This window comes from Carcharodon carcharias, chromosome 6 (genome assembly GCF_017639515.1).
Source record: "Carcharodon carcharias isolate sCarCar2 chromosome 6, sCarCar2.pri, whole genome shotgun sequence".
NCBI lineage: Eukaryota > Metazoa > Chordata > Chondrichthyes > Lamniformes > Lamnidae > Carcharodon > Carcharodon carcharias.
In genome coordinates, this window is record NC_054472.1 from 34,931,428 (window position 1) to 35,003,516 (window position 72,089).

The following is a 72,089-nucleotide window of genomic DNA, read 5'->3' on the forward strand; positions in this document are numbered from 1 at the left end:
CAAACGTGAGGATGACGCGAGGCATCTTCCTGTAGAAGGCCGATGACTGTGGAATAAGTAGACTCGGGAACTTAAAGAGTGGTAGAATTATCAGAGCAGTCTAATGTGCAACCTAGTTTGCAGGGGAAATCACGACTCAAATGATTGACTGGGACGTCAACCCAAGGAGGAATCGATGGGATCCTTTTCTTCGCTTCAGGTCAAAGAGCACTTCTTCAGAAACTGGCAGTGAAAGCAGTTGTCCCAAGACCCCAATACGGAAATCGAATCCCTAGAGGGGATGACATCAGGAGCCTCAACAGGCCGAAGGGTAGAATAAGTCACTCCAGTATTGATAAGGAAATTCAAGAGTCGGCCATTAACAGACAAAGGGATAGTTGGTTTCTTAATGGTAATGAGAGGTAAAAGGGTGTGGCAACTCTATTGTGTCGTACCCCAAAATGGATTAGCTACCAAGTAGGGGATCGGCTGCGAGGCAGGGGCTGGTGCCTGCTGAGGTGCCGCTTGTGGCGGAGCTGCAGAGGGTGGAGGGCAGATTCAAGCCCAATGACCCTCCTGGCCACAGTTGAAACAATTTGAGTGGCTGCCCCCTTTTGGTCCCACCTGGCGGCCTCTTCCTCTCCCTCGCCATCGATTCCCCTGGGTGCCCTGTTGCCAATTAGGCTGCCACATATTCTGAGGCCACATAACAGATTGGGGCTGGCAATTGTAAAAGTTGGGCAACTGAGGGGCTAAATGAGGGGCAGCGTAAAAGAAACAGGTCGGTGCAAGTGCAGGTGCAGGCGGAAGCGTGATGTGTGGAGGGGTTGCTGCTGGTGCCGCTGGATCGTCTAACACCGGTCCCATTATTCCTTTCTTTGGGAGTTTCTGATATCGGATCAATTGGCTCTCACAATGTTGGAGGGTGCTAATGGTTGCTTGATGATTTTCCTTACCCTCCCACCCAATACAAGTAAGGGTAAAGATTAGGCTGTAAGACCATTAACAAGGGCCGGAACAGAATCCTGAGGATTAACACCAGAACGTTTTACAAAAACAGAACGCAATCGTTCAACGTAATCACAAACATCCTCATCAGGTTTTTGCACCGTACTGTGGATTTTGTGCCAATCAGCTCTGTCAGGGAAAGCCTTCCGCAAGGTCGCACAAATGCGCTGCCAGAGTTGTGTCTCCTGATCCGCAGTAAGAGGGCCGGGTGGTGGCAGTTTTCCCGAATTGGTCGCCAATGCTGGGTACCCAGACAAGTATCAAGAACCATATCTATATCATCACAATTGGGGTTATGACATTTGTGGAGAATTTCGAGTTTCTGCATAAACGTCTCAACTCCCTCTTTAGGGTCGGGAAAGTATTCAACAATCGCCTGTAATTCGGAAGGTGTCCATGGATGGTAGACTTGCATCTGACCACCTGTAGGATTAGGGTATGCTCTCATTGGCAGCTGCAACACGGCGCCGGGGGAACGAAGGGTTGGTTGGGAGGGCTGAATGTGAATTCCGTCTCCGTTGGGAGCGGGATCGGGTTTGGACACCTGTAGTACTATCAGGTTCTGACGCGCTCCCAGGAGGCGGCAGAGCCAGTGGGGAAGCCGCAGCCGGGGGCTGAACCTGTTCATGATCATCATAATGAGGAGGGGACCGTAGACCAGGCCAGTCCCGATCGCTGAGCTCATCATCGAATGACAGAGGCGCTGGGGGCTGCGTGGTTCGCTGCGTGACTAGGATACTGGACTCCCCTATATTATTGCTTTGCTTTCGATTTTTCTTACATTCTTGACTCCTTTTCATCGACTCATCTGCCCGCCTCTGTGTTTCATCCTTCCACTGGACATACGCAGGCCAACCAACCTTCTTCTTACCCGACTTCTCTACCTCCCTTAAAACGTATGCTAAGCACTCAATTCTATCCCGATTAAAAGTTCCATCTGTTGGGAAGATCTCTCCCTTACCTTGGGTCCACTTAACCCATACAGAAACACTTTCAGGTCCATAATGGACATATATATAAGCATTTGGGGTTCCCTTTGGAGGGGAAACCTAGGGTTTCTTTGATGCTATATTACCCATTCTCTATCGAATAACTAAGAAAGTCCTTGGCGGGTCCCCGACCCACAATGTACTTTCATCAATCAGCCCACTCACACGCTCAAGGGGTCCCGGACCCGAGCCGCAATTACGCACACAAACACTCAGTACCAACTCCAGGGGCTACCCACCCCGAATATATCTTAAACTCCAGAGGCTACCAACTCCGAGTATATCCTAAACTCCAGAGGCTACTGACCCCGAGGATATCCTAAACTCCAGAGGCTACCGACACCGAGGATATCCTAAACTCCAGAGGCTACCGACTCTGAGTATATCCTAAACTCCAGATGTTACCGACACCATGTATATCCTGGCCAGAGCGGTTTCAGACCGCAACATCTAATCTCCTAAATACTTAAATAGATGACTTATCCTAAGAGTCAGCAAAGGCAGGCGAAGACAGATCGCGGGTCAACAAACCCCAGAAGCCCAAATCGGGCTGCCGCAGACTGAGGAGTCCTTGAACAGCGAGGTCCTAATGCTGGTGCTTCGTGGCGCAACCCTAGGGGTTAGTCATCTCGGTGGGACCTCCAAGAAAATGTCAGAGATTAATCACACCGAGGCATCATCTCGTATGTAGAAACCCCATTTATTACTTGTGCACAAGGGAGACAGCACAATGAGAGCTACTGTACAGTCTCATAGCAGGATACATGCAGACTTGTTAAAAGTATTTTTACATCCAGTCAGTAAGTTTCATAACAAACCTATCCGCTTATTTGTATAAGTTAACTGACTGATCCATGTTCCGGTAAATTTCCATTTCCCTCACAACAGATGTTTGGTTATGCAGCTGCTTATCACAACACTGATTACATTCGGCCTGAGAAAGAACAAAATGGAATGTCCCAGGGCTCATCCTACAACTGTGGTCAGACAAGATTGTATTCGTCTCAAGGTTGTAGTATTTTCCTCTCAGACCTAGGCATACAATTCAATTTCTCATTAACCCTTCCAGCACCAAATGGGCTCCCTGCTGTTGCCTAGGCCACCACACTTTCACCAGTGCCATGTACATCTGAAGTATAAAGTCTCTACTTCTGCATTCAAGTCCCTTCACAATAAATAATAACATTCTATTAGCTTTCTAATTACTTGCTGCACCTGCATACCAGCCTTTTGCGATTGCTGCACTCGGACTCCTAGAGCCCTCTACATCTCAGAGCTCCGCAATCTCTCACCATTTAGATAATCAGCTAATTAGGAAGAATCTTTTCAGTAATTGAAGAATAAGGAGATAGAGATTAATTATTTGGAGTGACCTGAAGAAGTTAAGAGATCTGATGAATATATAATCAATATACCAAGAGCTGGATCTGGTACTTGAAAGCAAGCCAAAAATGGGGCAGCTGCAGTTCATTTATAATAATTACAGGATCTACAATGATAACCAGAATGGGACAACTTCAAACCACAAAAAGAATGAAATTCTTGATGGGAAGATTCAGCAATGGAATCTTGCTACCGGTTATACAAACTCAAACAGATTCAAGGACCCATGACTCAGTGTTACAGTGATGCATTACAAATCTTTATTGATACTTTGAATGTGCTTTGAAAATTTGGGCTGAATTACTGCCTTTTAGGCCCACTCAAAGCAGGGCGGGTTGTTGGAGTGGGTTGGGGGGGCGGGGGTGTGTGTGTGGTGGGTGGGTTGGTGCGTTGGGCAAGTGAGCAGCTGATTTTCTTTTCCGAGGAATGGGCTATGCCTTGGCTCTCTTTAGCTCAACCACAGCAGCAGCATTCCACTTTGGCGTTTCCCAACCACAGAGCTGGCGTGATGACGACTTGGGCCTGTCAATAGAAGGATTTCCACTTAAAGGAATCCTGGCAGGGATCCGAGTGGCTGAATTCAAATTATTTGTTGAAGTCTTAAGAATCACAGGAATGGAAAGTAACACGTGGGAAGACACCCCTTCTCTTCTCTAAAAGTCTTTCCTGGAGATCCTGCTGTGGGCTACAAGCATCTGCAGAGAAGCGCAGTTTCTGCATGGATGAGAGGAGGAGACCAGCCTTTCAAAGCAAGCAGGCGGGAATGGAAGTGAACAACAAGATTGTGGTCCCTCGTACCTGGGTACAATGCTGCAAGAGGTTCGGTTACCTCACTAAAGTTGGAACAGTGGGTGGCATCACACTTTGAGATGCCATTCTCACACTCTGACTTCCACAGCATACACCTGCACCACACTCCTCAGACTAACGCATCTTGCAGCTCCACTTATTGCCCTCTCTCCAAGCCTTTCCTCACATCCCAATGTGAACTCCCAACACTGACTCTCATGCTCATCTTATTGCCAACTCACAGCACCCTTCACAATCACCCTTCACAAATGTTGTCATTCCTTCCTCTCCACAAAATCCATTTCTAACACCCATAACGCTCTGCTTTCTCTCCTTGCAGGAGAGCAGAGAACTCCAGAGATCTAGGTGGGGGAGGGGTGGGCCTTCACTAAAAGCCACCCTGGCTGCAATGGAATAGGAGGACCATGGAGATTAGCAGGATGGCAGAGTACATGGCCATTGGTGGTGAGGTGATGGGTGTCCTGTGGATACCTGGTTGTTAGGGGGAAATAAAGGGGTACAGTAATTATTAGGGGGAATATAGGAGTAGAGTAAGAACTTATTGAAAGGGAATGAATTACATAAAATCTCCAATCACATTGGCAGTTAAAGGTTACCAGATGAACCTTGCACAGCCTTAAGGGCCTGCAAACAACAGGAAGGCCTTGGAGCCAGACTGTATTCAGAGGATGGCGGTAACAGCAAAGATTAAGTGTGCTCTTCAACAGATAGGGGAAGAACAGATGGTAAGGTCTCTGCATGGATGAAAACAAATAGGAATGTACTTGTTACCAGAGATGTCTTGTAATGTAAACATATATGTTGACGAGATTGGAATCTTAAAACTGTTCTTGTACGTGACCAATAATGTATAAATATGGTGAACACTTGTAGTTTAGCTAAGTACTGTCTCAAGCTGCATTGACATGGTGCCCTCCTTGCAATTGCTTGAATAAACGATCGAAACCTGTACCTGAGTCTCCTCAACACTGGTAATATAATTAGAAATCACACAGGCACATAACAATTACTAATGTCCCTTTGCTATCAACGCTATCTGAAATACCAACATCTGCACAATGGTGACTTTTTACCCTTTCCCTATGTCACTTCAAATTCGTATCCTTCATCTTCCACAGGTAAATCAAGTGTGACACATTAGCTGGAGCAGCAGGAGGACAAGGAGTCCACTGAAGAGGTCACACATCCTGATGATGCCTCAGAGTTCTCATGCCCAACCTCCACCACCTCAGAAACACACACTTCATTGGGGTGTGAGGGAGATAGAGGTTGTCACATATTGAGTTGCAATTCAAAGTGAGCAGGAGCAGGAGCAGATGCTGGAGGCAGGGACTGCAGAAGAGTCCCTGCCAGAGAGTGCAGAGCCCTCCAAAGTACTCATCTGAATGCAGATGCTGAGCTTCAGGAGTGGGGAGGCAGGTGCAGGTGTGCCTCCATAAAGTGGACTATTCTGGAACATCTGGGAGTGCCGTGGATCAGCAAGTTTGTGCGATAGGGCTTCAAACACCCTGACTGTTGACCTGCTATGTGTGGTGCAGCTGCCCCCATTGGACACAAAGGACTAAGTCCACTATAATGACAGACCCTGCCCTAAAGGCCGGAGCCTGGCTCCTTTCAGGCACCTCCTTTCCCCTGAGCCAAATGTGCCACTGCCTTGCTATACTGCTGTTCAAGGACATGAGCACAAGCCCCATCCTCCTGTCGGCCCAGCCACTGTGCCACTTGAGGACCCAAGCACCACTCTCCCCACCCCTGCCTGGTCCTTTTCCCTATCTACCCCCGGTAATATCCTCTGTGCTGCTTTTTAAAAAATTTATTCATGGGATGTGGGCTTTGCTGGCTGGGCCAGCATTTATTGCCTACCCCTAATTGCCCTTGAGAAGGTGGTGGTGAGCTGCCTTCTTGAACCGCTGCAGTCCATGTGGTGTAGGTACACACACAGTGCTGTTAGGAAGGGAGATCCAGGATTTTGACCCAGCAACAGTGAAGGAACAGCGATATATTTCCACATCAGGATGGAGTGACTTCAAGGGGAACTTCCATGATGGTGTTCCCATCTATCTGCTGCCCTTGGCCTTCTGGATGGTAGCGGTCGTGGGTTTGGAAGATGCTGTCTAAGGAGCCTTGGTGAATTCCTGCAGTGCATCTTGTAGATAGTACACACTGCTGCTACTGTGCGTCGGTGGTGGAGTAAGTGAATGTTTGTGGAAGGGGTGCCAATTAAGCAGGCTGCTCTATCCTGGATGTGTCAAGCTTCTTGAGTGTTGTTGGAGCTGCACTCATCCAGGCAAGTGGAGAGTATTTCATCACACTGATTTGTGCCTTGTGGACAGATTTTGGGGAGTCAGGAAATGAGTTACTCACCGCAGGATTCTTAGCTTTTTAGCTGCTCTTGTAACCATAGAATTTATATGGCTAGTTCAGTTCAGCTTCTGGTCAATGGTAACCCCCAGGATGTTGATAGTGAAGGATTCAGTGATGGTAATGCCATTGAATGTCAAGGGGTGATAATTGGATTTTCTTTTGTTAAAGATGGTCATTGCCTGACACTTGTGTGGCATAAATGTTACTTGCCACTTGTCAGTCCAAGCCTGGATATTGTCCAGGTCTTGCTGCAATTGGGCACGGACTGCTTCAGTATCTGAGGAGTCGTGACTGGTGCTGAACATAATGCAATCATCAGCGAACATCCCCACTTCTGACCTGATGATGGAAGGAAGGTCATTGATGAAGCAGCTGAAAATGGTTTGGCCTAGGACACTACCCTGAGGAACTCCTGCAGTAATGTCCTGGAACTGAGATGATTGACCTCCAGCAACCACAACCAACTTCCTTTGTGCCAGTGAAGAGTTTTTTGCCCTGATTCGCATTGGCTCCCATTTTGCTAAGGATCTTTGATGCCACACTCAAGTCAAATGTTGTCTTGATGTCAAGGGCAGTCACTCTCACCTTACCTCTGGTATTCAGCTATTTTGTCCATGTTTGTTACACTGGAACAGGAGGAGGCACATTCAGCCCCCTTCGAGCCTATTACACTATATAGGCTATAATGAGGTCAGAAGCTGAGTGACCCTGGCAGAACCGAAACTTAGCATCAGTGAGCAGGTTATTGCTAAGCAAGTGCTGCTTGATGGCACTGTTGATGACCCCTTCCATCACTTTACTGATGATGGAGAGTAGACTGATGGGGCAGTAATTGGCCAGGTTGAATTTGTCTTTTTTGTGTACAGGACATACCTGGACAATTTTCCACATTGCCAGGTAGATGTTAATGTTGTAGCTGGCTAGGAACAGCTTGGCTAGGGGTGCGGCAAGTTCTGGAGCACAAGTCTACAACACTATTGCCGGATTACTGTCATGGATCTTTGCAGTACCCAGTGCCGTTAGCTATTTTTGATATCACATGGAGTAAATTGAATTGGCTGAAGACTGGCAACTGTTATGCTGGGGACCTCCTGAAGAGGCTGAGATGGATCATCCAACCAGCACTTCTGGCTGTGAAGATCGTTGCAGATGCTTCAGCCTTAACTTTTGTACTGATGCGCTGGGCTCCCTCCATCATTGAGGATGGGGATATTTGTGGAACCTCCTCGTCCAGTGAGTTGTTTAATTGTCCACCACCATTCATGATGGGATATGTTAGGACTGTAGAGCTTAAATCTGATCCATTTGTTGAGGAATTGCTTCGCTCTGTCTATCACTTGCTGCATCTGTTGTTTAGCACAAGTAGTCCTGTGTTGTAGCTTCACTAGACTGACACTTCATTTTTAGGTATGCCTGGTGCTGCTCCTGGCATGCGCTCCTGCAATCTTCATTGAACCAGGGTTGATCCCCTAACTTGATGGCAATGGTAGAGTGGGGGATATGCCGGGCCATGAGGTTACAGATTGTGGTTGAGGACAATTCACCTGCTGCTGATGACCCACATGCTTCGTAGATGTCCAGTCTTGAGTTGCTAGATCTGTTCAAAATCTATCCATTTAGCACGGTGGTAGTGCCACACAACACGTTGAGACCCTGCACTGGCCAGATAAGGCAGGCACACTTGGGAGGCCCTCATAGCTGCTAGATTTGTGGAGGTTACGACGACATGGAGACACCATAGATCTTCACATTGCGAACATTTGGCTCCTGTCTGGCTGATGGCAGCGCACATACCCACTGTGATAAGGCTCCTGTCATGGAAATGCAGCAAATGCCCATAGTCCCTACATTCCAGGAGGATGATGATGACATGCAGTAGGGACACTCTATAGATCGCCACACAGCGTATGTGAATGCCTGACTCCTGTCTGGCAGATGGCACCTCACTTGTGCTCTGTGAACAGGGTCATATCATGGAAATGCAGTGGGGGAGCTTTAACATCTCCTCATTCTATGGTTTCCTTCATGAGCTGAACCCTTTAGGACTGTCGCTGGACACAGGTGCTGATGAAATGGCGGCGGGAGGGCAACCGCAACTCAAAGGTGCTGGGAGCACACAGGGAGAACGATGGAACTCTGTGCCGCCTGCCCAGCAATGGTAAGCCCCATCGAGGTACAGGCATGACTGATGTGTCCAGTGACAGTGAAGGCATGCCAGCAGTGTGCTGGGAAGATTGCACAAAGCACAGGGATGAGGCACTGGACTGAGGCACCTGCCTTCATCTTGTGCAGGGACCAAGGTTTCACATCTGAGTGACACGAGCACTGCTCATCAGAACAAGGAGCCATAGGCAGGGAGACGTTCTTGGGAGTTTATTAACAAAGTCACATTATGTGCAAGTGATTAATTCCCATGACCAGGCTGTGCAAATACACCTTCTTAGGACTTCCTGGAGAGGAAGCACACGGTGTCTGCCGGCACTTTCGAGGCCTTCCGTGCTCGGTGGCACTGCGGGGACTGGGGTGTTTTATTGACCCCCCTAATCACATTTTGGTTTAAAGTTTGTAAGTTTCCTTTAAACTTTGTCCTTAGCTTTGTAGCTGACCTGAATTAGGGGTTGTGCTTGATTTGTCCTTCATTTTGTTAATTTAGTTTAATTGTTTTAACTCCAAAAGAGTTACACCTTCTTAGGACTTCCTGGAGAGGGAGCACACGGTGTCTGCAGGCACTCTCGAGGCCTTCCATGCTTGGTGGGCACCGCGGGGACTGGGATGTTTTATTGACCCCCCCAATCACATTTTGGTTTAGTGTTTGTAAGTTTCCTTTAATCTTTGTCCTTAGTTTTACAAATGATCTGACTTAGGGGCTGTTCTTGATTTATCCCTTATTTTGCTAAATTAGTTTAATTGTTTAATTCGAAAAGAGTTACACCTTCTTAGGACTTTGTCGCAAAAATCCAGAAAATGCTACTCAACTTCTTCTGGGACAAAAGATGACACTGGTTCGCTGCGGAGATTCTGAGTCTCCCGCTTAGGGAGGGCGATCAGGCGCTAATGTGCCTACGCACACAGGTGGCGACTGTCCGCCTTCAGACCCTGCAGCGATACCTTTACGTTTAGCCTCCTCCGAGATGGTGTGCCCTGGCGACGTATTTCTTCCGCCAGGTGCACGGCCTGAATTATGACGTGCAGCTCCTGTTTATAGAGCAGAGGGGCCTCGGTGGCTCCTTGCAGGCGTTGCCCGTCTTTTACCAGCACCTGATCAAAGTCTGGAAAATGGTTGCCTCGCGACGCAGCTCTCCCCCATCATGAGTAGCTGCTATCATCAGAGAGCCGCTGCTCAGGAATCCGCCCCTCCGTCCTTTTCAGTGGTTGGCGGAGAGGAGGACTGTGGCTGCTGGGGTGACCAGGATCGGGGATGTGCTGGGTGGCGGAGGACTAGGCTGGATGCTCCCGCAGGAGTTGGCGCGTCGCGCATCTGTGAGTGTCCATGTCGCAGCCGATGCCATCCAAGACCTGAGAACGGTCGTGTTCGGACCTGATGTTACTTTGGGTCTTGAGGTGGCCCAGGTGCGCGGTGGTCTTCTGTCTGAGCATTCCCCTGTTCGGACAGAATTCCACATTGGCCCCAAGCCCCGAACCCTCCCTCGGGTGCTGGTGCCCTGCAATATGAGCTGCCTCGGGGACATGCCCTCTGTGCCATTTGGCACGGCGTGGAGGAGCTTTTTGTACGGACTGCTGCTGCACACCTTTCATTTTCTCACCCTTGTCCGCTGCCTGGACACGCCTTGGCGTGCCTTGTTGCCGTCCGGCAGCGGAGGCCCCCAATGGGAGGCCCTCTATGGAGGTGTCCTCCCCCTTTCTATCGGGGACCTGGGTTGGAGGGTGTTGCATGCAGCAGTCCCTTATAATCGTAGAATGAACAGGTTCACGGACTCCAAGGACACCTGCCCTTTTTGCGGTCTTGTGGAGTCCATGGACCATGCTTATATAGGGTATGGTAGGCTGCACTCCCTTTTTAGTTATCTGAAAAACCTGTTATTAATGTTTTGTTTGCACTTCAGCCCCACGCTCCTGATCTTTGGACACCCGGTGCAGAAGGGGGTCGGGAAGGACGAGGGCCTCCTCGTGAACCTGCTCCTGGGCCTGGCCAAGTTGGCTATTAACAGGTCCAGGCAGCAGGCGATCAACGGGGGAGTCCCGCCCGATTGTTTATCCCTCTTCCGCGGCTACGTTCGCGGCCGGGTATCCTTGGAGAGGGAGCACGCGGTGTCTGCCGGCACACTCGAGGCCTTCCGTGCTCGGTGGGCACCGTGGGGACTGGGGTGCTTTATTGACCCCTTTTATCACATTTTGGCTTAAAGTTTTTAAGGTTCCTTTAAACTTTGTTCTTGGTTTTACAGCTGACCTGAATTAGGGGCTGTGCCTGTTTTATCCCAATTTTGTTAATTTGGTTTAATTGTTTTAACTCAATAAGAGTTACACCTTCTTGGGTGCTCTTGGTTTTACAGCTGACTTGGATTAGGGGCTGTGCCTGATTTATCCCAATTTTGTTAATTTGGTTTAATTGTTTTGACTCTATAAGAGTTACAGCTTCTTAGGACTTCCTGGAGAGGGAGCACACGGTGTCTGCTGGCACTCTTGAGGCCTTCCGTGCTCAGTGGGCACTGCGGGGACTGGGGTGTCTTATTGACCCCCCTAATCATATTTTGGTTTAAAGTTTGTAAGTTTCCTTTAAACTTTGTCCTTAGTTTTACAGATGACCTGAATTAGGGGCTGTGCTTGATATATCCCTCATTTTGTTAATTTAGTTTAATTGTTTTAACTCCACAAGAGTTACAGCTTCTTAGGACTTCCTGGAGAGGGAGCACGCAGTGTCTGCAGGCACTCTTGATGCCTTCCATGCTCAGTGGGCACCACGGGGACTGGGATGTTTTATTGACCGCTTTATTCACATTTTGGTTTAGGGTTTGTAAGTTTCCTTTAAACTTTGTCCTTGGTTTTACAGCTGACCTGAATTAGGGGCTGTGCTTGATTTATCCCTTATTTTGTTAATTTAGTTTAATTGTTTTAACTCAAAAGAGTTATACCTTATTAGTCGGACTGCTGCTGCACACCTTCCATTTTCTCACCCTTGTCTGCCGCCCGGACACGCCCTGGCGTGCCTTGTTGCCGTGCGGCGGTGGAGGCCCCCGATGGGAGGCCCTCTACGGAGGTGTCCTCTCCCTTTCTATCGGGGACCTGGGTTGGAGGGTGTTGCATGCAGCAGTACCTTATAATCATAGAATGAGTAGGTTCACGGACTCCCAGGACACCTGCCCTTTTTGTGGTCTTGTGGAGTCCGTGGACCATGTTTATATAGGGTGTGGTAGGCTGCACTCCCTTTTTAGTTATTTCAAAAACCTTTTGTTACTGCTTTGTTTGCACTTCAGTTCCACGCTCCGGATCTATGGACACCCGGTGCGGAAGTGGGTCGGGAAGGAGGAGGACCTCCTCGTGAACCTGCTCCTGGGCCTGGCCAAGTTGGCCATTAACAGGTCCAGGCAGCGGGCGATCGATGGGGGAGTCCCGCCCGATTGTTTGACCCTCTTCCGCTGCTACGTTTGCGGCCAGGTGTCCCTGGAGAGGGAGCACTCGGTGTCTGCCTGCACTCTCAAGGCCTTCCGTGCCCGGTGGGCACCGCGGGGACTGGGGTGTTTTATTGACCCCTTTAATCACATTTTGGTTTAGTGTTTGTAAGTTTCCTTTAATCTTTGTCCTTAGTTTTACAAATGATCTGACTTAGGGGCTGTGCTTGATTTATCCCTTATTTTGTTAATTCAGTTTAATTGTTTAATTCGAAAAGAGTTACACCTTCTTAGGACTTTGTCGCAAAAATCCAGAAAATGCTACTCAACTTCTTCTGGGACAAAAGATGACACTGGTTCGCTGCGGAGATTCTGAGTCTCCCGCTTAGGGAGGGCGATCAGGCGCTAATGTGCCTACGCACACAGGTGGCGACCGTCCGCCTTCAGACCCTGCAGCGATACCTTTACAGAGATAAAAACAAAAAAACTGCGGATGCTGGAAATCCAAAACAAAAACAGAATTACCTGGAAAAACTCAGCAGGTCTGGCAGCATCGGCGGAGAAGAAAAGAGTTGACGTTTCGAGTCCTCATGACCCTTCGACAGAACTTGAGTTCGAGTCCAGGAAAGAGCTGAAATATAAGCTGGTTTAAGGTGTGTGTGTGTGTGTGTGTGCACATTCGTTTAGATAATATCACCAACTTTAACTTTAACACCTATGTGTTCTATTGTACTATTGTTGTTGACATCTTTTGATGATCTGCTTCTATCACTGCTTGTTTGTCGCTACAACCACACCAACCCCCTCCACCTCTCTGTCTCTCTATCTCTCCGCCCCCCACACACACACCTTAAACCAGCTTATATTTCAGCTCTTTCCTGGACTCGAACTCAAGTTCTGTCGAAGGGTCATGAGGACTCGAAACGTCAACTCTTTTCTTCTCCGCCGATGCTGCCAGACCTGCTGAGTTTTTCCAGGTAATTCTGTTTTTGTTAGCGATACCTTTACGTTTAGCCTCCTCCGAGATGGTGTGCCCTGGCAACGTATTTTTTCTGTCAGGTGCACGGCCTGAATTATGACGTGCAGCTCCTGTTTATAGAGCAGAGGGGCCTCGGTGGCTCCTTGCAGGCATTGCCCGTCTTTTACCAGCACCTGATCAAAGTCTGGAACATGTTCGCCGCGCGACACAGCTCTCCCCCGTCATGAGTAGCGGCTATCGTCAGAGAGCCGCTGCTCAGGAATCCGCCCCTCCTTCCTTTTCAGTGGTTGGCGGAGAGGAGGGCTGTGGCTGCCGGGGTGACCAGGATCGGGGACGTGCTGGGTGGCGGAGGATTGGCTGGATGCTCCCGCAGGAGTTGGCATCTTGCGCGTCTGTGAGTGTCCAGCGTGCAGCCGATGCCATCCGAGACCTAAGGATGGTCGTGCTCGGACCCGATGTTATTTTAGGTCTCGAGGTGGCCCAGGTGTGCGGTGATCTTCCGTCTGAGCGTTCCCCTGTTCGGACAGAATTGCACATTGGCCCCAAGCCCCGAACACTCCCTCGGGTGCTGGTGCCCTGCAATGAGCCGCCTCGGGGACATGCCCTCCGTGCCATTTGGCACGGTGCGGAGGAGCTTTCTGTACGGACTGCTGCTGCACACCTTTCATTTTCTTGCCCTCGCCAGCCGCCCGGACACGCACTGGCGTGCCTTGTTGCCGTCTGGCGGCGGAGGCCCCCGTTGTGAGGCCCTCTATGGAGGTGTCCTCCCCCTTTCTATCGGGGACCTGGGATAGAGGGTGTTGCATGCAGCAGTCCTTTATAATCAGAGAATGTGTAGATTCACTGACTCCCAGAACACCTGCCCTTTTTATGGTCTTGTTGAGTCCATGGACCACGCTTATGAGGTGTGGTAGGCTACATACCCTCTTCAGCTACTTGAAAACCCTTTTATTAATGTTTTGTTTGCACTTCAGCCCCACGCTCCTGATCTATGGACACCCGGTGCGGAGGGGGGTCGGGAAGGAGGAGGACCTCCTCGTGAAACTGCTCCTGGGCCTGGTCAAGTTGGACATTAACAGGTCCAGGCAGCGGGCGATCGAGGGGGTCATCCCACCCGATTGTTTGTCCCTCTTCCGCGGCCAGGTGTGCATGGAGACGGAGCACGTGGTGTCTGCAGGCACTCGAGGCCTTAAGTGCCCGGTGGGCACCACGGGGACTAGGGTGTTTTATCAACCCCTTTAATCACATTTTGGTTTAATGTTTGTAAGTTTCCTTTAAACGTTGTCCTTAGTTTTACAGCTGACCTGACTTAGAGGCTGTGCTTGATTTATCCCTTATTTTGTTAATTTAGTTTAATTGTTTAATTCCAAAAGAGTTACACCTTCTTAGGACTTTGTCGCAAAAATCCAGAGAATGCTAGTCGACTTCTTCTGGGACAAAAGATTGCACTGGGTCGCTGCTGAGGTTCTGAGTCTCCCGCTTAGGGAGGGTGGTCAGGCGCTAGTGTGCCTACGCACACAGGTGGAGACTTTCTACCTTCAGATCCTGCAGCGATACCTTTATGTTTAGCCTCCTCATAGATGGTGTGACCTGATGATGTATCTCTTCTGTCAGGTGCACGGCCTGAATTATGACGTGCAGCTCCTGTTTATAGAAAGAGGGGCCTTGGTGGCTCCTTGCAGGCATTGCCCGTCTTTTACCAGTACCTGATCAAAGTCTGGAAAATAGTCGCCCCGCGACGCAGCTCTCCCCCGTCAGGAGTAGCGGCTATCGTTAGAGAGCTGCTGCTCAGGAATCCGCCCCTCCGTCCTTTCCAGTGGCTGGCGGAGAGGAGGGCTGTGGCTGCCAGGGTGACCAGGATCAGGGATGTGCTGGGTGGCGGAAGAGTGGGCTGGATGCTCCCACAGGAGTAGGTGCGTCACCTGTCTGTGCGTGTCCAGCTCACGGCCAATGCTATCCAAGACCTAAGGACGGTCGTGCTCAGACCCAATGTAATTTTAGGTCTCGAAGAGCCCCAGGTGCGCAGTGGTCTTCCTGCTGAACGTTCCCCTGTTCGGATGGAATTCCACATTGGCTCCAGGTTCCAAGCCCTTCCTTGGACGCCGGTGCCCTGCAATATGAGCCGCCTCGGGGGCATGCCCTGTGTCATTTGGCATGGTGCAGAGGAGATTTTTGCATGGACCGCTGCTGCACACCTTCCATTTTCTCGCCCTTGTCCGCCGCCCGGACACGCCCTGGCGTGCCATGTTGCCGTCCGGCGGCGGAGGCCCCCGATGGGAGGCCCTCTACGGAGGTGTCCTCCCCCTTTCTATCGGGGACCTGGGTTGGAGGGTGTTGCACGCAGCAGTCCCCTACAAGAAGGGAATGTATAGGTTCACAGACTCCACAGACTTCCTGCCTTTTTTGTGGTCTTGTGGAGTCCGTGGACCATGCTTATATAGGGTGTGGTAGGCTGCACTCTTTTCAGTTACTTGAAAAACCTTTTATTAATGTTTTGTTTGCACCTCAGCCCCACGCTCCTGATCTATGGACACCCGGTGCGGAGGGGGTCGGGAAGGAGTAGGACCTCCTCGTGAACCTGCTCCTGGGCCCTGGCCAAGTTGGCCATTAACAAGTCCAGGCAGCGGGTGACCACCTGATTGTCCGTCCCTCTTCCATGGCTACGTTCGTGGCCTTATGTCCCTGGAGAGGGAGCACGCGGTGTCTGCCGGCACTCTCGAGGCCTTCCATGCTCGGTGGGCACCGCGGGGACTGAGGTGTTTTATCGACCCCTTTAACCACATTTTGATTTAATGTTTATAAGTTTCCTTTAAACTTTGTCCTTGGTTCTACAGCTGACCTGACTTAGGGGCTGTTTATTTCATCCCTTATTTTGTTGAAATAGTTTAATTGGTTGACTCAAAAGAGTTAGACCTACTTCACCTCCCTAATTCTGCTGCTACATCTTGGTTCTCCCTCGCCATCCACAGCGGAGGTGGAGGCAGCCTGCTGACTGCTACACCCTGTCTGTGATCAACTTGTTAGCTGTCCTCTGGAGGGCTGAGACCTGGAAGGGCCCGGCCTGCTTTCGGGCTCCTGCTGTGCGGCAGTGGCACCCTCCTCGGCCTGTGGAGCTGAAGCTGCTGGAGGTCACCAGAAGAGGGGATTCAGATGGGCCAGATATTCCCGGAGTCACCTGGTGGATGCTTTTGGGGTGTGCACCAGCTGATTCTCCTCTCTATGGGTGCCTGAGGACCCCTGGCTGACTCCTTCAGAAGGGGAAGCTAGAGTGCGATCGAGCTGCCCTGCACCCCTCTTAGGTTGACATTGTTGGAGGCCAACTATGGCACCGGTGATGGAGTTCAGCCCTTACAACAGTGCAGGGCCAATGTCCTGGACCAAGGTCTCCATAGCCACCACCATCCTACTGGCATTGACCTCAGTACGTTGGTATGTTGGCACTAATATAATACAAATAGCGTGTCAACATTCACCATCAACTCTTGCACATGAATAATGGCTACTTAAGGAAGGTGCTGGAGGCTGCTCATGGAGAAGAAACCCTGCAAGGCAGCAGCAGCTTGGCAAAGAAGAAATTTGGAAAACAAAGCACAATCTGAACTGTTTTATGCTCAAAATTCTAATCTAATTTTGGTCAACAAAAGGTGAGAAAAAGCGCTTTGGATGTACTATTTATCTGTATGTATTTATTTGTAAAAATGTACATGATTTCATTACTATATTGAAAAATACACTTGTCAGCAGATGTGATTATATACAATACAGATTTATATTAGTTGTTCAGAATTGTTTCTCTTTGCACATCTGGGATCTTCACACAAAAGGCACAGTGAATCAAATAATAAAGGCACTCCCAACACGTCAAAAACCTCAACAATTCACTAAGAAACTTACTGATGGGAACAGCTGCATTATGATAAATCAGATGGGAAATAATTCTTGCACCTGACCCATTCTGGGTTCAATTCTCTCAGTTAAGTACAGTCATGTGAAATCTATGCTAGATTACTAACCCCTACCCTCTCTCATTGAGATTTTGAAGGAAACATTTTCCAATCATGGAAAGACAAGTGCTAGACCATCTATGACAAAGTCGGTATTATTCTCTTTACACAGAGTGGTGAGGATGTGGAACTCACTGCAACAAGGAATGGTTAAAAATAATAGCACTGTCACATTTAAGGAGAGGCTTGATGAATACATTAGAGAGAAGAGAATTGAGGGATTTTAGAGGGAGGGCGGGAAGAGGTAATTTGAATGGGAGTTGATTCACGTGGAGTACAAATGCTGAGATAGACTAAATGGGTCAGTTTCTGGGCTGCAGATATGATGTAATTCTTCAAGGGAACTGCCCATATAAACCGTAACAATTTTCACATTTTGAACTAATTTATAATAGGTTGTAATCAACATGAAATATTGCCAACATCTCTTCTATACATAGTGTTTACTGATCAGCTGCATAAAAGCGATATAGGAGGGCCACAGTCAAGCCGGCTATTGCTGGGACTATCCAACTGGACCACCAACTGCAAGAAAAGAACAGCCTCAGGATCAAAAACATCATGATATAAGAGCCACTTTTATTTATTAACTTAAACGTTTGGTTAGCGTATCTTTAAGCAAAAACAGCCATGACAAACAAACCCATTGGTTCATGATCAAATGCTACCGAACTCTAGCATAAAATAAAGCATTTACAATATTGGTACAACTGAGGGGAAATTCCCCCGCCCCCCCAACCTTCCTCAGGTTCATTCCAGGGTCTGCTTGGAGTTAACTGGTCTCAACCATAAAAAGTGGTTAGGACAGGTGTGGGGAAGGAAAAAAAGAGGTGGTGATGGGAATGCTGCAAGAACATAAAGTCCTGTGAATGAAATGAACTCAAACTGTTGGAATTTGTCAAGAAAAAAAAAAGCAAAACAAAAATTTAGATGGAAAACACTGAAAAAAATTGAGCTTAAAATTACCAGAATGGAGTAAAATATAGGTGGTGAATTAGACACAGCCATCAGGTCAGCTCTAATTTAATAAAAATGCTTGTTAGATTATGATTTATAAATACGTATGAGGATAGAAAGCACTGTCATGAAAATTGACTATACTTCAAACTTTATCTACTATTCGAAAGTCAATGCTCCAATATGCTTTACGAAAGAAAGACATCAACTCCGTTGAAAAAAAGGATAATTGTTTACAGACAATTTTGTACCTTGATTCAGGCTCCAATATGACAACAGCTGGCTCCTATAATAGAAAGACCAACACGTTATCTCGTGAATATGAAAAGTCTCAAATCAGGGAGATTTGATCTGCAAGCAAAAAATGAAATTTAACATGCACGAAGTTACCAGTTGCATTAGCTTTTGCCCATGTAGTTGCCCCGATTACATTTCAGGGCTTTTTATCTGATTTACTGCAAAATTCTAGTTGCTTTATTATACACCATATAGGGGTTCAGTAGTGTAATGATTAGGTTCCTAGATCAGTAACCCAAAAGGCCTGAAATAATAACCCAGAGAACTCAAATTCAATTCCACCTTGGCAGATGGGAATTTAATTTCAGTTTTTAAAGTCTGGAAATAGAATCTAGCACAAGTACAAGTGATCATAAACCTGTTATATTGTAAAAACCCAACAGATTCATTAATATCCTTTAGGAAAGGAAATCTACTGCCCTACATCGACATGTGACTCCAGACCCACACTAATGTGGTTTACTCTTAGCTGCCCTATGGAGTGGCCAGACAACTCAGTACTAAAGCACTACTCTGTGGTTCATCACTTCTGCAGGATAGCGAAGGATGGGAAATAAATGTTCCTCATGCCTACATCCTGAAACGATTAAAAAAAATTGTATTGCCTGTGATTCACACGCAAGATATTCCTTACTTTTCAATCAATTTGGCTTTATTCCTACCACCCCCTCCCCAGCCCACTGAAAGCTTTAACTGCAGAAACAGGAGACTAATTCCATTCACACCAAGGAGACATGACAACAGTGACTACACTTGCACCAATGCTGTAAACTGTATTTAATGTGGTATACAGAGTGTAGTAGGGGACTGGTGTTAAGGAGAACAGAGCAGGAGCCCAGCACTGCAGAGTGGAACAAGTTACCTGAACTTTTGACCTCATGCCACTCCCTCCCTAACAGCACTGTGGGTTACCTACAGCACATGGACTGCAGTTGTTCAAGTTGGGGGCTCACCTACCAACTTCTCAAGGGCAATTAGGGAAAGGCAACAAATGTTGGCCTGGTCAATGATGCCTTCATCCCATGAAAGAATGTAAAAAAAAAATCAGCAGATCTGGGGAGGGTGCAAAATCTGAAATGAAAGCAGAAAATGCTGGAAGTACTCAGCGAGGGTGGTGGGGGGGAGGGGGGGTGGGATAAAGAGCTGAGATGGCATAAGAGCGGGCACACAGGCATGATCATCTATCAGAACTGGGAAAAGTTAGAAATGTAGTAGGGTTGAGCAAGTAAAAGAGGGAAAACAATGAAAGGAAACATTTGTGATAGGGTGCAGGTCAGGGGAAATTAAAATGATAGAAGGTTTCACAGTGCAAGACCAATGGGGGTGCTAATTATAGGCAGCTCAAAGTTTCCTCTTCTGCCCATTACGGTTGACTCCAAAGCTTGTTGCAACAAATCTCAGCCCCACATCAGTACAACTCCCTGGTACAGTCCAGGAAGCTCACCTTCCATATTTGGATAGTGTCTACATTCCAAAGCTAATTCCAAAGTAGATGAAACTTCTGTCCTGCCGGAAACATGCTAGTCTCTATGGAAGCGCTTTCTTTGGAAGGCTACCTGAGGAATGCGTTTTACCTACCCTTCAATTATATTGGCTTTAAAGCAAACAGAAATATCAAGTAGCAAGATTCAAAATATATTTTTATATAGGTAGCATACTTGCTCAGTGGCTGCTACTTGCTCTACATTGGGATCCTGTGAGCAGGCAGACAGCAATCATGAATATACTTCTCAAACATGGAATACAATGTAATTTTTAATGAGCTCCCCTGAAATCTGTCAACTGCTTGCAAGATATCAAATTGGATTTTAACAGATGGCTACTGATCATGTTTAACAAAAATAGAAATAACCCTGTTGTAATAGAAACAAGATCACATTACCTTTGGCTTCTCAAAAGCAGCTCTATCATCCTGGAATTAGAAAAATAAAACAAGTAAATGTTAAAACTTGATTTTGAGAGTCCAATAGCCTTGCCTCAAAAGGTTTCAACTCAAAAGTTGCCTATTGAACCATGATTTAAACCTGTATCATCTGAGTCCTATACCTACCTCTCCATTTTACACTGATTGTTAGAAACTGGTATATTCACATACCTAATAATATTGCTGAACTCCTGAAGATCATTCAGCAAACCCCGATTTATTTCCTATAAATGGCCTGGACTTAGAATTTAAAGGGTCATTTCATCAAAATTAGCAGACCACACTAAAACAAGAAGCTGTGATAGCTTTAGGAGGACAGACAAATTAGTAGATTGGGCAGATGGATGCAAAAAGAAATTTAATGCAGAGAAATGTGAGGTGATAAGACATTTTGAGAGGAATAATTAGAAGGCAGTAAATTATATACAAAATGAAAAACTAAAGCAGGTCAGGAAAACTATTTCCACTAGTTAGTGAATCAGCAACTGGACAACATTAATTTAAGGTCAAAACCATAAGAAGGGAGGGTGAGGGTAGGAGAATAAGATTTTTTGAAGCTGAAAATTATAAGGACAATTAACACCCTACCGGAAGCAGGAATGGAAGCAGAAGTCATAATAGCTTTTCAAAGGCTGAAGTGGTTAAATATTTTAAAAAGGAAATAAATAAATGAGTATGAGAGTACACAAATAAGAGGTTTTTTAGGTTCTTTTGAAGAGTCTGCAAAGACATGATGTTGAAAATAGTCAGAAACAAAAAACTTTGTTCGAAGGAAAAGCAGCAATGTTAAACTTAAGCCGCAGTACAATTTTTTAAAGTCATATCCATTCTGTTGCATCAATGAATAAAATACACGCAGACTAATTATTTGCTTTTACTCAGTGACACACATTTTAACAGAATTGCAGGAAACGATTTGCCTCTCTCCACATCGATCACTGCTTTCTCAATACAATGGCTCTTGGACCCATGAAATTGCCCTTGAAGAATATTAGAATCAATTGTCAAGAGTAACAAAGCAAACTATCACTTGAAATATTGGCTAATAATTCCAGCCTCCATCAACTCAGTAATGTCATTGAGCATCCCAATAGTTAAGTTGCAATCAGCAAAAAACACAAGCCAAGTGGTGGCAGAATACACCTCTAGGAGACAAGCAACTGAACAGAAAAGTGACTCCCAGCTTCTAGTCACTTGCCATTCTAATTCTTCAAAAACCTTTGACCTCAGACTCCTATGCTGTTGCAGTGAAGCTCATTACGTGTTTGAGGAACAACACCTTATCTTTCGATTAGGCACTTTAAAACCTTCTGGTGCCAGTTTGAGTTCAACAACTTCAGCTCATAACTGCTGCATTTCTTTTTGTTGGAGGGCAGGTGCTGGTAATGTTTCTGCTGTTGTCATTTGCACCTCCTCTGTGTCCATCTTTTGTTTCTTTATCGTTCCATTCCTACCGCTGTTATCATTGCACCATCCTTTTTGTCATTTAATCATTCAAACAGACTGTCCCTTTTATTCCTTCATCTCCACCCTCCCCCCACCTCCACAAAATTGCTAACTTCTTCCAATACTGATGAAAATAATCAAACTGAAAGGTTGGCCCAGATCTTCCTGTCAGCGGGTTGACGTACATCGGACACACCTCCCCAGAAGTGCTATGGAACCCCTCAGATGTCCCAATGCAACGACTCCATGGGAATTGTCTAGGAAGTGTGAACTTCTGATGAGCAATTCCCATGATCCCTGGGACCCTCCGAAAGTCTGAGTTACAGTCAGAGACTTTGGATAGTTCTGACTTACTGGATAGTTATGCAGGAAATGTTACACAGAAAAATCCTAGTCTAACTCCTGGGTAACTATACAACTGACCTCCCAATCACTCACTGACCTCCCCCAAACCCCCCAGCTCTACACCAGACCCGACCCCTCCCCTAATGCCCCTGACCCAACCTGACCACCCGACTCGTTCTCGACCAGGCTAGCACCCACCAGGCGACTCTCCTCCTATCCCCCTCCCCCCCAACTAGGCGACGCTCCTCCCACCAGGGTCCCCGACCAGATCCAACCTGACTGCACAACTGAACTCCCCCCGCCTGACCCCTCGACCTGACCCATTCCCCAACCCCACAACCTGACCTCACCACCCTATCCAGCTGCCATTCTACCCACATTGCTTCTCTCCACGGCTTTTCAAAGAAGCTTCGGGACATTTAAACTCTACTTACCAGAATATGGCAGCTAGTGCCGTAAAAAAGGGTAGGAACAAGGGGTTCTGATTCTGATAGGAAGATTCTGGCCATTAACTCACTCCCTGAACTGCTGAATGTTTCCAGCATTTTCCGTTTTCACTTTGGATGATAATGGAACCTAATGAGGGCAGTCCCACCCAGTTAAAAAATGGAGCAGTGTCACAGAAGTATAGTATGGTCAACCATGTTAATGGCTACCGACTGGTTGAGAAAGATGAGGACAGAGTGCACCACAGCCAGTCACATATGTCATCTGTGACTTCAATCCGGGCTGTTTCAATGTTGCGGAAGTGGTGGGAACATGTTTGGAGAGATTCTAACATGAAGTTGTGAGAACACATGAATGAACGCACTGCTAGGCGAAATTTAACTCAGATTTTCCCGAGGGTCCCTCCACCATGCTTCTTTTCTACAATAATAAAGTGTTGCAGATGCTGGAAACACGAAATAAAACTGGAAACACTGGAAATACTCAGCAGGTCAGGCACTCCCTGTGGAGAGAGAGACAGAGATAATGTTTCAGGTTAGTGACCTTCGTCAGAACCAAAAGCACTAAGCTGAAACGTTAGGTGGAGTTATTGGTGGTGGCACGAGGTCCTTCCACCTGCTGGAAAATGAGCAGCAACCTCACCATGGCCATTTCTGGGAGTGCCGATGGGAGTTGAGCAGGCACCTACCTTGTCAGTGTTGGGGTTCCTGGCTCCTGTAAGGGGAACATCCCCTAGGAAATTCTGCTGGAAGACTGGCGTCCTGCCTCCAAAAGCTGCCATCCAATCAGAGGCTGGCAACTCTCCTGTACCTGCAGCACCACTACCAGGAATGATGCCACCACCAGTGTGGCCTACACCATGAATTGTCACTGCAGCCTTTGGAAAAGGGCTTGCCGAGGCCAGACAAGAATACCCTGGCTAGTTTGGCTGGTGGGGGGGCATGATTTAAAAAGGTGGGGATCTTACTCTGGCTTCCTCTGTTCCCACTGGCAGGTGCCTCCGTCAATTATTGCCCTGGTGGTAAGCCCCATGGCATGGCTCCCACCCACCTCTGGTTAAATATCAGTGGTGACAAGTAGAGGCCATCGAGTCTTCCTTAAGGTGGTCACTTAAGGGCCTCAATTGGCCTTTGAGTATGAAGGTCATCCTCGAGCCTTCCTACCCAGGTCTAAATTGGAAAGAGCTGGGATCTCCATCCTGCATCCCTCCACCCGAGCATACGGCACCCCCTGATCCTCCAGGGGGACGCTAAATTCCACCTGTTAACTCTACTTATCTTCCCACAGATGCTGTTAGATCTGCTGAGAATTTCCATCGTTTTCCATTTTTATTTTGCTTCTCCCCCAGCCTTATATTCTCTCTGGCACCTCTCACTCACTTAATCGTTGGTTGTATGATTAACTTCAGTAATCTCAATCCTATTGCAAATCTCTCCATCTCATCACTTCTTGCACCACTTTTAAATCCTTTCTTAAGCCAATCTTTAAACTTATGCTTTGGCAACTCATGTCCATTTGACCCCCATCTTGGTCCATTTTTATAATAAAGGAATTATATAAATGTACGTTATTCCATTAATTTTCTTGAATTATGAAATTATACCAGCAAATAACCTAATTTTAATAGCATACATTCCTATAGTTGACAGGAGTGAGGAATAGAATCAATAGTTGATGTCGTCTTGGTGGATGAAAATCCTGTTCTGAAATTGAACCACAAGATCTGAAAACCAGCAAGGTTTGTATTACTGATATCATAGAATGACCTTCTGGGAGCGGAGACATCCGGAACTGTGAGGGACACCTCTACTCGGGCAGCAGGCTGAGTTTTTAAAATTCCAGGAGTGACATCACAGGAAAACTGAGTTAATTGGTTGGTGAGAAGCTGCTGTTAGGGAATGTGTTTAAATAGCTTAAACCTAGAAAAATGTATAATTTATAAAGAAATAGATACTTGGATTTCTATAAAGGAACACTAGCAATAGGAAAGTAAAGTTAAATCCAAGTCAAAGCGAAATAAAGTAATAAAGTAAACCAAAGTAAGATAAAGTTAGTGTAAGTGCAGTAAAGTTGTTACAAGTAATCTTTTCTACTCATTCTGCTTACTCTAAGTGTAATAAATAATTTTTAGAGTTATGGGATGGCAGGTCAGCTTGGCCAAGTGGAATGCACATCCTGCAATGTGTGTGAAGTTATGGACGACGCACCATGTGTCCCAGACAAACACATCTGTAGCAAATGTCACCAGCTGCACAAGCTTGAGCCCTGGGTTTCAGAAATTGAGCAGTAGCTAGAGTCGCTGTTGTGCATCCGCGAGCCAGAGGAATATGTGGATAGCACGTGCAGGAAGGTGGTCACGCCGCAGGTCAGAAGCGTACAGCTTGAGAGGGCATGGGTGACCACCAGGCAGTCGAAGAGGACCAGGCAGGTAGTGGAGTCTGCTGAGTCCATTTTACTTGCTAATCAATTTTCCATTTTGAATGCTGATGAGGGCGATGGTTCCTCAGGGGAGTGCAGCCAGAGTCAAGCCTGTGCCACCATGGGCGGCTCGGCTGTACTTGCCGGGGTGGGGGGGGAGCGAATGGAAGGGCAATAGTGATAGGGGATTCCATAGTCAGGGGATCAGACAGGCATTTCTGCAGCAGTAAACATGACTTCAGGACAAACGGTGTGTTGTCTCCATGGTGCCAGGGGCAAGGATGTGACGGAGCGGCTGCAGGACATGCTTCAGGGGGAGGGGGTCCACACATTGGTACCAATGACATAGGTAGGAGGAGGTGATGGGGGGGGGGTGGTAAGGAGGCCTTGAAAGCAGATTTTAGGAAGTTAGGAAGGAAATTAAAAAGCAGGACCTCAAGAGCAGTAATCTCAGGATTACTCCCAGTGCTACGTGCTAGTGAGCATACAAATAGGAGGATTGATCGATTAAATACTTGGCTGGAGAACTAGTATAGGAGGGAAGGCATCAGATTTCTGAGGCATTGGGACCGATCCTGGGGCAGGTGGGACCTGTACAAGCTGGATGGGTTACATAGTACCATGACTGGGACTGATATACCCGCAGGGAGATTTGCTAATGCTGCTGGGCTGGGTTTAAACTAGCTTGTCAGGAGGGCGGGAACCTGAGGGGTGGTGCCAAATTGGAAGGAAGTAAAGCTGGTAACAGGCAGTAGTAGTGAGACTAGAAGGCAGGAGAAACAAAGCAGAGTATTGGATATGCTTCGAATGCAGAATGATGTCAAAAAGACAAAGTTAAGGGCACTCTACCTGAATGTGCACGGCATTTGCAATATGGTAGATGGTATAAAGGCAAAAGAGGTAAATGGGTATGATATAATTGCCATTACGGAAACATGGCTGCATGGTGACCAAGGCTGGGAACTGAATATTCAAGGGTATTTGACGTTTAGGAAGGACAGACAAGAAGGGAAAGAAGGCGGAGTTAAGCTGATAATAGGGGATGGGATCAGTGCATTAGAAAGGGAGGATCTCAGATTGGAAGAACAATGTGTGGAATCTGTTTGGGTGGAGCTAAGAAACAGCAAAGGGCAGCAGACATTGGTTGGAGTGGTTTATAGGCCACCAAATAGTAATGGTAATATGGGGCATGGTATTAATCAGGAGATGAGAGAAGCATGTAGCATAGGCAATACAGTAATCATGGGTGACTTCAATCTGCATCTAGATTGGGTAAGCCAATTGAGCACTAATGCTGTGGAAGACGAGCTTCTGGAGTGTGTTAGGGATGGTTTTCTAGAGCAGTACGTTGAGGATCCGACTAGAGGACAGTATTATGTAATGAAAAAGGGCTAATTAATAATCTTGTTGCAAAAGAACCTTTGGGGATGAGTGACCACAATATGATTGAATTTTACATTATGTTTGAAAGTGAGGTAGTTCACTCTGAAGCAAAGGCGTTAAAGTTGAATAAAGGAAATCATTCAGGCATGAGGGGCAAATTAGCTGAGGTGGATTAGGAAGATACATTAAAAGGTATGACTGTAGATAGGCAATGGATAGTTTTCAAAGAACTATTACACAGCTTACATCCCTATACATTCCTTCAAAGTGTAAAAACCGTCAGTCAACTGTGGCTGACAAAAGGAAGTTAAGGATTGTATAAGATTAAAATAAAAGGCTTATAAAGTTGCCAGAAGTAGTAGCAAACCTTAGGGTTGGGAGATTTTTATAATACAGCAAAGGAAGACCAAGAAACTGGTAAAGAAAATACGAGAATAGAATATGAATACAATCTAGCAAAAAACAAAAACGGACTGTAAAACCTTCTATAGGTATTTCAAATGGAAGCGTTTGGCTAATACAAATGTGGGTCCATTAAAGGCTAAATGATTACTTTGTCAGTTTTCACTGAGGAAGATACAGGAAATCTCTGAGATTTAGAGATCCAAGGGCGAGGGAGAATGAGGAGTTGAAGGAAATTAGTATAAGTAAGAAGGTTGTATTGGACAAGTTAAGGGGCTGAAAGTTGATAAATTCCCAGGACCTGATATTCTGCATCCCAGAGCGTTGAAAGAGGTTACTATAGAGATAGTGGCTGCATTGGTGATAATTTTCCAAAATTTTATAGGTTCTGAAGATTGGAAGGTAGCAAATGTCACCCCACTACTTAAGGGAGGGAGGGAGGAAGAAAACAGGGAGTTTTTATTTTTATTTGTTCACGGGATGTGGGCTTCGCTGGCTGGGCCAACATTTTTATTGTCCATCCCTAGTTGCCCTTAAGGTGGTAGTGAGCTGCCTTCTTGAACCACTGCAGTCCATGTGGTGTAGCTACACACAGTGCTGTTAGGAAAGGAGGTCCATGATTTTGACCCAGCGACAGCGAAGGAACGGCAATATATTTCCAAATCAGGATGGCAAGTTACTTGGAGGGGGAACCTCCAGGTGGTGGTGTTCCCATCTTTCTGCTGCCCTTGTCCTTCTAGGTGATAGTAGTCGTGGGTTTGGAAGGTGCTGTCCAAGGAGCCTTGGTGAATTCCTGCAGTGCATCTTGTAGATGGTATCACACTCTTGACTTGTGAACAGGCTTTGGGGAGTCAGGAGGTGAGTTACTAGTCACACAATTCCTAGCCTCTGACCTGCTCTTGTAGCCACACTACTTACATGGCTAGTCCAATTCAGTTTCTGGTGAATGGTAACCCCCATTGATAGTGGGGGATTCAGTGTTGGTAACGCCATTGAACATCAAGGGGTAACGGTTGGATGTGGGGACCAAATGTAATATTTCCAAGTTCAAGGATGATACAAAGCTAGGTGGGAATGTGTTGTGAGGAAGATGTAAAGTGGCTACAGGAGGATCTGGACAGACTTATTGAGTGGGCAAGAACATGGCAGATGGAATATAAATGTGGAAAAATGTGAGGTCATCCACTTTGGTAGAAGGAACAGATGTGCAGAGTATTTCCTAAATGGTAAGAATTTGAAAGTGTAGATGTACAAAGGGACCTGGGTGTCCTTGTCCGTAAGTCACTGAAAGCTAACGTGCAGGTGCAGCAGGCAATTAGGAGGCTAATGAAACGTTAGCCTTTATCACAAGAGGATTTGAGTACAGGAGTAGTGAAGTCTTGCTTCAATTGTATAGAAGCTTGGTTAGACCGCACCTGGAGCAGTGCGCGCAGTTTTGGTCCCCCACCTCAAAAAAGGATATTATTGCCATAGATGGAGTGCAATGAAGGTTCACCAGACTTGTTTTGGGGATGGTGGGACTGTCTTATGAAGAGAGATTGGGCAAACTGGGCCTGTATTCTCTAGAGTTTCTAAGAATGAGAGGTGATGTTATTGAAACCTACAAAATGCTTAAAGAAATAGACAGGATAGATGCAGGTAAGATGTTTCTCCTGGCTGGGGAGTCTAGAACCAGGGGACACAATGTCAAAATAAGGGGGAAGTCACTTAGGACTGAGGTGAGGAGAAATTTCTTTACTCAGAGTTGTGAATCTTTGGAATTCTCTACCTCAGAGGGCTGTGGAAGCTCAGACATTGAGTATGTTTAAAGGTAGAGATTGATAGATTTCTGATTAACAATAATGTAGAGGGTTATGGGGATAGTGTGGGTAAAAGGCATTGAAGTATTCGATCAGCCATGATCATATTGAATGGCAGAGCAGGCTTGATGGGCTAAATGGCCTTCTCCAGTCCCTATGTTCCTACTACCAGCACAGGAGGCCATTCGGCCCATTGTATCTACACCGGCTCTCCAAATGAGCATTATGACCTAGTGCCATTGCCCTGCCTTTTCCCCGTACCCCTGCACACTGTTTCTACTCAAGTAATTATCTAATGCCCGCTTGAATGCCTCGATAGAACTTGCCTCTGCCACACTTCCAAGCAGTAATTTCAGACCCGAGCCACTGGTTGTGTGAAAAAGTTCTCTCATGTCACATTTGCTTCTTTTGCAAATCACTTTAAATCTGTGCCCTCGCATTCTTGATCCTTTTACAAGCAGGAACATCTTCTCCCTATCTACTCTGTCCAGCCCCCTCATGATTTTGAACATCTCCATCAAATCTCTTCTTAGCCACCTTCTCACCAAGAGAGAGCCCCAACCTCTCATAACTGAAGTCTCTCATCCCTGGAACCATTCTTGTAAACCTCTTCTGCAGTCTCTCTAATGTGTTCACATCCTTCCTATAATGTGGCGCCCAGAACTGTACACAATACTCCAGCTGAGGTTTAACAGGTGTCTCATAAATTCAGCATAACCTCCCTGCCCTTGTACGCTATGCCCCTATTAATAAAGCCCAGGATACTATACGCTTTATTAACTGCTCTCTTCACCTGTCCTGCCGCCTTCAATGATCAATGCACATATACACCCAGGTCTTTCTGCTCCTGCACCACCTTCAAAATTTCACCCCTTATTTTATATTGCCTGTCCATGTTCTTCCTACCAAAATATATCACCTCTCACTTCTCCGCACTGAACACCTCCCACCTATCTGCCCACTCCACCAACTCAACTCGTCCACGTCCTCTTGATGCTCCACACCGTCCTCCTCGCAGTTCCACACTCCCAAGCTTCGCATCATCTGCAAACTTTGAAATTGTCCCCTGTGCACCAAGATCTAGATCATTAATATATATCAGGAAAAGCAAGGGTCCCAATACCGACCCCTGGGGAACTCCACTCCAAACATTCCTCCAGCCTGAAAAATATCCATTGACCATTACTCTCTGCTTCCTATTTTTCAGTCAAATTTGTATCCACGTTGCTACTGTCCCTTCATTCCATGAGCAATAACTTTTCTCTCGTCTGTTGTGTGGCACTGTATCAATTACCTTTTTGAAAGTCCATGTACAAGATATCAACAGCATTACCCTCACCAGCCTTTTCTGTTACCTCTTCAAAAAACTCCAGCAAGTTAGTTAAACACGATTTCCCCTTTAGAAATCCATGCTGGCTCTTCCTTATCAACCCATATTTTGCCATGTGACTACTAATTCTACTCCAAATAATTGATTCTGGAATCTTGCCCACTACTGAAGTTAGCTAATTGCTCTGTAATTGCTGGGCTTATCCTTACAACCTTTTCTGAACAAAGGCATAATGTTTGCAATTCTCCAGTCCATTGGCACCACCCGAGTCTAGGGAAGACTGAAAGATTATGGCCAGTGCCCCTGCAATTTCTAATTTCACTTCCTTCAATATCCTTGGAAGCATCTCATCTGGTCCCATGCCTTGTCAACTTTAAGTATCGACTGTCTGTTCAACAGTCCTCCTTATCAATTTTGAACACTTCTAGTGACAGAGTTTCATCGTCTGTCACCGTGGCCTGAGTAGCATCTACCTCCTAGGTAAAGACGGATGCAAAGTATTCATTTAATCCCTCAGCCATGGCTCCTTCATCCATGTGTAAATTCCTTTTTAGATCCCTAATCGGCCTTACTCCTTCCTTTTACTATTTATATGCCTATAGGAAGACTTTAGGATTCCACTTTATGTTAGTTGCCAGTCTTTTCTCAATTCCCCTTCGCTCCCCTAATATGCTTATTCACCTTCCCTCTGAATCTTCTGTATTCCTCTTGGTTCTCAATTGTATTTTCTACCTGACACCTGTCATTAGCGCACTTTTTCTTCTTTATCTTAATTTCTATCTCCTTTTTCATCTAGAGAGCTCTGGATTTGTTTGGCCTACCTTTCCCTTTCAATGGAACATACCTTGCCTGGGCCTGAATCAACTCTTTTTTGAAAGTAGCCCATTGTTCAGCTACAGTTCTTCCTGGCAATCTTTCATTCCAGTCTATCTGGCCCAGCTCCATTTTTGCCCCATTGAAGTCGGCTCTCGTCCAGTTAATTATTCTTACTCTGGATTGCCCATTGTCCTTTTCTATCATCATCCTAAAATGTGCAATACAATGAGCACTGTCTCCTAAATGTTCCGCCACTGACACTTGATCTACTTGGCCCAACTCATTTCCAAGAATCAGATTCAACAGTGCATCTTTTCTTGTTAGACTGGACACATACTGCTGTAGAAAATTCTCTTGAACACAATCTAGGAACTTTTGCCCCTCTCCGCCCTGTACACTACCACTGTCTCAGTCTACATTCAGGTAATTAAAGTCCCCATTATAACAACTCTAAAATGCTTGCATCTCTAATTTCCCTTCAGTTTTGTTCTTCTATGTCTTTCTCACGTAATCTGAGGTACTTTGAATCTTTAATGTTTTGCCTTTACATATAAAAAAATGCAGAAATTGGACAATTGTTAATGAATATAATTACAGGTTAAACTGAAAATGTTTAAGAAGGATGCCACATGCACTATGTAAGGAAACAGTTAATTAGGCTGCAGCCTGTGTGACTGATGCAAGCTTGGTACTTTAGGCTGGAAAAACATTGGTTGACATATACCCTTGGTGACTGAAACTCACACCTAGGATTTGTCCAACATTACAACGTGGTAACACTGTAAAGGCCAGGAAGCTATTCCCTGACTGAATGCTGCCAGTCAGGAGTGGTGCTGGCACAGAATAGTGCTTGCAAAATTGAAAGCCCACATACCTTGAGTTTCTATTCAACTGAATTAATGAATGGAAAATCAAAGACGCAGGCTGGTGATTAGCGATTCTTGTAGGCATCCCTCCATACTCGGAGTGTCTGATCACAGAATTGACCATTATAAATTGGAGAAGCTGTATAATTATCTGGGCAGACTGTTATATTCAGGTTTCATTATCCTACCATATTTAAAAACTTTTCTGAATGCTCTCATGAAAGCAAAAAGGAACAAGGCTGATCGCAAGTATAAATGGGGTAGGTTACAATAAAAGGTTAGAAAAGTTTAAACAGGAAAAAAAATAAAGGGGTTAGAGGGAGACCTCTTTGAAGTATAGTCTGACTTTCTGACCTTCCACATATCTTGCCACTGCCAGTCAAAAGAGAAGTAGCAATAATCAAATTCAACCAGGAACCCTAGCAAACACAGAACTATATATTTATGAAGATGTTCAGAAGCTCTAAAGATGCTGCTTTAAGTCCAGGAATCCCTTCTGCTTAGCAGTCAGGTCTCAAAACCCTAACCTAAAACAAGTACCGGTGTATGGAGTAAACAGGGTCAAGAATCAGGGCCTGATCACAGATCCCATGAATAAAACACCTAGCTTCACAAGACATGGGTCACTAAACAGCATCAGAGCTTCACATAGGTGCTGCAACCACATGCTACACAAATGGAAGGTGACAGAGAGCTCTATGAGTGTCAGTGGACAAACTGTAAAAACTATGAACCATTACTTGCTGAGATTAGACCCCAAGGAATGGCATCCGCAGTGTCAGCCACAGCTCATTGGTAGAGCTCTTCCCTTGGTCAGCAGGTTGTGGGTTAGGCTGACACTCCAGTGCACAGAATGGAGCACTGTTGGACATGCCATTTCTCAGATGAAATATTAAACTGAGGCTCCTTCTTCCCTCTTAGAAGAATGTAAAAAAGAGTTCAGTGTCATGGCCAATATTTATCCCTTAAACATCATCAGTAAAAAATGATTATTAGATCACTATCACATTGTTCTTTGTGGAACTTTGCTGTGCACAAATGGCTACCAAATTGCCTACATTACAACAATTGCTACACATCAGAAGTACTTCATTGGATGCAAAGCACTCTGGGATGTTCAAGTCGTGAAAGGCTCTATATAAATTCAAATCTTTTTATTCACCAGAGAACATGGAGTGAATAATGAACTTGGGAGTTATTAGTTATTTTTCAAGCTGCCATATGGAAGAAAATTGAAGTACAGAGCTCACCATTTTCAGCAGGGGCAATTGTGTGAATGAGGTTTGCTGATTAAATGTAAAAACCAGTAAAGTAGTACTCAGGCATGTAGAAAGAGGTTCCACCGATGTTTTCCTTAGCCAAGCTCTCTGCTGAAAGAGTGCTTCGCACCATCCAGTTTGCCATTGTAACAAGACTCAAGGTTCAAAACAGCAGCTGGTCATTTCTATTAAAAGTGAATTGGCTCAGCAATAAACAGAATGAAGCAATCAAATTACAGGTGCACAACTCTATCACCGTAAATATTCAAAGTGTGAAGTTGCCCAAAGCACCACTCCATTCTTGTTGGCACTTTGACCATCAGGACACACTTGTTACAAGGCAACTTTGTTACAAGGCAGCCCAACACAGTGAATGAACCTTAGTGCCAGACCATAGGTCTAATCAAGGACTCAGCTCCACAGAACCAACTTCATCCTGGCAACTGGAGGACAATCATTTAAACTTCACTAACATCAAGAACACACTGTTTGCGCCAGAAATAAACCAAACAATGAAAATGCTATAACCAGCAACACTAGAATTGGTATTAATACAAACTGCCAAATGGTATCAGGTTTTGGCTCGGTTTTGGGCAACTGCCCATTTTAAATAGTGCCCTTTTCCATGGTGGAGATTGTACATAAAATATCAAATGGTACGAATAGGGTAAACCCAGATTATTTCTTCATAAATACACCAAGAATATAAAACTTAACATAAATAAAGATTAGTAGAAAGTAAATTTAGAACAGACATCAGGAAAAAAAACTTCTCTACTCAGTGATAAATAGAATTAACTAGGCAAGCTGTGTAAGAGGGGCACAAATAATGGAATTATTCAAAGTGAGATGGCAAGATAAGAAAAACCCTCATTTGTGTCCTTGCCATTTCCAGTTTCCAATATTCATCTGTGTGGATTCCCATCAATTCCCCTCCATAAATCAGCTCATTCAAACCTCTGCTGTCCATATTTTGTCACATCAGGTCTCACTCGCTCATCTCATCTATCCTCACTGAGCTACATGGGCTTCTAGTCCCACAATTTTTTAAATTCTTCTAGTTTTGCTGTAATTTCTTCCAGTTTGACAACCCCAATTGCCAAGCTCTCTATTCCTCCATCTCTGGCCCCCTGTACATCCTGCCGACCTTTGCCCCACCATTAGTGCTTTTTCCTCCAGGTCAACATTCCATCCAAGCTGTGGGGAGCTGCAACTATGCAACAGTCCAGGGCTCACTGCACAGGGGTCAAACAGGCCCTGAAAAGCAACAGACCCTTTCAGATGTGTACATGTACAGCCACATGCCAATCTTTAAAGGGACCGCACTGTGCAACAAACAGGCCACGCACAATGAAAGGAAATTAGAGTATTAGAACATTGCTTCATGTCTTTTGTAATACATCTTTTCTTTGGCGATTCCTTCCCTAAGCATCTCCACCTATACTTCCCACTGCTTCCTTAAGGTCCTCAAAGTTCACCTCTGACCAAGCTTTGTCATTCCTCCTAATTTCTGTGTCTCACACTGGCTTGACATTAGATGTATTCATCTTCATGCCTCTGAAGTGCCTTTGAACATTCTTCTACTTTAAAAGTGCTACATAAATTTTGCCATTTAATTGAGATGGGTCACTAACCTCACATCTCCAATTTCTTTTTACAGAAGTGCTACAAATGTAACAGAGGTTTCAGGACTCACGGGATGAAGTTCTCCTATGAGGTATTTTTTGGTCATTTCTCGTGCATCAGTAGAATGTCCAACATCATCGAAAGCTTCTGAAGCGTTTCCTCCTGCTTGCTCCTTCAGCACTTCTTCACCACCTGGATGCTGCAAGACAAAAAAAAAAGGTTCAAGATTGACAATTTAAATTGAAGCATGAGCAGTATTATTTACTCATGCACTTACATTCAAAGATGTAAAATGAGCATTCACCTCCCTCCTAACCTTGAAAACTCGGAAGCCATCTTTCTTATATTTGGGGCACCCCATATACTCCTCGTTTTTTTTTTAGTCTGTTGAGATGACTGGACAGATCACACAGATACAGGCGACAAAGTGATCATGAACTGTTGATTGATCTTTTAACTTGAGATATTCTTGACTTGCTCCTTTCCTGGATTCTCGTTAAATTTCTGTCACATTGGTAGAATGCCACTGCTTATCCATCCCAATCTTAGCCTTTTGCATGCAACTTCCAATTTGTTGCTCCTTAAAGCGCTCCAGTGGAACTGCTCTTTGTTAGTCAATTGCAATATTTATTATACCACCTTTTGGAGAGGGGGAGGATCTAGTTGCCATGGTCCACGTAGGAAACAATGACATTGGTAAAACCAGGAATGATATTCTGCTCAGAGAGTTTGAAGAGTTAGGATTGAAATTAAAACACGGAATCTCAAAGGTAATAATCCCTAGGTTGTTACCCGAGCCACATGCCAATTGGCATCAGGTCAAACAGATTAGAGAATTAAAGGCGTGACTCAAAGATTAGCGTGGGAAGAAGGGGTTTCAATTTATGGGCCAGTGGCACTGGTACCAAGGAAAGAGTGAGCTGTTTTGCTGGGCTCCACTTAAACTGGACCGGGGTCAGTTTATCAAAGAATAGTAGTAAGTCTGAGGGTTTGGAGTGTTCTTAAAAACCTGTAAAGGGTGATCAAAAAATTGACAAAGAAAAAAATAGAATGACTGTAAACTGGTTGATAGTATAAAAACAGATTGCAAGAGCTTCTACCAGTATATAAAAAGGAGAATGGGTAAAAATAAACATTGGTCCATTAGAGGTAGGATAAATCATGGGAAATAAGGAAATGGCAGAGACATTGAACAAATATTGTATACGTGCCTTCACAGTAGAAGTCACAAGTTACATACCAGAAACAGAGAATAACCAAGGGGCTAATAAGGGTGAGGCGGTTTCTCTACTAATAACCTTAGAAGTATTGGAGAAGCTTACGAGACTAAAACCCAAAAATTCCCCAGCACTTGACCTACAACCTAGGGTTCTAAAAGAGCTAGCTGCAGAGAGTTAGTGGAATCACTCATTATAGATTTCCAAAATTCTCTAGATTCTAGAATGGTCCCAGCAGATTGAAAATGTAACACTGCTATTCAAGAAAGGATGGAGAGAGAAAACAGAACTACAAACCAGTTAGTTTGACATTAGTCACAGATTATGCTGACATCTTTTAAGGAATTAACAATGCGTTTAAAAAATCATAATATGATCAGATTGAGTCAACATGGTTTTATGTGAGGAAGTAAAATTGTCAAACATAATTTTGGGTTTTTGAGAATGTAACTAATGTGGCAGTTAAGGGAGAACAAGTAAAAGCTTGGATTTTTCTTCAATAAGATTCCAGACAAAATGTTAACATTCAAGTTAAAGGCTCATGGAATTGTGTAATATATTTGTACGGATGGAGGATCAGTAAATGGACAGTATGCAGACAGTAGGGATGAAGGGGGCATTAAGTTGACAGACTGTAACTTGTGGAGTTCCAGAAGTATATAGCTGAGGCCTCAGCTATTTATAATCTATGTCAAAGACTTAGATGAAGAGACAGAGAAATGTATCCACATTACGAAGTTAAGTGGGAATGTAAGACGGACACAAAGAGGCTGCAGAGATATACAGCCAGATAAAGGGAATGGGCAACAAGGTGGCAGATTGTATATTGTGTGTGTAAGTTGAGGTTATTCACTTTGGTAATAAGAATAGAAAAGGAGAACAACTTTTAAAGGCATGGAACTACTACATGTTGATATTCAGAGATACTTAGGTGTACTCATACAGGAAACATAGAAAGGTAGCATGCAACTATGCAACTAAGAAACTGCAGCAAGTATTTAGGAAGATAAATGACGTGGCCTTTTTTGCAAAGGGATTGAAGTAGAAGAATAAGCAAGTTTTGTTACAATTGGACAAGGCTTTGGTGAAACCATACTTGAAGCACCGTGTACAGTTTTGATCACCATATTTAAGCAAGGATATAATTGCATTGGAGGCACTACAGAGAAGGTTCACTAGATTGTTTCCCATTTCCACTTCCCTAACATCACCCCTCTTTACATGTCTCAGCTCATCTGCTGCTAAAACCCTCATCCATGCCTTCAATACCTCTAGACTCAACTATCCCTTGTTGGTCTCCCACATTCCACCACCTGTAAACTTGTGGTCACTCAAATCTCTGCTGCCCGCATCTTAACTCGGAACAAGAATCATTCCCTTATCACCCCTGTGCTTGCCAATTTACGCTGGCTCCTGGTCAAGAAATGTCATGATTTTAAAATGCTCATCCCTTGTTTTCAAATTCTTCCCTGGCCTTGCTCCTCCCCATCTCTAATCTCCAACCCCACATCCCTCCAAGATATCTGCATTCCTCCAATTCTGGGTTCTTCTGCATTCCAATCATCCCTCACCCACAGGTGGCTGTGCCTTCAGTTGCGTAGGCCCCAAGCTCTAGAATTCCCTCCCAACTTCTCTTTGCCTCTCTACCACACTTGTCCCCTTTAAAGCACTTCTTTGACCAAGCTTTTGATCATCTGACCTAATATCTCCTTATGTGGCCTGGTGTCATACTTTGCTTTACAATGCTTTGTGAAGCACCTTAGGACATTTCATTACTTTAAAAGGCACTATAGAAATATTAATTGATGTTGTTATTGAATGAGAGGGTTGACCTCTGATGAGAGTCTGTGCAAACTGGCCCCATATTCTATGGTGTTTAGAAGAAGAGGTGATTGCTTTGAAATATACAAGACTCTGAAGGGGCATGAAAGCAAAGACACTGGGAGGTTGTTTTCCTTAGCAGGGGGAAAATCAAGAATGCAGAGCTTAACCTCAGGATAAGGGGGTCAATCACTTAAGGCTGAGATAGGGAGAAATCTCTTCACAGAGGGTTGTGACTCTTTGGAAAGATCTTTGGAATTCTCTACCCCAAAGATTGTGGATGCTCCACTGTTGAGTATATTTAAAACTGCAATAAATAGATGTTTTGATCTCTCAGGGAATCAAGTGGTAGAGGGAGCAGGCAGGGAAGTGGAGCTGAAACTGAAGATCAGTCAACATCATATCGAATGGTGCAGCAGGCCCAAGGAGCCTATGGTCTACTCCTGCTCCTTACGTTCTTGTTCGTGTTGTTCTTATGCAAAAAGGAAGATTTTACAAAATCTTTACTAGTGGATGATCTGCGCCTGTGGGCCAAGCTAATTTGGAAATGTACTTTAAAACAAAGTAATACACAATCACTTTTGGCTTGAACCAAAGATTGCTAAGTTCTACAAAATTGGGCTTGTTTAGGCTGAGTGGAAATATTGACCAGTCTGTATATGCTTCCTACAACTGAGGTATTCTAATATGCTCTGATAGTTAGCAGGGCCCTCGTCAGTCTTATGCAGCATATTTGCAGTGTTATTTTTGACTCATCATCTGATTGTGATAATCATGGGGTACAGGATTGCCACAAAAACATACAGCTCTCAGTACAATCTACAGTAATGCATTATAGTTTAAAGGAATTTTTCCAAAATCACAATCAATTTAATCAAAAACAAAAAAAGGCAGGAAATACATTAGTCCAAACAATGGATCACAAAAGATAAAATAGGCGCCGTAGCAACTGCAACCCGTGAACAAAATATTTTTGTAGGTGGGCCTATATATTTAGCCTGCATGCCAGTAAACCAGATTTCAAATAAGGGAAAAAGGCTATGAGAATGCTTCTTAAATTTATACATAAAACAAGATACAAACACCCTGCTCCAATATATTTTCTGTTTTGCTCATAACTAGAAACTTAAGAGTGAGATATTGGTTAGTGCTAACCTACTGTTTGTAGGGTGTTGGATATGGTTTGGTAAGTCTTAATGAAGTCTTCATAGTCTTAAGCAGGTTAAATGCATGTATTTATTAATTACAACTGTGTACACATGTACAGTAAAGGGCTCAAGCCAGGAGCTGCCTAAGTGCTTGCTTGTGCACATGGCTGTCCAACACTACACTGACCCCTAGATGCAGGTCATGTGTTCTATCACAGCACTATGTGGGTAGTACTGTACTCTGTCTCATGTTAACCTTATATGTGCCAGAACCGAAAACTACACCTACCAATACGAACAGTGCACAGGGCATGATCCCTGCAATGGAACAGGTAGGCCCAACTGATCCAAGTTTGACTTGCACGCTACTTGTCCACGTGCACTTGGCAGACAGGATGCAAATTTCAGGTTGCAGCACTGCTGGCAGCGGCCCTCAGGAACATCCAGCTAGGGTGTAGAAAGGGAGGGACATATGAGGTCCGGTACTGGTCTTTGGAACTGCTGTGGAGCTAGTGGGAGAACTCCCAATCCTCCAGACTCCACATTCAGATAATTAAATATTTCTTTTTAAACTTGCCTTTTTGGTGGAAGCTGCCAGCAGTCCCTTTAAGAACTGCTGGTTCAGCTGCAGGTAGACAGTTATCCTGAACCCATAAAGTGTGGCCACAGCTGAGTTCAGGGTAGCCCAACTTCAGGTCAAGGCCCTGAAACAGTCAATCAGTCTCCTATTTGTATGTGCAAAAGTCCAGTCTGTTTCAAGTAGCGGCCTTGTACACTTGGACTAATATTGCTGCTGTACATGCAGTCTGTTATATTGTCCATTTAGGTGCCTGTTTTATGCCCAGAAAATGACTGCAACGTCAAAAAATTTCAAAGTCTAAATCTGTCAGTGAAACTTAGACTGTCTTCCATTGGGAAGAAATTAACAAGTTTTACAGGTAAAACAGATGAGTTAAGGGTGAAGATTGACATGTGAAATTGTGATATAATAGCCAACACTGAGATGTGGTTGAGGGAGGGGTAGGATTGGCAGCTCAACATTCTGGGATATAGAATCTTCAGGCGAGACAGGAGAGGAGGGTAAAAGAGGAGGAGGAGGCATTGCATTAATAGTTAAGGAGTCAGTTACTGCAGTAAAGAGAGTTGATATCTTGGAGGGGGGATCGAATGAAGTTTTGTGGGTAGAGCTTAGGAGTAAAAAAGGGGCAGACACATTGTTAGGTGTTTATTATAGACCCCCAGATAATCAGCAGGAAATTGAGGAGCAAATGTGCACAATTTGCGGAGGTGTGTAAAAACAATAACAATAGGGTAATTATATTAGGTGATTTCAACTTTCCCAACTTTAAGTTGTTGGAGCTTGCGTTCCTCAGCACCTGAAAGGAAGAGGAAAAGTTTCTTGTTAAGGTGTCGGATGAGACAAAGAATAAAATGAAACTGGGGACAAAGACAGCTTTGAGATAGGATGAGTTGGTACTGCTGGACGGTGAGGTCGAGTGTGTTCATATGGCGGCGCGTGGCACTGAGTGTGGATCTCAGGATGCGGCGAGAATAGCAGTCTGAGGAGCGTTGTATGTCCCAGAGATACCTGTAATCCTGGGTGGATTTGAAATATGAGGAATGGAACTTCAGTTGGAATCCTTTTGTCCATCTCTCCTGTGCCTCCACCTATCGCTGACCTTCTATCCAGCTTCACCTGCTCCAGCCCCAATAAACAGTATAAATTTCATCACATTTCTACTTCTCTTTAACTCTGAAGAAGGTCATGTGGACGTGAAGCGTTACTCCACAGATGTTGTCAGGCCTCCTGAGTTTTTCCAGCATTTTCTGTTGTTTTTATTACAAAAGCATCTGTGACTGGGAGGAGAAATAGAATTTTACAAAAAAGGGGAAAGTTCAAAATAAAAGCAAGGAAGAAAGTATCAGAGATAAAGTGAGAAACATTTATAAAAACACTTGCAGGAGATATTTGGGTTTGTTCCATTTATTTTTCTTATCTGTTTATTTTATCACTTCAATTTCTCCTCTTCCTATCCTCTCCTGCTCGTGCTGAATCGAGTAATTCGGTCACTACCTCACTCTGGTACCCATCAAGGGTCAGCATCAGGTGTCATGTCAACCTAAATAACTGAACAAAGCTGATCAGCAACTTCAAAAACAGCTGGCACTGCACCATAAAAGCTAATTATTCAAGGATGAACCCCATTTTGCCTCACTTGGATATACATATGTTACAAGTGGACACAAGCAGTCATGCAGGCATTGGCACTTCAGCTCTAGACACACCCAACATTCCATTGCTCAAGTAAAATGCAAACAAGTAGTAAATGGTGGAAACATAAAACAGAACTTGCAGAAACGACAGGTCAAGGCCCAGGAATATCCTTGGACATTTCTAAACTGGAAAACATAGGAGGAGAATTTTCTCCCCGTCGGGGGAGCTGAGCAGGAGCGGACGCGGGTGGGCGCGCAGCCGATCGCCGCCATTTTACGAGGGCGGGCCAATCGAGGCCCACCAGCGTGAAGCGCACCCGGAAGTGCTGAGTGCTCCTTGGTCGGGTGGGGGAAAGGAGGCCGAATCGGGGCCTGCGCTCTTTCATTATCAAAAATTCAATAAAAGATTTTTAAAAATTATTCGGACATATCCCCTCATGTGATAGTGTCACACGAGCTGGGACATGTCTACGAATTTTATTAAAAATTATTAAAGTTTAAAAACCTTCTCGAAATCTCATCCCGCCCGTGGATGAGCTTTCATGATAAATGTGAAGGCCGCCTGGGCTCCTCGCCAGCCCACCAACCTTAAGGTTGGACGGGCAGCTCCATTAATTCTTTTAATTGATACTTAAGTGGCCTTAATAAGCCTTTGATAGTTCGGTGGGCGCGCAGCCAACTCTGGTGCGCACCCGCTGAAGTGAAGATCGGAACGACACAGTGACGCTGGGACGCATGCCCGACCTCACCGCACTTAATTTTACGCATCAGCGAGCGAGCCCACCCCCACACGCCGACCAGAAGATTCATAGGCCATAGAAGGACAGAGGGGCTGACCATTCAATAATTTACATTAAAAATGGCATGTTCTGGTTAATTTTAAATACTTATACTCTACAATTTAAATTGCTTAATCTTAAAGACAAAGGAAAAAGTGAAGTGATATTGGATTTTCTGATTCCAAACAGACAAAAATCACATCATTTCCATCAAATGTCACCCCCCCCCCGTTCAACTTGTCTCACCCCAGTCACAGAGCTACTCTATCCCTTCTAGACACTGTCAGCAATACGACACCCCATCCAACTCCACCTGTTTACAGAGATGCAAAGGTGGCGGGGGGAAGTTTTAAAATCCACACTTTATGACAGTCTGGGGTGGGGAGGGTTGAAAGAGAAAAAAAATCAGTAAATACGTTAAACGCAACCTACCATAAGCACGCTTGCTTTTAATTTATTTGGCATCTGCCAGAACCCGCTCCATGATTATAACATTTAAAAACCACTATTTCAAAGCAGTGCTATACTAGGTTATTGATAAACATTGCCTACATATACATAACACAATCAACTTCAGAGCTGTTCTCTAGGGCATAGTGGTGCTCATCATAAATGTTCCAAATGACTTGTATTCAGGTGTGTCCAGACACCTGGATGGTATATCTTTCACAATTGTCCTCACAGGTCCTTCTCAATCTTTCTAAAGACAGACCCAGAACAAACTATAGCAAAACAAGGCCAGACACAAATCGTAAGGCTGCTTTATTTCACATTCAGCTAGCTGAGCATACAAAGCAGTTTGTAAACAGGTCATTTGTCTTCACCTAAGAAGTACCTCCCTCCCATCACAGGATCCTCTTCATGTTTCTCTGGCTCCCAGGTTTGCAAAATTGACTTCAAAATTCTCCAGCTCATTTCCAGATTCCCCCTCGTTTCACCCTTTATCTCCCTGACTTTCCTCAAAACTCATTGCCCACATGTAATTTGTTACCTCATTGTTCCCCTATCATAGGTGGCAAACTGTTTTTAACCACCATGTTTTTAGCCTTCTGATGATCCCTCCAAATCTTGTTTCTTTCTCCCTCAATGCTTTAAACATTTACTCAAAACCCTTTTATTCTTTATATAAATAAAAAGGGGCCAGTTAAAAAAATGTTAAAAAACCCCTGAACTGGCACAAATAAGTTACTTCCACAAATCAATTTTAAACATTCTTTGAAAGGAAAAGGGTACAACCCACACAAATGAAATTCAAAGTAATTAAAGCTCAACAATTCAAACTTGGTTACATCAAAAATTGGCAGCTCAAAGCAAATTTGTGGAATGATTTATCACTTTTGCAAAAGCATTTAAACATCTTTTAGAGCTCAAGTAAACAAATGAAAGTAAGGGTAATAAACAAATACAAACCATTTCAGCTAATGAAGTACATATCTAATCTGAAAATCTAGATAAACTTTGGGTAAAGGGTAGGGCGTAATTATCAAAAATAACATGCCTTCAAAACGTGAGACCTAGGACTTGGAACAACTCAGTTGAAATCTAAATTTCAGATTTAGATTAAACAAGTTCAAAGTCCTACTTATTGAATGTTTAACTCAAGGACTCAGCATTTCAAAATCAGTGACAAACATTAGCTTTTCTGGTATTCTACATTATACTAAGGCAAAGCCCTGAACATAGCCAAACACAACATGACTGATATGCTATTCCCCTCCCCTTCCCTCCCTCTGTCAAATAATCTCTTGAGAGAAGGAGAGAGAAAAATCCAGGCCAAAGAAGGAAAGAATACTCTGGAAAGTTCCTCTCCAAAACACAAGTGATCAAAACCAGTCCAGGTGACCAGATGGATGACGTGCTATCTATAAAGCTACTTGCCTTTTACATGATGTAAACTCTGCCCAGTCAAGCATCCTCATGAAGGCATGCAGAGAATTAACACAGCCAGCAATTTATTCCAGAGGCTCTCTGGAAACAAACACAATATACATGTATCCTGACTCTTAAAATTTAAATTTGCATCCCTTGATTCTACCCAATCTGTTGAATTTGAATAATCTACCAATGGGGTCACTTTCCAGCCCTTGAAATATTTTAGAGCACTAAGTCTACACTGCTCTGAACTAAATAGGCCCAGATCCTTAAGCCCAAGTAGTTAAGGTTCCTTAAACTAAAAATAATCCTCATAGGTCTCCTATGGACTTTTTGCATGATCACCATATCCTCCATAATGACCAAAACAAGCACAGTGCTCCAAACCAACCAGTCCGACCAGCAAACTCTAGAGTATCAAAATACTGCCCTTAAATTTATACCAGAGGGTCGATTAATAGAACCCAATACCCAGCTAATTTGAGCCACAGTTTCTCTACATTGCTCATGAACCTTCAGTGATCTGTGAATAATGACACCAAGATTTTTTCCTCTCCCGACTCTTGAGTATCGTTCCCTGCAAAAGCTACCTGTACTCTGTGTTGGTGCTGCCTGCATGCAAGACACTACATTTCTCTAAGCTAAATGCCATCTCTTGGTTTTGCTTACGGCTGTTTATGTCTCCCTCATTTGCATGTGGTTTATACTGCAAAATAAAAAAAAACAATATTTTAAATTGTATACACAAAAACAGCTGTGTTATATCCTTAGAAATCATATCCCACTCTACCAACTTTAAAATAAGGTCAATTCACTTATGAATTCTTCTAAAAGCTAGCTATTGCCTTTTCTCTGACCCCTAGTTTCTTTCTTGCTTTCACAATAATAATCCACATTGTAAGTATAAATCTGAACACAGCAGGGTCAAGACCAGGGCACTACATTCATTTAAGAAGTATTCAAATGTTGTAGTGGGAAGATAGTAGGATTGGTATTCTGGAAGAATAAGGTCTCAACGCCTCAGACATTTTCATCTGAGGCCATTTTGCGTAATTCAAATCTGCAGAATGTGGATTCAGTCCATCTGGTGATTCATGCAGGTACTGGATTTGATCAGCAGTTCACACAAACGAAGCCCCATCCATGAGTATAACTGCATGGACATAATCTGGAATAGGATGTGACTGACCATGGATCAAAACATTAGAAAAAAGCTAGAAACATAACCAGCTATTAAAATATATTAAAAAATTATTTTAAATTTGCTGGAGCCCAGCATAACAGCCTATATCATGATTTTATAAGATGAGAACACAACTGGTTCTTCAAAACTGACTAAACCAGCATGACACAGCTCCTGCTCCCCTGTACACTGCATCTGGAATAAGGAAAGAAACATTATTAATTTTTGACCTAAAGGGGTTTGAACTTCTTTTTAAAGCATTGTGATAAAGTGTGAAGTGAGTAAAAGCCATTGAATCGAGTCTATTTAACAAACCAAATTCAATTTGAGCTTGTACAGACTTTCTAAATTTACTTTTTCTCCATATGGAAGCTAAGAATAGAAAAGTCTAGCACGTTCTGATCTATAGGGCAGTAAAATGAGGGAGGGGGAACGAATCTATTACTTAACCCTTACAAGCATAGGATGGTAAAATAGGAAATACTCACCCACATTACTCATTTTTCAAAATATACATACCCTATCAAACAGTATCTGAACAAAGATGACAATAAAAACATAGTTCAAAGTTTTTGCATTACTATATTATGGCGATGCATCATATGAAGATGCATGCAATTACAAAACTAATGATGAAAACCATGAAATAGAAATGAAAAAAAAATTTGGGCGGTCAGATTTTTTTGGTCACATTATATACAAATTTGACTTTGCAACTTGACATAGGAACTTATTTAAAGGCACTATGTAAAAAAAGCTCCTCATAAGGCTAGTCTTACTAATACAAACTAAAAAGTTCAGCTATATTCACACGATGAATTAAAGTTTTAAATTCCAGAAAATTTTCCATGATTGCCCATCAGGTATTGATACTTATGGAGCTTTGGACACTCTCCTGAAAGTTGGCAAATTTTGACACAGAAAATGTCAGACATATCTTTCTGTTTTAGATACAAAGGAGGAGCAGGCCATTCAGCCCCTCAAACTTGCTCTGTCATTTAACTCGATCATGGCTGATCTTCTACCTCAACACCATCTTCCTGCACTATCCCCATATCCCTGGATGTCAGTGGTGTCTAGAAATCTATTGACCTCTGCTTTGAACATACTTAGTACCTGAACTCCACACCATCTGGGATAGAGAATTCCAGAGACTTACCAACCTCTGACTGAAGAAATTCTTCCTCACCTTGGTCTAAATGACCTACCTCTTATTCTGAGACTGTGTCCCCAGGTTCTAGACCCCCAACCAGAGTAAGTATCCTTCCTGCATTCACCTGTTGAGCCCTGTAAGAATTTTGTATACTTTAATGAGATCACCTCTGATTCTTCTAAACTCTAGAGAATACAGGCACAGTCTCTTCATTATTTCCTCATATGACAATCCTGCCATCCCAGGGATTAGTTTGGTGAACTTTTGTTGCACTCCCTCTCTGGTCATTGTATCCTTACTTAGGAAAGGAGATCAAAACAGCACATAATACATCAAGTACGGTCTCTATACAACTGCAACAAGACTTCCTCGCTCCTGTATTCAAATCCCCTTGCAATAAAGGCTAACATACCATTTGCCTTCCCAACTGTTTATTGCACGTAAGTGTTAGCGTTCAGTGACTTATGAACAAGAATACCCAGGTACCTTTGGACATATCACTTCCCAGTCTCTCCCCATTTAAGAAATACTCTGCATTTCTGTTTTTCCTACCGAAGTGGATAACTTCACATTTTTCCACACTATATTCCATGCCACACATTTCAAACAACTCTGTTTTCTTAATTCAATTCCAGGGCTGAAGTGGAATTTAAACTGAGGTCGTCCATGAGGTTTTGCACATTTCAGGAATATTTTTCATCCTGCTCATGCATACATAGGCTGTTTGGCAGATCAGCCAAGATGAGCACTGACAACCTCCGAATGTTGTTCTGTTCTACCCTTCCATTAGAAGATAGAGATTTAAAAGAAAATATTTTTTCAGGCCCACAATATATACATCCATCAACACAAAGATCACCAGCAAGGACAACATACTGGTCTTTGCTGCACTTTCAAAGAAGTTATTGAAGCTGGATAAAAGAAATGTTCTTCTCAGATGACACACTGATTTTTCACCAAATTTAAGGTCACCTTTTAGATTTTATCCACTTTTCTTCAGCAGCTTCCTGCACACGTTTTCAAAACAATTACAAAGATCCTGAATCATTGTAAATGGAAAATTCATAACTCCTTAAACTGGTATAAAGAAATGAATGAGAGAACCTCAGCATTAAACTTTATCACATAACCAGAAGCAATCTCACCTCTTGAGTCAGAAGGTTGTGGATTAAAATCCTACTCCAGAAGCTTGAGCACAAAATGAAGGCTGGCACACCTGTGCAGAATTGAGAAAGTGCTGCACTGTTGGAGGTACTGTCTTTTGGATTAGATACTAATTTAATGAGACTATTCAAAGAAGAGCAGGGGAGCTCTCCCCTTTGTCCTGATCAATATTTATTACTCAAACAACATCACCAAAACAGATTATCTGACCATGTATCTCATTGTTGTTTCTGGCACCTTGCTGTGTGCAAATTGGCTGCCAGATTTTCCTACACTTTAAAAAGTGCATAATTGGCTATAAAGCATTTTGGGACATCTATAGATAAATAGAATTATTTCCCTTTATTATACTAGATGCAGCATGTACTAAATGCAAATTGCATCATTCTGCAAAATTGGAGTTGTGTTATTTTAAGGCCCCAAAGTCTAAAGGCAAGGTAAACAAAGGTTTTGGGCATTCAGAGGTTCAGATCTATGCACACTGATGTGTTGCACTGCTTTTAAATACACAATGAATTGGTAGGTAAATAGCAGAAACTACTTTCATTTGTTTGTAGTGTCTCTAACATTGAAAAAAAGGCCCAAGGCACTTCACCTTTGCGCAATCAGATAAAGACCGACACCAAGCTAAAGCAGGAGCTATTAGGAAAGGTGTTGACGTTTCGAGTCCTCATGACCCTTCGACAGAACTAGAGTTCTGTCGAAGGGTCATGAGGACTCGAAACGTCAACTCTTTTCTTCTCCGCCGATGCTGCCAGACCTGCTGAGTTTTTCCAGGTAATTCTGTTTTTGTTTTGGATTTCCAGCATCCGCAGTTTTTTTGTTTTTATAGCTATTAGGAAAGGTGGTCAACAAAAGAGTACTGGGGATTGTATTGAGGGAGAAGAGAGTGGTGGAGAAGCAAAAAGATTTATGAAGGGAATTTCAGAGCTTAGGACCGAGACAACTAAAGACCACAGTTACCAATGGTGGGGCAAAAGAATTGAGGCAATCGCGAGGCCAAATATGGTATCGCTAAAATGCAGAAAGTGCTCTTACAATAAGGATGTAGACAATCTTTCAGGACTGCTTAAGCAGTTGCCGTTTAAGTTATCCTGAAACCATTATCAGAAAAATGCTACTTTTTTGTTTAAAAAGAGTTCTATTTGATATAACATACCAAGTTTCCCAAAACATTCAGCTTGAGTGTACTTTATGAAAATTGAACCATCCACCAATTCCCATATCTATGCATGCAAAAAAAAGTGCCACTGAATGCAAGCATTGTTGGGCAAGAAGTCTAAATGTTTATTTTTATTTTGTACCAATCTAATTTAGTTTGTAGTTGGTAATAAACTGAAAGCTATTTGGCAATAAACTGAAAACTAATGCTTAAATTCTGCAGTTGCCAGCCTTAAATAGGGTTTTTTCAAGAGTTCCAGTGAAAGAGCAGCTTAATTAAAAACCAGCTGAAATTGGATCCTCATTAAGTGACTCAGCTAGGGTTTTTGTGTTAGGGGCCAACTTAGTGCGACTTTCTGGTATGATAGCCAAGTGGTTATGGTACTGGACTTGTAAGCCCAAGATCAAGAGTTCAAATCTCACCATGGCAAATTATGAAACAATGTAATTTCATCTGAATAGGAACAGGTGGAAACGTGGTTGTACTCAAAAGAGTTACAATAGAGAGTCGGAGTTGAACGCATCGGCAAGTTAATTAGGAAGGAAGGGAAAGAGGTGTTTAGTCGCTTTTGCCTAAACTTTTCCAGCCTCCAGGAATTGATTCTTGCTCTGCTACAGGAGAAGAAGCTGGACAATTAGTGAGTATCTGGTAAGTGATTAAGGTTTATTCTATTCGAGAGGTGAGCGGGAGAGGATAAAAGGCGCCAATCAAGAGGCCTGCCTGCAGTGAAACTAGTGGCAGAGTGATGTCATGAACCACAATGTGACACAAATGCAGGGAAAGCAGCTGATTGGTGAGTATTCCTAGTCTTTAAAATAAAAGTAGAAGTAAGGTCTTTAGTTTGAATTTAGTTTTTTTTTCTTAAAAATAGCTTAAGATTGATACTGGTGTAAAAAATATAATTGAACAAAATATGATAATGATGGCAGGACGGGTGATGTGTTGCTGCTGCAGCATGTCAGTTGGGCTGGACACCAAGGTGATCCAGAACAAACACATCTGTAGCAAGTGTCTGCAGCTCAAGGAGCTTCGGATCAGAGTTGAGGAGCTGAAGTCCGAGCTGCAGACATTGCGCCACATCAGGGAAGGGGAAAGTTACCTGGACACTTTGCTCCAGGAGCTGTTCACATCCCTCAGATTAGGTCATTCAAATTTGGCCTGTGATCAGGGACAGGAGAGTGTGACTGCAGGTGAGGCAGGTATAGGGACCCTGTGGGTAGTGTTCAAGAAGCATCGGCCCCTGCAATTGTCCAACATTTACGAGCTTCTTGCAAGCAGTGTGGACGAGAGTGGGGACTGTAGGGAGGATGAGTGAACTGACCACAGCATTGTGGTGCAGGGAGCCATTCAAGTGGGGGGAGGAAATAGGAACAAAGTAGGGGTAGGGGACAGTATAATTAGGGGAACAGATACCGTTCTCTGCAGCCGTGAGCGTGAAGCCAGAAGGCTGTGTTGCCTGCCCGGTGCCAGGTTTAAGGAGATCTGCTTGGGGCTGGAAAGGAAATTGGAGTGTGAGGGGAAGGGAGGGATCCAGTTGTCGTTGTGGTCCACGTTGGTACCAACAACATTGATAGGACCAGAAAGGAGGTTCTGCTGAAAGAATGTGAACAGCAAGGAGCTAAATTAAAACCTCCAAGGTAATAATCTCGAGATTACTACCTGAGCCACGGCAAACTGGCATAGGGTAAATAAAAGGAGTTAAATGCATGGCTCAAAGATTAGTATGGCAGGAATGAGTTTCAGTTCATGGGGCACTGGCATCAGTACTGGGGTAGAAGGGAGCTGCTCCGGTGGGATGGGCTTCACTTGAACCATGCTGGGACCAGTGTCCCAGCAAATCAAATAACAAGGACTGCAGAGAGGGTTTTAAACTAAAAACACAGGGACAAGAGGGTTCAGGAAAAGGGATTTGTAGGCTTACAAAGCAAAAGGATATGGCAGCATTGCAGGGCAGCCATTTAGGTAATGTTACCTAGAGTGGGACAGGAAGAGACAGAGTGTACAAACATAAAAAAAATAGCTAACAGGGTGATAGGGGAGAAAAATGGTAAAAAGGCAAAATTAATGGCTCTTTACTTAAATGCAAGTAATAGTTGGAACAAAATAAATGAACTAACGGCACAAAGAGGTTAATGGGTATGATCTTATAGCCATTACAGAGTCATGGTTACAAGGAGATCAAAGCAGGGAAATAAGGGGTATGTGACTTTTTGAAAGGACAGGTAGGAAGGAAAAGGTGGTGGGGTAGCTTTATTAGCACGAGATGGAATAAGTACGAGAGCAAGAAATGATCTTGGATTGGAAGATGTAGAATCCATATGGGTGGAGGTGAGAAATAATAAGGGGAAGACGACATTGGTGGGAGTAGTCTATAGGCCCCCTAAAAGTGGTTATACTGTAGGACAGAGAATAAATCAGGAGATAATGAAGGCATGTAAAAAAGGCAGTGCATTAATCATGGGTGACTTTAATCTTCATGTAGATTGGTAAAATCAAATCGGCAGAATTAGCCATGAGGAAGAGTTCACTGAGTGCAATGGGACGGTTTCCTAGAACAATATGTTGTGGATCCAACCAGGGATCCGACTATTTTGGGTCTGTTAATGTGTAATGAGGCAGGTTTATTAAATGATCTCAGAGTAAAAGATCCCCTAGGAAACAGTGACCATAACATAGTAGAATTTAGCATTCAGTTTGAGAGTGAGAAACTTGGGTCGGAAGCAACTGTGCTAAAATTAAAGAAGGGTAATTACAAAGGAATGAGGGCAGAGTTGGCTGGAGAGAACTGGGAAAGAAGTTTAGCAGAAAAGACAGTTGATAAACAATGGCAGACATTTAAGAAAATGGTTCATGGCTCACAAGATATATCCCAGTGAGGAAGAAGGATTCTAGGAAGGGGATAAACCAACCATAGAAGTTAAGGATAGTATCAAATTAAAAGAAAAGACATGCGGTGTGGCAAAGATTAGCAGTAAGCCAGAGGATTGGGAAAGTTTTGAAAAAACACCAAAAGATGACCAAAAAAAAAGAGGGAGAAAATAAACTTTGGGGATAAACTATCAAGTAATATAAAAACAGACAGTAAGAGCTTCTTTAAACATAAAAAGAAAGAGAGGCCAAAGTGTACATAGGGACCTTAGAGAATGAGGCGGGGGAAATAATAATGGGAAACCAGGAAATGGCAGAGGAGTTGAATAATATTTTGCATCAGTCTTCATGGTAGAAGACACTAATAGCATCCCATTGGAGTTTAGAAGAATAAGAGGTGACCTTATTGAATCATATAAGATTCTCAGGGGGCTTGACAGGATCGATGCTGAGAGGTTGCTTCCCCGTGTGGGAGAGTCTATGACCAGAGGGCATAATTTCAGAGTAAGGGGTCACCCATTTAAAGACAGATGAGAAGAAATTTCTTCTCTCAGATGGTAGTGAATCTGTGGAATTCTCTACTGCAGAGGGCTGTAGAGGTTGGGTCGTTAAGTATATTCAAAGCCGAGACAGACTGATTTTTAATCAGTAAGAGAATTAAGGGTTATGGGGAAAAGGCAGGAGAGTGGAGTTGAGGATTATCAGATCAACCATGATCTCAATGAATGGTGGAACAGGCTCGATGGGCTAAATGGCCTACTTCTGCTCCTATGTCTTATCGTCTCATTCCTTCAGCAACTGAAGCCTATGCAAAATACAAATCAAGTTCTTTACAGAATACTTCCCAACATCCTTGAAAATTAAGTCAACAAAATCGGACTAGCCAACTCGCTTTCAAGCTTAATTTTGCAATTTTATATTAGCCCAATACACGTGTACCAATATCTAGCGTACCATGCATTCAAAAGGATTTACAATAGATAAAATTCATTATACCTTAGGTACTTTCTTAACTCTTCATGTACCTCTTAGGACCCACAAACCAGTTCAGGTACCAAGTTGATCCATCACATGACAGTTTGAAAAATTTATAAAAAAAATTGACAGTTAAACTGATTGTGCAGCTTTCCTAATCTACAGCAAACAGTATTTGCAGTGAAGTCATATTTGCAAATGCAAGTCAACTGTCAGATTTTGATGTGCATTGCATAAAATCAAACAGGCCTTTGCCAAAGAGTTGCATTAACAAGCAAAAGTAGTAATGTCAAACATTAAGATAAAAGCAAAATACTGCAGATGCTGGAAATCTGAAATAAAAACAGAACATGCTGGAAAAACTTAACAGGTCTGACAGTATCTGTGGAGAGATAAACAGAGTTAACATTTCGAGTCCATATGACCCTTTTTCAGAGCTAAAGAGGAGTAAAAATGTGATGAATTTACACGGTTTAAGGTGAAGTTGGATAGAAGGCCAGCGATAAGTAGGGGCAAAGGAGAGATTGACAAAGATATCATGGACACAAGACAAAGGAAGTGTTAATGGTAGTGGTAAGGGCTAAAGGTGGTGCTGATAGTGGCATAATGGTAAGATATTATTAAAGGTATTACTTAATGTTAAACCTGAGTTGCTTCAATGGTCTTGGAAGAAAGTTAAGGCTTCCCGTACCTGAAAAGATTTTTTTTGAATTCCAAATTCCCACTACCATCACAAATTTAAACAGAAGTATGTGCTTGATGTAAACTTCCATTGGGACATTGCCATCCCCTTTGCCCTAGTATATTCAAGATAACAGTGGGGGTACAATAACACTAGTTATAACAATAACTAGTTCTGTACATGTTACAGAACTAGCATTCCAGAGGTAAAAACAGAAAATGCTGGAAAATTTCAGTAGGTCTGACAGCATCTGTGGAGGGAGAGTTAACGTTTCCAGTCCGTACAACTCTTCAGAGCTAAAGAGAAGTTCTTGGATGAATAATCTGAAGGCCTGAATTCAAATTCCAGTGTAAGAACAAAGAAATAGGACAGGAGTAGGCCATCCAGCCCCTCAAGCCTGCACTGTCATTCAATAAAATCACGGTTGATCTGATCGTGGCCTTAACTCCACTTTCCTGCCTTAACTTCCTTGTCAATCAAAAATCTAACAGAATTACCTGGAAAAACTCAGCTGGTCTGGCAGCATCGGCGGAGAAGAAGAGTTGACGTTTCGAGTCCTCATGACCCTTCGACAAAACTGAAGAACACTTTTCTTCTCTGCCGATGCTGCCAGACCTGCTGAGTTTTTCCAGGTAATTCTGTTTTTGTTTTGGATTTCCAGCATCCACAGTTTTTTGTTTTTAAAAATCTGTCTAACTCAGCCTTGAATATGTTCAATGACTCAGTCTGTACTGCTCACTGGGGCAGAGAATTCCCAAAGGTTAATGATCCTCAGGGTAGAAATTCCTCCTTATCTTAAATGGGACACCTATTATTTTTAAACTGTGTGTCCAGTTATAGATTCCACCACAGAAAGAAGCATCCTCTCAGCATCTATCTTGTCCCCTCAGAATCTTTTGTTTCAATAAGATCACCTCTTATTCTTCTAAACTCTAATGAGTATAGGTGCAACCTCAACTTTTCCTTACTAAACAATTGTTTCATCCCAGGAATAAATGTAGTGAACCTTCTCCGAACTGCTTCCAATGCAATACTGCTCCTTAATGAAGGAGACCAGAACTGTATGCGGTCCTCTAGATGTTGTCTCACTAGTATCCTGTACAGTTGTAACAAGATTTCCTTTCTTTTATACTCAATCCCTGTTGCAATAAAGGCCAACATTCCATTTCCCTTCCTAATTACTCACCGTATGTGCATGCTAACTTTTTCTGAATCATGCACGACCCTTAGATCTCTGTACCTTCAGGATGTTTTCCACAAGATCCTAGAGATACAGAGGCACTGTTGGAAAGTACATCCCAAATTGAGCAAATTCTCTCAGAAACTCAAATGCACGTAACAAACCCAGCCCAAGATGTCAGAGAAAAAAAAACCCACAGCCCCAAAATGAACAGGTTCACCTGATTTTTTTACCCGAGTCCATCAAATCATAAAACACTTTTCCTTATATATAATTAGAGGTAAAATCTTAATTGTAATGCGACAAATATATGGTAAAGTGCCTGTATAGAGGGAGTACATAAGGAAGAAGCCGATGGAACAAGGAACTCTGCTGCTTGACTCAGCAATGTTGGAACACAATTAATTTCGATAGCAATAAAGGTCCAGAGAGTTCACATACTCTCCCATGCTCCTGCAAACGTCAGTTAATGTTATAATCAAAAGTAGTTGCTAAAACTCAGGGAACACCACGGCGGTGGCAAACGCTTTCTGGTTTTATACCTTTAAAAGAAAATGATTTAAAAAAAATCCTGTACGTTTCTCTTGTTAGGGGCAAAGCTGTCGATTGAGAAAGTTTACATCGTTGAACATTACGCCCGCTGTTTGTGGCAACATGGGGGGGGGGGGGGGTCTGATACAAAATTAACTGGGGGAATAACAAAGTTGCCACAACATTCATTCAAATGCAATCAGGGCATTTGACATAAGCTACCTCCTCCAGAAACGTGGTCACGTCGTAGATTTTGTTGTGAATGCTAATCCAGGCATTGCTCCCGCTGCTGTGTCGCTTTAACTCTTCCAGCCGGTAATACTTTACTTCTTCCTTGTTCTCAGCCATATTGGAACAACTTTCACCCAAGTCGGCCGCACAGTAACTCAGCCGGCTCAACTATTTTCCTCATCCTCATTAGCAGCTTCGCACAGGTCCGGCCCAGTCTCAGAGCTTCATTGGTTGGTTGGGCTGCCACTCAGATGACGCCGCAATACGAGCAGTTCCAAACTCCGCTGCTGGAGAAGGTTCAGTGGGGATTTATCAATGAGCTGGTTCTGGAAGGTGCTGTTGGGGGGTGTGGCGTTTCTCAGTCCGCCTTCGGCTCAAATCACGTGCATGCAGCCCAAACCTACATCACCAATCCTCAGGGCACTTGGTGGAAAGTAATGTGTGTTAGTTTCCAAAATACGGAATGTAAAACCTGTCTTCCAACAATTGGGTTCATTTACCATCTCTTTTCAAAAGGTAAATCGACTGCAAACCCATCTAACCATAATTGAAGTCATCAGATATATGTCAAAGCTTGAAGCCAGACCATTCAGGACTGACAATCATTTTGGTGTGATCCAGCTCTGAAGAAGGGTCATATGGACTCGAAACGTTAACTCTGTTTTTCTCTCCACAGATGCTGCTAAACCTGTTGAGTTTTACCAGCATTTTCTGTTTTTGTTTCAGACTTCCAGCATCTGCAGTATTTTATTTTTATAATCATTTTGGTTTATTAATTTGAACTGTTTTATTTATGCTTTATTAAAACTAAATATATATTTAAATTAGTTTAAATTAAATTTGTCAATATATTTAGATTAATTAGAATTTTGTTAGTCAGCCTTCCTAATTATTAAAAACAAAAAAACTGCGGATGCTGGAAATCCAAAACAAAAACAGAATTACCTGGAAAAACTCAGCAGGTCTGGCAGCATCGGCGGAGAAGAAAAGAGTTGACGTTTCGAGTCCTCATGACCCTTCGACAGAACTTGAGTTCGAGTCCAGGAAAGAGCTGAAATATAAGCTGGTTTAAGGTGTGTGTGTGGGGGGCGGAGAGATAGAGAGACAGAGAGGTGGAGGGGGTTGGTGTGGTTGTAGCGACAAACAAGCAGTGATAGAAGCAGATCATCAAAAGATGTCAACAACAATAGTACAATAGAACACATAGGTGTTAAAGATAAAGTTGGTGATATTATCTAAACGAATGTGCTAATTAAGAATGGATGGTAGGGCACTCAAGGTATAGCTCTAGTGGGTTTTTTTTTTATTTTATATAATGGAAATAGGTGGGAAAAGGAAAATCTTTATAATTTATTGGGAAAAAAAAAAGAGAAGGGGGAAACAGAAAGGGGGTGGGGATGGGGGAGGGGACTCACGACCTAAAGTTGTTGAATTCAATATTCAGTCCGGAAGGCTGTAAAGTCCCTAGTCGGAAGATGAGGTGTTGTTCCTCCAGTTTGCGTTGGGCTTCACTGGAACAATGCAGCAAGCCAAGGACAGACATGTGGGCAAGAGAGCAGGGTGGAGTGTTAAAATGGCAAGCGACAGGGAGGTTTGGGTCATTCTTGCGGACAGACCGCAGGTGTTCTGCAAAGCGGTCGCCCAGTTTACGTTTGGTCTCTCCAATGTAGAGGAGACCACATTGGGAGCAACGAATGCAGTAGACTAAGTTGGGGGAAATGCAAGTGAAATGCTGCTTCACTTGAAAGGAGTGTTTGGGTCCTTGGACGGTGAGGAGAGAGGAAGTGAAGGGGCAGGTGTTGCATCTTTTGCGTGGGCAAGGGGTTGTGCCATAGGAGGGGGTTGAGGAGTAGGGGGTGATGGAGGAGTGGACCAGGGTGTCCCGGAGGGAGCGATCCCTACGGAATGCCGATAAGGGGGGTGAAGGGAAGATGTGTTTGGTAGTGGCATCATGCTGGAGTTGGCGGAAATGGCGGAGGATGATCCTTTGAATGCGGAGGCTGGTGGGGTGATAAGTGAGGACAAGGGGGACCCTATCATGTTTCTGGGAGGGAGGAGAAGGAGTGAGGGCGGATGCGCGGGAGATGGGCCGGACACGGTTGAGGGCCCTGTCAACGACCGTGGGTGGAAAACCTCGGTTAAGGAAGAAGGAGGACATGTCAGAGGAACTGTTTTTGAATGTAGCATCATCGGAACAGATGCGACGGAGGCGAAGGAACTGAGAGAATGGGATGGAGTCCTTACAGGAAGTGGGGTGTGAGGAGCTGTAGTCGAGATAGCTGTGGGTGTCGGTGGGTTTGTAATGGATATTGGTGGACAGTCTATCACCAGAGATTGAGACAGAGAGGTCAAGGAAGGGAAGGGAAGTGTCAGAGATGGACCACGTGAAAATGATGGAGGGGTGGAGATTGGAAGCAAAATTAATAAATTTTTCCAAGTCCTGACGAGAGCATGAAGCAGCACCGAAATAATCATCGATGTACCGGAGAAAGAGATGTGGAAGGGGGCCGGAGTAGGACTGCAACAAGGAATGTTCCACATACCCCATAAAGAGACAGCTATCTCGACTACAGCTCCTCACACCCCACTTCCTGTAAGGACTCCATCCCATTCTCTCAGTTCCTTCGCCTCCGTCGCATCTGTTCCGATGATGCTACATTCAAAAACAGTTCCTCTGACATGTCCTCCTTCTTCCTTAACCGAGGTTTTCCACCCACGGTCGTTGACAGGGCCCTCAACCGTGTCCGGCCCATCTCCCGCGCATCCGCCCTCACTCCTTCTCCTCCCTCCCAGAAACATGATAGGGTCCCCCTTGTCCTCACTTATCACCCCACCAGCCTCCGCATTCAAAGGATCATCCTCCGCCATTTCCGCCAACTCCAGCATGATGCCACTACCAAACACATCTTCCCTTCACCCCCCTTATCGGCATTCCGTAGGGATCGCTCCCTCCGGGACACCCTGGTCCACTCCTCCATCACCCCCTACTCCTCAACCCCCTCCTATGGCACAACCCCTTGCCCACGCAAAAGATGCAACACCTGCCCCTTTACTTCCTCTCTCCTCACCGTCCAAGGACCCAAACACTCCTTTCAAGTGAAGCAGCATTTCACTTGCATTTCCCCCAACTTAGTCTACTGCATTCGTTGCTCCCAATGTGGTCTCCTCTACATTGGAGAGACCAAACGTAAACTGGGCGACCGCTTTGCAGAACACCTGCGGTCTGTCCGCAAGAATGACCCAAACCTCCCTGTCGCTTGCCATTTTAACACTCCACCCTGCTCTCTTGCCCACATGTCTGTCCTTGGCTTGCTGCATTGTTCCAGTGAAGCCCAACGCAAACTGGAGGAACAACACCTCATCTTCCGACTAGGGACTTTACAGCCTTCCGGACTGAATATTGAATTCAACAACTTTAGGTCGTGAGTCCCCTCCCCCATCCCCACCCCCTTTCTGTTTCCCCCTTCTCTTTTTTTTTTTCCCAATAAATTATAAAGATTTTCCTTTTCCCACCTATTTCCATTATATAAAATAAAAAAAAAAAACCCACTAGAGCTATACCTTGAGTGCCCTACCATCCATTCTTAATTAGCACATTCGTTTAGATAATATCACCAACTTTATCTTTAACACCTATGTGTTCTATTGTACTATTGTTGTTGACATCTTTTGATGATCTGCTTCTATCACTGCTTGTTTGTCGCTACAACCACACCAACCCCCTCCACCTCTCTGTCTCTCTATCTCTCCGCCCCCCACACACACACCTTAAACCAGCTTATATTTCAGCTCTTTCCTGGACTCGAACTCAAGTTCTGTCGAAGGGTCATGAGGACTCGAAACGTCAACTCTTTTCTTCTCCGCCGATGCTGCCAGACCTGCTGAGTTTTTCCAGGTAATTCTGTTTTTGTTCCTAATTATTAATATTACTCCAAATATTTTCTTAATTTGAAAGCTGTTAAATTTAATCAAGCTACACAAATGAATATTCAATAGACATTAATGTGGAAGAAAATGTTTATTATGAAAGGAAGAATTATTTCCTATACCCTCACAAAGGGATCTGTATATTTGTGAGGATACCCTCACAAATACTCTGTATTTGTAAGGGGACTTTGAAGAGGAAAGGGAGATAGCACAAATACTCTGTATTTGTACTATCTCCCTTTCCTCTTCAAAGTCCCCACCCAAATCCAAGCCATCTTTCCAGGATCCCCATGTTTGAATGTGTCCAATCAAGCTTCTGCCCCACCACAGTACCGAGACGGCTCTTATCAAAGTCACAAATGGCATCATATATTACTATGCCAAAGTTAAACTATTCCTCCTTTTTTGTCTTGACACAGTTGACCACACCAAACTCCTTCAAAGTCTCTCCCTGTCATCCTAATTCCACCCACTTCATTTCTATCAATTGAATCATAACCAGAGAATCAACTGCAATCTTTCGCTTCCCACTCAACACCATTATCTCTGGTGACCTCCATGGATCCAGCCTTGACTTCCTGCTATTTCTCATCAACATGAAATCAGAGCATCAGTTTTCACATGTAAGCTGATGACACCCAGTTCCATCTCACTACCGCCTCTCTCAACTCTTCCAGGCTGATTTTCTGACATGCTGTCGTAGGTGAACAGAAATTTCCTCCAATTAAAGATTGGGAAGACCAATATTTAGCCTTTGGTCCTTGCTACAAACTCTGTTTCCTAACTACTGACTCTATCCCTGTCCTAGGCAACTGTCTGTGGCTGAACCTGACTCTTTGTAATCTTGGAGCCATTTTTCACCTCAGGATGAGTTTCTGCACACATATCCACATGATACCCAAGAGCAACCTATTTCCACCTGTAACCTTGCCTGACTCCACTCCTGTCACAGATCATCAGCTGCTGAAACCTTTATCCATGCTTTGTTACCTTTAAACTTGACTATTCCAAAACATTTATGGCTGGCCTCCCACATTCTACTTTCCATAAACTTGAGGTCACCTAAAATTTGGCAGGCAATGTCCTAATAAGAAGTCCTGTTCACTGATGACCTTTCTGCTCACTGACCTACATTTGCTCGCGGTTAAGCAATGCCGCAATTTTAAAATTCACGTCCTTGTTTTCAAATCCTTCCTTGGCCTCACCCTTCCCTATCACTGAAATCTCCTCCAGCCCCCAACACTCAGATATCTGCACTCCTCTAATTCCGGCCTCTTGATCAACGCTGATTTAAATTTCTCCAACATGAATGGTTATGCCTTCAGCTGCCCTGGCTCATACTCTTGAATTCTCTTTTTGAATGTCTCCCTCTACACCTCTCTTTCCTCCATTAAAAGCTTTCTCAAGCTTACTTTTTTGACCAAGATCTTGGTCATCCAACCTAATATCTCCTTATGTGGTTCAGTTTCAAGTTTTGCTTTATAATCCTGTGAAGCAGCCAAGGACATTTTAATATGTTAAAGGTGCTATACAAATACAGATTGTTGTTGTTGCATGAACAGTTATGGGCACAGCCCATGTTAGCAGTTCCCTTTTCTCGCATGAAAGTTGGCCCTTCTCACTGAACTACTTTTGGACCAGAGGTATGAGTTGGACCAAGTTAATATTGGTTTTGCTCTGCTGGATTCTCAGCTGGAAAGAATTATTCTCAACATTCAAACTGAGGCTAAATGCTACCTTTTATGGAAGGACAAAGGAAAATGTATTGCAGTATTTCTGTAATCTGCAAATTACAAAGTATTATATGTCATCGAGTTAATTACTGTTGTGACTCGCATTTGTCATGCACTTACAGATATTTGACCTATTAACAATTCTACACATTTTAGTTTACTAATATACATGTAAATGTGAACTATTGAACATTAGAAGAAAGAATAAAAGACAAACTTAACTAAATAAAGGGCATTTGGGAGGCCAGAGCAGGGACTGAATGAGATCAAGGAGCAACAACTTTGAAGCTTTGCATAACCAGTAATTGCAGAACAACAACTTACATTTGTAGAAAGCCATTCATGCAGCCGACTGTCTAAAGATGCTAACTAATGAGGAGAATGGGAACACCAAAGAGGATGAGATTAAAGTTGTGGGGACTGAAAGCATACCCAAAAGAACTGAGAGAAATAGCAAGACAGAGTGATCTATGGATGGAGTCCCAGAGGATGGGGGGATATTGACTGAAGGATTGATGACATACGGTAGAGCAAAGTGAACAGGGAACAGTGAGCCAATTTGAGAAGCATGGAGGCTTTGTGCTGTGAAATATTGTTGGAGGACATAACTAAAGTAGGCCACAGAAGTATTTTTAAGCAAAATATGGGCTTCAAGTTATTAAATAAAAATACAAAATGCTGGAAATATTCAGCAGGTCATACAGCATCTGTGGAGAGAAACAGAGATAATGGGCGGAATCATCCCAGATTTGCACTAAGTGTGGTAGTGGGCAGGAAGAACAACGCTTTACCGGTCGGCTGCAGTTGTGGTTTCTCACACTGCATTGTCCCAAACCCAACGCATTGATTATGTATTCCCGGGAAACATGCCATTTCGATGGCAGGCAGGCTCCAATTCACCTGCCACGCTGCTACCTCACTGCATCATGACGCCAGGTGCCACATTTAAAGTATAGCTGTGTGCACGCCTCCCAGTGCTTCCAGCCCAGGACTACTATAACTAGGACATGGCCCCAAAAGACAAGAAGAATGCAGCCCCCAGGTTTAGCGACGTGTCCCTTGACTGTCTTTTGGATACTGTGGGGCCTGCCATGATGTCATCTACCCCTGCTCTGGCCGCAGGAGGGGCAGCAACACTACCACCGTACTTGATAGGCAATGGCAGTGGTGATCAGTTCCAATTCTGCACAGAAGAGATTAGCCATCCAAAGCAGATAGAGGATGAATGATCTCATCCATGCCGCCAGGGTGTGGCCACCATTCCATCACTCTAAACTCTCACACTCTAGCCCATCACATATTCACTGGCATCTCACTCACTGTCAGCTCAAAGGACATCACCACTCACTTTCACGCACAGCCTCACATCACCATTTGGCCTTATCTCCTCTTGAGACTGCCTCATTAGCCCTCACCATCTTGAGGCCACTTGCACAGACCAACTTGTGCCCCCACACACATCCTGGGATACCCCCTTCCTCGGTGCAGCCCTCACCTGTAGCATCTTCCCTTGCCTGAGGTCACTTCTGCCCCTTCCCCAGCAAGCCTTAGCCCTGCAGCCGTACATGGCCACCCCTGTCTTACGGCTGGTCTGGTAGGTAGACCTGTTTGTGAGCCCCCATAAAAGTGCTGTGGTGCTGTTTGCGAGTCCTGGAGCCGATGATCACGAGTGCTGCCCAAAGCAAAATAGGCAAACAAACCTCGAAGTCCCAAGCGAAGTGCAGCTTGCCAGATGCACGTCACTTATGTGCAGTTGTGAAACATGTTGACATGCAATCATGCTGACGTGGGCAGATGATCCAGCATGGGGGTATGAGTCCAGTGGGCTAGCCTTATGCAGATGTATTACAATAAGGTTCCTGATGCCCAATGGCAGGGAATGCGGCCCGCCATCGATAAGCTGAGTGGACGATCGCAAACATTGTGAAACCGATTTTTGGCCTTCTCGCCATATTGTCCACTCACGCTGCCAAACAAGCTTGGTTTATCTCTTTTTTTTATTCCTTCACTTGGCATTCAGGTGGCGATTATCCAGCCATTGGCACCTTATCTGGACAGATCTTCTGTTTCTTTGCTTTGCCCACTATCACAAAACCTTTTGTCATTTAATCTCTCCTGTCCTCCACCCTATCATAGAACTTCCCTTTTGCTCTTCCTGCTCCTTCCACCCTTCCACTTATTCAAAACCTATTTCTTTCCTGTCCTTCCTCAGTTCTGATGAAAGGCCATCATTGACCTGAAATTTTACCTCTGTTTCTCTCTCCACAGATGCTGCCTGACCTGCTGAGTATTTCCAGATTTTTCTCTTTTTAATCAGATGTCCAGTATCCGCAGTATTTTACTTTTGTATTAGTCTTTAAAGTCATTACTTTGGAGAATAGGGAACCATAGGAGCATAACAAGAATAGGAGCAATGTGAATACAGTCAAGTATCTATGATCTGAAATCCTTAGGGCCAATCTCATTTCAGACTTCAGATAATTTCAGCTTTCAGATACCGAATATAGGCCGAGGCCTACTTACGTTACAATAGCCTAAGCCTAGGCTAGCTATAGTCTAAAGTAAGTAAAATGGCTAGAAAAGCAAGATGTATCATTGAATAATAAATACAGCGTACCTGTAATACGTTCCCACCCATGGTGCCATCTGCAATTCTGTTTATAGGAGAGGGTTCAGATATCAATGTGAAGACAAATGACTAAATTCCCATGCTAAAGGTCAAGTGTGATCGGCGAGGTTTGTGTTAGTTTGGGTTGGGTCAGCTCAGGTCAGGGATGTCCCATACTAAAGGTCGGGGGCAGTCGGCAACGTTCCTCTCAGCTCAGGTTAGGGACTTGCCGTGCTAAAGGTAGGGTGCAGTTAGCTAGGTTTGTGTCATTGCAGGATGTGTTGGCTCAGGTCTGGGACATCCTGCATTAAAGGTTGGCTGCAGTTAGCAAGGTTTGTATCAGCTCGGGTCAGAGACTTCCCACGCTAAAGGTCGATGAGGTTCGAAAATGTTTGGTTTTTGGATGTGTTCGGTTTTCAGATTTTTGGATAAAGGATACTTGACCTATACATGGCACGTTTCACAAAGAATTCAGGTAACAATGTTTTGGAATAATTGAAATTTATGAAGTGTAGAAGAAGACAGGCAAATGAGGAGGACATTTGGGAAGTCAATCCTTGACATAATGAAGGCACGTACTATGGATTCGGTGAAAGAGGGAGAAAATATCGATAGACTGCTCAGGTGAGCTAAAAAGTGACAAATGGAATTCAATGCAGAGAAGTGCAAGTGCATTTATGGGGGATAAAAATGGAATAAACAATAAATGCTGGTATATTGAGAAGTATAGACTGGCAGAGAGACCTTGGAGTACAAGTGCATAGGTCCCTGAAGGTAGCAGTACAGGTAGATAAGGTGGTTAAGAAGACATATAGGATACTTATATTAGTCAAGGCATAAAATACAAGATCAGGGAAGTTATACTAGAACAGTCCAAAGCACTAGTTAGATAACAGCTAGACTAGTGCATACAATTCTGGTCACTACTTTAAAGGAAGAATGTGATAATGCTAGAGTGGGCACAGAGGAGATATAAAAGGATGTTGCAGTACTGGACAATTCTAGCTATGAGGAAAGATTGCATAGACTGGTTGTTTTCTTTGAAACAAAGGGGACTGAGGGGACATTTGATTGAGGAATATAAAATTATGAGGGGTTTAGATAAACTGGATAGGAATGACCCATTTTCATTAGGAAGTCCATAACTGACTGGTATAGATTTAAACTAATTGATAGAAGGATTAGAGTGGAATTGAGGAGAAATGTTTTCATCCAGATAATGTTGGGGGCCCTGAACTCACTGCCTGAAAATGTGTTAAACGCAGAAATCCTTACTGCATTTATAAAGTGCTCAGCCATGCCCTTGAAGTGCTATAATCTATAAGGCCACGGGCCCAGATCTGGAAAATGCCTTTAGGCTGGGTAGCTCCTTTTTAGCTGGCATAAGCAGAATGGCATGATATTTCCAAAAGGCATTCAGTAAGGTGCCACACAAAAGGTCGAAAGTTAAGATAAGGGCTCATGGAATTAGGGGTAATACATTAGCATGGTTAGAGGATTGGTTAATGGACAGGAAGTAGAGAGTGGACAAAAATAGAGCATTTTCAAGTTGGTAGGCAGTGAATAATGGAGTGGTGCAAGGATCAGTGCTGGGGCCTGCCTCAACTATTTACAATCTATGTTAATAATTTACATGAAGAGACAGAGTGTAATGTGTCTAAGTTTGATGATGATACAAAGCTAGGTGGAAAGGTAAGCTGTGGGAAGGGCAGGGTAAGGCTGCAAAAAGATATAGACAGATCAAATGAGTGGGCAACAAGATGGTAGATAGAGTATAATATAGGGATGTGTGAAGTTGTCCACTTTGGTCATAAGAATAGAAAAGCAGAATATTTTGTAAAAGGTGAGAAACTTGTAAATGTTGATGTTCAAAGAGGCCTGGGTGTGCTCTTATAAGGAACGTGGAAAGTTAGCATGCAAGTACATCAAGCAATTAGGAATGAAAATGGCAAGTTGGCCTTATTGCAAGGGGATTGGAGAACAGGAATAAGGAAGTCCTGCTAAAATTGTAAAGGGTTTTGGTGAGACCACATCTGGAATACTGTATATAGTTAAGAAAGGATACACTTGCATTGGAGGCATTATAGTGAATGTTCACTAAATTGTTCCCTGGGATGAGGGGTTTCCCTATGATGAGATGCTGAGTAAATTGGGCCTTTTTTTTTAGAAGTTTAGAAGAATGAGGGACGATCTCATTGAAACATATTCTGAAGGGTCTTGTTATGGTGGATGCTGAGAGATTGTTACAGCTGGCTGGGGAACCTAAAACGTGGATGCACAGTCTCAGGGTAAGGGGCCGATCATTTAGGATCATTTAGGACTGAGATCAAGAGAAATTAATTCACTCAAAGGGTTATGAATCTTTGGAATTCTCCACCCCAAATGGTTTTGGATGCTCCATCGTTGAATGTATTGAAGATTGGTATAGGTAGATTTTTGGTCTCTCAGGGAATCAAGAGATATGGGGAGCAGGCAGGAGTTGAAACTCAAAATCAGCCATGATCATATTGATTGGCGGAGCAAGCTCGACAGACCATGTGGTCTACTGCTCCTACTTCTTGTGTTCTAGATGGGCTGAATGGCCTCCTTCTGTGCCATAAATTTCAAGGATCCTTGATTTCTAGCGGTATATATGGCAATGTTGTTCGTGCCTATTGCCATAAAGAGGTAAAGGATGGCAGGAAGAGAGGTCTGAGGAGACCTTTGTAGTATAGAAAAAAAAACTTGGGAGCCATCCTTGCTCCCAAGAATTACATTGGCATAATAGGATTTAGCTGTAAAAAGGTTGTAAGTATACAAATCCTTATGGTTTAGTCAGAGCTGATAATGGAGTCTGGTCATTCGTCACATACACTCAAATCAGCAATCATGAGCACACTCAAGTTCACAAAGCTGGCTGGAAGATCACTGAAGTTGGTTGACTAACTAGGATCTGAAGGGAACACAGGAATCGAAGATGGAGACAAGGCAACTGTCATGGAAAGAATTACATTAATGCAGATGGCAGATCAGAAGGGTGTCATGAGGGAATGTGAATAGCTTTCTCTGTGAATGAGACATAGTGGCAATGGAGCTTCGAGTCAGCAGGAATATGTGAATCTGGGAGAAAATGATCAGTTAGTAAAGTGACCAGAACACTGAGTCATACTGCTAAATTTGTGGTGTACAAATCTGAGGTTGGTATGCTGAAACTGCTAATGTCACTAAGATATAAAGAAAATGATAGTGCAGAGAAGGTCTATAAATCTGATGCCTTGTGTCAAGTCTGAGGAAAGTCTAAGCAAAGTCTCTCAAGACTCTTCAAACTTGAAAGGAGGCAAATAAGGAGAGACCTTATGGAGCGACTTAAAATATTAAGCAGAATAGAAAAAGTAAATCCAAAGTTTTGTTTTAAGTTAAATTACACCAGCAGGGCAAGGGGACAAAGAGACAAACTTAGGACGATGTCAGGAAGCATTTCTTTACTCAAGGAGTGATTATATCTGTAGTGTATCCTATGTAGGATATAGAAGGTAAAAATGCTGGAATCATTCAAGAGGTAGTTAGATGCTGTGATGGCAGATACACATGGGTTTCTAAAGAAGAATGAGCTAAATCGCCTCCCTCAGCTGGACTTATATTTTTCATGTCATCTTCATTAAGGTATTCATGGATGAGGCATCAAACCACCATTGCTTATTGCAAGTAATTTTACAGTCAAAAGCATGGTTAGTCTTCACCAACTTCACAGAAAAAAATTGTAATTACTGTTCGGTCTACGTCTCACTGCACTAGAATCTTGGCACACACATAACTGTTGTTACATTAACCTTAATTAATAGTCAGCTCACAGCCCAGATAAATAAATAGGGAAAAGAGAAAAAAAAGTCATCAGTATTGCTAATAATAGCATATTCATTTAAATAATTCAGACTCATTGACAGTACTTCAAAAACTTTGCATGTGCAGCCTGAATTCCCTTGTTTCCATCAGGTGCACAGTTTGGATGTTAACCCAGACAAAACTTGTTACTTTCATCTCTATTTTTTTCTGTTCTTTTTTGATTCTGCTTGTGCCTTTCTCTCACATCTCCCGCAATTCCTGTCACCCATTCGTACCACCTTTCTTTACTCCACGCTTTGATGCTTTTCCTTTCTTAATCCCTACCACAACCCCTTGTAAATCAAAGGCAAAATACTCCAGATGCTGAAAATCTGAAATAAAGACAAAAAATGCTGAAAATACTCAGCAGGCCAGGCAGAATCTGTGGAGAGAAACAGAAGTTGTTGATAGAATCCAAGCCAGTTGGTGAAGGCAAAACCAAGACACAGAGCTATTCTTTACTGAAAGAGTTTATTGACTTTGTTCAGTCTCATAGCTCTCCTTCATACCCAGTGTCCCTTATTTATATATGCTCAAACTACATAATTAAACAATGCCCTTCAGCTGCTTATAAGAACATAAGAACTAGGAGCAAGAGTAGGCAATTCAGCCCCTCGAGCCTGCCCCACCATTCAATACGATCATGGCTGATCTCATTCCAGTCTCAACTCCAATTTCCCGCCCTTGCCCCATAACCTTTCAACCCATTACTAATTAAAAATCTGTCTATCTCCTCCTTAAATTTATTCAGCGTCCTGGCATCCACTGCACTCTGAGGTAGTGAATTCCACAGATTCACAACCCTTTGTGAAAAGTTATTCTTCCTCATCTAGGTGTTGCTGTACACCAATAAATCATCCATATAGAAAACACTGTTCAATAGTCCACTAATAGTTCACTGATTTGTTAGCCTTTGAAAAGTAGATGGTGCGTTCTTCTTTCCGAACGGCATCATTTTACATTGATATGGTCATCCATGAAGCGTTGAGGGCCTTTAGTAGCTGTAGCATTGTATTCCACGACAGTCTGTTATCTCAAGGTTAATCATTATCACTGCATTACCATCAAAACAAAGGGGCAACCCTGTTTCAGTAAGGAGTGTAAAAGAGCATGGTAAAAGCAGCACCAGGTGTATCTAAAAATTAATTACCAACATGGTGAACCTTCAACACTGGACTACTTGCATGCTGAACAGTGGGTGCAGCATCATATAGACAGGTATAAGCTATTCAAAATACAATGGATCAGATCAAAGCTCTGTAAACCTGACGCACCCAGTCATGACTGGTGATGGACACTCAAACGAAGGAGTCTCCAGGAATATCTACATCCTCCATGATGGTGGAGGTGCAAAAGACAAGATTGATGTGTTTGCAACCATTTTCAGCCAGAGTGCTAAGTACATGATTGAACTCAGCCTGCTCCTAATGTCTTCGCCACCTCAGAAGCCTGTCTTCGGCCAACTCAATTAATTCCGCATCATATCAAGAAAAGGCTGAGCGCACTGGATGCAGGAAGGGCTATGAGCTCTGACAACATCCCAGCTGAGGTGTTGAAGACTTGTGTTCCAGTACTAGGCTTGCCTCTAGCCAAACTGTTCCACTGGCATCTACCATAGAAAGTGGAACATTTCACAGGTATGCCCTGCATCATAAAAAGCAGGAGAAATCCACACCTGCCAACTACTATCCCATCAAACTACTCTCAATCATTAGAAAAGTATGGAAGGTGGTGTTGACAGTGCTAGCAAGCAGCATTCACCCTATTAATAACCTACTCACCATGCTTGGCTTGGCTTTTGCTAGGACCATATGGCTGCAGGCCTCAGTAAACATAAATAAAAGAGCTGAATTCCAGAAGTAAGGTGAGTGTGATTGCCCTTGATAGCAAAGGAGCATTGGTAAACTGACACCAGTGGGAATCAGGGGGAAAGCTCTCCACTGGCTGGAGTCATACCTAGCACCCATCTTCATCTACTCTACTCTACAATGACCTTACCACCATCAATAAACCAGAAGTGAGGATGATTGCAGTGTTCAGTTGAATTCACAACTCCTCAGATAATGAATCATGAAGCAAGACTTGTGCAACAACCAGGCTTGAGCTGATAAGTGTCAAGTTATATTTGCGCCACACAAGTGGCATGCAACTATAGCTTCCAATAGAGACAAAACCTCGCCTTGACATTTAATAGCTTTATCATTGAAAAATCTCCTTCATCAACATCTGGAGGTCATCAATGACCAAAAGTTTAACTAGACCAGCCACGTATACACTGTGGCTACAAACCCAGTTCAGTGGCTGGGTATTCTGCAGAATGTGACGCACCTCCCCACTCCCCAGTGCCTTTCCACCATCCATAAGGCATGAGTCAGGAGCATGCTGGAATACTCTCCACTTGCCTGGATGAATGCATCTCCAATAACATTCAAGAAATTAGAAGCACCCTAGACAAAGCAGCCCACTTGATCAGTATCCCATCCAATAACTTAAACATTCATTCCCTGCACAGTGGCAGCAGTGTGTACCATCTACAAGATTAACCGCAGCAACTCACCAAGGCTTTTCTGATAACACCTCTAAACCCATGACCATTACTACCTAAAATAACAAGGCTAGCAAAGCTGGCAACAGCTCAGTGAGAGCACATTCACCACATCAAAAGCATCAGCGATTCAAGAATGTGGCTCACCATCACCTTCTCAAGGGCAATTAGTGATTAGCTGTAAATGCTGGCCTTGCCAGTGATGCTCACATCCTGTCAATGAAGATAAGAAAATATTCACTGGGCTGTCGATGAAGCCGTTAATTACTGAGCAGCAGCAAAAAATGTGCAATGTAATTGTGGGTATTCAAAAGCACTTTCCACGATTATGGAGAGATTGGAGAGGTCCATCTTGAGCATGAATGAGTTGCTGTCATTCAACACTGCAATGATGCCTTCTTGAATAAATAAACTGGCCAACTGCATGGAACATCAAATTCAGCAGTTCCTACATTACAACAGTGACTATACTTCAAAAGTACTTCATTGGTTGTAAAGTGTTTTGAGAAATCCGAAGTCATGAAAGGTGCTATAAAAATGCAAGTTAATTTTTTAATAACATGGATCCATTATAAATCTTCATGAACCTCTATATATAAAAAAATAGTTGGGCTACAACAGGAATATTATGTTCAGTTCTGGGCACTGTACTTCATAAAGAGGTGAAGGCTTAAAAGAGGGTACAGAAAAGATTTAAGGGAATGGTTTCAGGCATGAGAGGCTATGGTTTATGTGGATAGATTGGAAAAGCCAGAATTGTTGTTCTTAGAGAAGGGAAAATTGAAAGGAAATTGATAGATGTTTTCAAAATCATGAGAGGCCTAAACAGAGTAAATAGGGAGAAACTGTTCTCAGAGGTGAAGAGGCAAGAACCAGAGGTCCCTGATTCAAGGTGATTGGCAACGAAACTAATGGTGACATGAGAAAAAACATGTTTACATAGCGAGTGACTAGGATCTGAAATGTACTGTCTGAGAGTGTGGTGGAAGCAGACTCAATTATGACTTCAAGAGGGAACTGGATATGCACCCTGAAAAATATAGCCAGGTATACGGGAAAACGTGGGGGAATGGGTTTAGCTGAGTTGTTCTTGTAGAGAAGTGACATGGACACAATGGTGTAAGGTGGTGCCCCCTTTCTCCCTCAGAGAGCCTTCCCATACTCAAGTTCATGACACCAGATTCACAAGTGTATAGCTTGAACAGAACGACCAGCGAGACAAGTTTCTTCTGATAATTCACAATTACTTTATTGAATCACCCACAACTCCACAGTACAAAACCCAAAATTTAAAACAACCTATTCCCAGTACCCAAGACAAAGTCACCACAACTCAGTTAAAACTCACAAAAACACAGGCAAAACACCACGCCCTGTCTTGAAGCCTTAAAAAAACTCTCAGACCAAAATCACCAAGATATGGCTGAAACAAATTACAAGGTACCGGCAAAAAACACTAAGGGCTAAATTTTTCCATCGGCGAGTGAGGGTGGAGCCCGCTCGCTGACGTGAAAATGACACAGGATGAAGTCGGGTGGAACCCCCAACGTCATCCCGCCCTATTTAAATATTTAGGAAGGCGGGGGTAACAGCGCGATCAGCTGTCTGCCCGCTGACCTGTCAATGGCCAATTGAGGCCATTGACAGAATAGTTAAAACAATTAAAGGCCCTGACCGTCCAACCTTAAGGTTGGTGGGCAGGCCAGGAGCCCCGGCGGGGAATAGAAAAAACATGAAACCTCATCCATCAGCGGGATGAGATTTCATGTCGGTTTTAAAAAAGTTTAATAAAGTTTTTGTGCACTTTATTAACATGTTCCATCTCGTGTGACATTGTCATATGAGGGGGACATGTTAATGATTTTTTAATTTTTCTATTTTTATATTTTGAAATCCTTTCAGCGATCCCCCTGAGCCTCAGGGAGATGTGCGCTCTTTTGTGCGCATGTGTGAAAGAGCCACTCTCACATCTGGGGAATCCCCCCCACCCGCAGTGGAAGCGTATAGCGCTTCCTGTCGGGCGTCACGCTGGGCAGGCCTTAATTGGCCCGCCCATGTAAAATGGCAGCGGGGCCTGTTTTGACGACGGTGATCAGCTGTCCGCCTGCCTGTCTAGGGCAAAATTCAGCCCTAAGTTTTCACCCCAAACCTTCACACAAATCCCTCAGACCAACATCACTATGATTTGGCTGAAACTTACAATCTCCAACACAGCTAATATTGTCTAATATTGACTGTAGGCATGAGTCAAGGTGACCAAACTTGACCCTCTTTGCGACTGCAGCCCAGATACTTAGATCTGCTATTCTTTTATAGTAATTTAACTCAGACATGTCAAAACATACTTCCTGTTGTACCAATGTCCATTTAGTTGATTCCACGCAAAATCCAGACAAATGTCATCAGCTCCTGCTGGTTGAAACAATACAGCGTTCTCCATGGCAAATGTACCCAGAAGAATATTATCAGTTCTCATTGCATGAGCAATTCTCCTGATGTTTGAGGTGGCATAGTAAGAGCACAGTAAAAGCACCTGGCTCCAAAGTTAATGAGGGTCTGAATGACCCTATTCCACTACTATTGTCTGTGATGGTTGGATAATTCCTTGAGTGTATTGTATTGATGATATGCCCTTTGTCCATTGTATTGGGTAATCAGACTTCTTGATCACATTGGTCAATGTCCAAACTCTTTTGATGAGTCGCTGTGTTTTCACTAAATGTCCGAATTAATCCCTTGCTGCCCAACCCTGTCCTGCTGACTGCAGTTTATCTTTTTGAAATTTATAGTTCCAATCATGAAGTCAAAACCATGGGTTTGAAATTATGCTCCATATA

The 72,089-nt window shown here is 43.7% G+C and overlaps 1 protein-coding gene across 1 annotated transcript; it reads right to left on the reverse strand.

The window, feature by feature from the left end:
- Positions 1–16,745: 16,745 nt before the first annotated feature.
- On the reverse strand, positions 16,746–54,798 carry LOC121279123 (cytochrome b5). Its single transcript, XM_041190074.1, has 5 exons — positions 54,570–54,798; positions 34,469–34,597; positions 20,220–20,249; positions 18,292–18,326; positions 16,746–17,608 (listed from the first exon to the last, which is right to left on the reverse strand). The coding sequence occupies exons 1-5, from the start codon at positions 54,693–54,695 to the stop codon at positions 17,527–17,529; spliced, it is 402 nt and encodes a 133-aa protein (XP_041046008.1). The 5' UTR covers positions 54,696–54,798; the 3' UTR covers positions 16,746–17,526.
- Between the last annotated feature and the right edge of the window lie 17,291 nt (positions 54,799–72,089).

Bases quoted from the DNA above. Each gene is read 5' to 3' on its own strand.
- LOC121279123 (XM_041190074.1), bottom strand. From the start codon at position 54,695: ATGGCTGAGAACAAGGAAGAAGTAAAGTATTACCGGCTGGAAGAGTTA. The intron at 34,598-54,569 runs GTAGCTTATGTC...TTTGTCTTGCAG, and splicing joins TGACCACGTTTCTGGAGGAG to CATCCAGGTGGTGAAGAAGT. The intron at 18,327-20,219 runs GTAATGTGATCT...TTTCTATTATAG, and splicing joins CTGCTTTTGAGAAGCCAAAG to GAGCCAGCTGTTGTCATATT.